The sequence below is a fragment of the Pseudorasbora parva genome, chromosome 21 (assembly GCF_024679245.1).
Source record: "Pseudorasbora parva isolate DD20220531a chromosome 21, ASM2467924v1, whole genome shotgun sequence".
Taxonomy (NCBI): domain Eukaryota; kingdom Metazoa; phylum Chordata; class Actinopteri; order Cypriniformes; family Gobionidae; genus Pseudorasbora; species Pseudorasbora parva.
Window position 1 is genome coordinate 18,197,325 of NC_090192.1, and position 52,771 is coordinate 18,250,095.

Consider the following 52,771-nt stretch of genomic DNA (forward strand, 5'->3'; position numbering starts at 1 on the left):
TAATTAAATATTGGCAAGTTGTTGCACACAAGAACTTCATTTTGCTTAGCATTGCTTCTCTGCCTTTTCTGGCTTGCTAAACACAGACACTTTGGTTATGTGTAAATAATTAAACTTGTGGTTGCATAACATAAAAAAAATCAGATAAACTTACTTAGAATTGTTTTGGTTTTCTTATTGTTCTCTTTTTGTTATTTTTTAATCTTCTATTTTATGGTTCACAACAAAAGGATGGTAAATTGCTGATAATACAAATAGAGAATTAACAATGCACTAATTTGTACACACAATATTTCCGACATTGGTTATTTTGCTGTTTTGGGCAGTTCTTACAGTATTCAGCGTTCATTTCAGAATTACTGTATTTACAGATTCTGACTTGTTAAAAAAAACATTCATGTCCTTGTAGAAGTCATAATTAGTCCTACAACTTGAAAACTTGAATTTTAGTTTTATGAAAACTGAGAATTGTACCATTACTTGTCTTGAGTCTATTGCAGCCCATAGAAAAGCTTGTGGGAAAATTATGAAGTTTGGCACACAGATAGAGGACAGTCTCAACATTAACCACAGCAATTTTGAAATTTTGAAAACCTACTTTTTCGAACACCTCCTAGACCTACTTCAGATAATCTTCAGACTATGTCAGCAAAAAGTTATTAAAAGCTTTTTGATAGAATAAACTGTTTTCCATTAAAGCGTCAACAAAATTAATGGCATGATGCCAAGCTGATTCTGGGGTTGTAACTCTGCAATGTTTTGGCATATTGACACCAAATTTTGTAGACCTGCAATCGGTGTCATTGTCACCTCACAATGATACAGCATCAATTTGGTAATAGCGCCACCAACTGTCAAAAGTGTTAAGCAATTTAAAACCGGAGGCCGTAAGTTTTGCCTCTTTGCATTCTCTGTTTAAAACCTGCAGTTGCAGTTATTTGCAAGATTTTCGTAATGTGGGTTGTGCTTTGGTCACTCTTCAGTGCAAATTAATTTAATGTTTTGAGGAGTTTGTGTGGCTGTCAGTCACCGCACCAGTCTGGATACTGTTCGTAATTTGGAATCACAGATTCTACATCTTACCCACAAAACGTCATCTGAACAAATAAATAGCATGTCTGTCACTTTTGTTCTGAAAATAAATAAATAAAAAATTACAATAAATTGCGCTACCAATGGTGATTAAATCTAACGATCGCTTAGCTCACATAGTTAGTTTTGAACACTAGCTAGTTATGTACTTGCTCAAATATATTTTGGATCATTTTTAACCAAAAAAAGTTATGGACTGCGCTTTAATCATATTACCAGTGATTATGTGATTATTTTTAATTCATTGCTCATCGCATCACTCATTGCTGCAGTTGGTCTGATGCTTCCAGCCATGCTTGCATAACTCAGCATGCCTTTTTTAACCTGAAAATACAGTTTAATGTAGCTTGCACAGTTAAATAACGATCTAATGTCCAGCTAAATAAAATACACTTCCTAATAATGCATTTGTATAATGACTGTTACAGTCTTTGTTTTGTTTAAAAAACTTTGTATTGTGGCTTTGTTATATTGTAGTCAGTTTTGTTTCATTCGCCATAGTGTTACCACAGAAACTCGTAATTTAGAGACCTAGGACATGAATAGCTTTGAGTAGAATGTTCTGGATTGTTTGTAAGGAGCCACAGAGTAGCCTATTTTTGGGAGGGCTTGGTTTGTAGACAGCGCCACCTCAGTGCCTGCGGCATTGGCATGGCCAAAATGTGCTGCTTCATTAAGCACCAGTACATGATTGAGTCTGACTGTAGCACTGAGCTCAAAAGAGGTGATGAATGAGGGATGACAACAGGACCATCAACACAGATTCCTTCTGACAAAAGTATTTGTTTACAAGACTCAGTACATAAGAATTAAAAAAAAAAATGTTTATAGAACTAGATAAATTTAAAATAACCACATGGTGTGGATTATTCGGAAATATTAGATTGTAGCAATATCCATCTCAAAATCATAGTTTACTTGCACTATTGACTTACAACTTATATCAAACCATGAGAAATATTCATGAGCAATTCAATAAGGATGCAGATCGAATGACTCTAGTCCAGAGTTTAAATAAGAGTCTATATGATATTAATTTGACATTAAGTTCTTTACCCTGCACATTTACTATCTGCTGATAGACCGATGGAAATGTTGCAATCACCAACCATTGCTTTTTACAGTCTTGCTATGTTGATTTTTTTTGGGACAAATTTCATATGATTTTACAGGAAATGTGTTCAAAATCCCTATCTTGCCAGAGGCAAATGACAAAGATGTTTTGTAAGGACATTGCTTTGAAGGTATGCAATTCACAATTCAAGCACATTTCTTTTGAAATGCATCTATTATGGTGTGAACCCATGACTGATGCTTTCAAAGCATGTGCTGATTTAACACTACGCTTGTGAAAAAGAAGTGCACTTAATTATTTTGAATGTGCTCTTGTAGTATACTTCTTAAAAGCATATTAGGTATATGTAAAAACTTTACCTATAGATAAAATTAAATAAAAGGCAATTTAAACCTTGCATAGTCTTTGGATCTGTTGGACCAGTTTTACTTTGTTATCAAAAGAAAAATTATAAGATTAATTATTTTTTTTCAAACTGAGACTCATTGGCCTTGGCTCATTTCCTGTGAGGAATATATATCAGAACACATTTTCAATGACCACACACTGTACACAGCGATCATAGATACTGTATATATTATGTGCCTCATGCGGCCGATCCGCGCAGGCACTAATGAGGAATCTATATATATATGACCGCGCCTGTTTGACCTTACCAGACGGAAGTAATAGCGGATGGGAACACTAGATGAGATTCGTCTGATACGAGGTAAAAAAAAAAAAAAAAAAATACTGTTTGATTTCTCACAGAAACCCATCGGTTCGTGTCTAAAGACATCGATGTGTCATAACGAGCAGCAGGGTTTTTGTGCATGTTTTTTTTTTTTTTAAACTCTCAGTTAACAACTCTCTGAGTTGTTTCATTCACATTATGGGTACATGGCAGACTGAAACGGTTGAAGTTAAAAATCTTCATTTGTGTTCTACTGAAGAAACAAAGACACCTACTACATCTTGGGAGCCTGATCTCACGAAAATGTGTATAAATAGTACGAGTTTGCAATCTTGTGGAATGTAGTGCATATGGTATGCGTTTTGTGCATGCATATGATACGCACTTTATGGCGTATTATACATACGAACCCCCCACCCCACCACCCTTAACCTACCCAAGAGCGTGTCATATGCACGCCCTAAAGTGCGTATCATATGCACGCAAAAAACTGCGTAGCATTTGCACGCCAAAACTGATTTTGGCGTATCCGTTCCACGAGATATCACACTCGTTTATACGCATGACAATGAGATCGTGTTGATCTTGGATGCACAGGGATGCAGATAAACATCCCATTTTCATTTTTAGGTGAACTACTAACACTTTAAGTATACTTTTAAAAAGTATACTTTGTAATACTGTCATATTAAATGTTTTACTTTAAAGTACATTATCATGTTTTATAACGTATGTTGTACTTTAAAGAAGTACAATTATTTTGCTGTGTTGAGTAGCAAAATAAAGCACACGTAAAGTAATGTTATTTGCAACCTGGTCTCACAGAATTCCGTGAAATGAACACGGACCCTTAACTCAAAAAAATCAGTGGTAGTTTCACGGAATCGTGCAGGGAATTTCCGGCGATTCCGTGAAACTACATATTTTCGAGTTAAGGGTCCGTGTTCATTTCACGGAAATCTGTGAGATCAGGTTGGTTATTTTATGTTATATTACATTTAAAGTTACAGTATTTTAAATGTTTTACATTACAACATCATTACTGTCACGCCCTCACAATCATCTGTCACTGCCACGCCCACTCCTTTCCCATCACCATCATTCTGAACACCTGGGCACCATCACCAGTCAGCATATCAACCCGGCTCACATTCACTCCCATTGTCTGGTCTCGCACCAATCCCTTCGTTGACCACCTGCCCTGCCAAGAAGCCTTTGCCCGTACCCATCATCATCATCATCATCATCATCATCATCATCATCATCATCATCATCATCATCATCCTCTTCATCTTCACCTACATCGTCTTCACTGTCATCCTCCTTCGTCTGAGTGTCACCATCCCTTTAAGTATCACCTGTCTGTAAAGCTCTGATAATAAACATTGCACTTGCACTAATCCATCTGTGTCTGACAATTACAAATGTGTAATGAATATAAATTTCAATATATGACACACAAGAGTGAATATAAATTATATTTAATTATATTTTAGTTTGCCATAAATACTTGTCCGTACACTTTAACCACAATTAAAAGACTATAGAAATAAACATTAAAACTACACATGAAGGTATACTTTAGTCCTATTTAAAGGGTTAGTTCACCAAAAAAATGAAATTTATGTCATTAATGACTCATCCTAATGTCGTTCCACACCCGTAAGACCTCGGTTCATCTTAGGAACACAGTTTAAGATATTTTATATTTAGTCCGAGAGATTCTGTCTTTCCATTGAAAACATATGCACAGTATACTGTCCCTTTCCAGAAGGACCAGAAAGGTAATAAAAATATAATCAAAGTAGTCCATATTTGATATCTATGGGTTAGTTAGAATCTCCCGAAGCATCGAAAAGACATTTTGGTCCCAAAATAACAAAAACGACGCCTTTATTCAGCATTGTCTTCTCTTCCGGGTTTGTTTTCAATCCTCAAAGATTTGAATGGTTATGAATCAACGTATCGATTCATGATTTGGATCGCCAATGTCACGTGATTTCAGCAGTTTGGCAGTTTGACACGTGATCCAAAAGAACTATTTTTTTAAATTATGCTAAAGTGTACTTTTTCACAAGAATAAGGAATACAGTTTTACTAGACAGAGGTTCTATAATATACAGAAATTATTAAAATCACGAATAAGTATGTTTCAACAGTTGGTATCCACACAATTCATTTATCAATCATATCATATAAGCACATATACTGCATTATATATATAGGGAGGATTGAGGATTGGCCCTATATAGAATGACCACAATGTCAGGTTTCCAACACGAGGCTCTGCACGTGTTGACATATAGCCATCGCACCATTTCAAACAGGAATTCATGGACTCGCATGCTCCAGAGAGAGGGTATATAAGTTCACTCTAAACTTAGAATCGGACAGGGCTGGATGGTCTGCCAAAGAATAACATCTTTGACATAATCTACAGATATAATCATTTAATTATATGTAAAGGGCAATACTTTAAAAATCAATACTTAATATACTTTAGGATCAAGGAAAATAATTCACATGACCTTGTATCCATATTTGTAGGGTGCATTTGTTCCTGACCAAGTAGTTTATTCTCATTGTATAGAGTTTACAAAGCCAACTTAAATTTTTTATACTCTGATAGATTATCTGCATCACAAAATATTTCAAATTTTTCTCTAAAGTATCACTTTCAAATGCACTCAACTGTGGGACACAGGAGTAGCTTCATATGGTTGTACAATCTCCCTGAAGAACCGTGTGATGACTAGAAGCATGTGCTCATTTAGTACAGATTATCATGGCCACTGTAGGTCATGTTTCTGTTATAAAACATTTTGCACTATAAACTGATGAAATTATAATATTATTTAACTCTAATATACTATATACTGACAAAAGTTTTTGGGATGTCTGCCTTTACATGCACATTAACATAAATGACATCCCATTAAACCCAACAGATTAAGATCTGTTGGGTTTAATATGGAGCTATTACAGCTTCAACTCATCTGGGAAGGCTTTCCACAAGGTTTAGGACTGGACATTTTTCACAAATTGGAATTTTGACCATTCTTCTAGAAATGCATTTGTGAAGTCAGGCACTGATGTGGACGAGAAGATCTGGCTCGTAGTCTCCGCTCTAATTCATCCCAAAGGTGTTCTGGTCAGGACTAGGCCAGTCAAGTTCGTTCACACCAAATGTTTGTTTCGTTTTGGAGGGGTATCCCAATACTATTGGCAATATAGTGTATCTTACAATAGTAGACTTTAGGGTCAGAAGTCCAAACCAGATTTAAAGTAGACTATTCTGACTAAGCTAGAATAACTAATATTTCAGAATAACTTTCATATATTCAGGAGAAATTACCTTTAAAGCCACCCTTGAGCAGAGAGCTACACTAAAGCCACAATAAACAGGTGAACCAGGAAAGACTATTCTATGTAAATAAATGATGGCTTTGGTATAAAGCCATGTCAGCTGCCTTTAAAAATGTAATGGCACCCTTTTCACATAATGTGGTGAACATAATCTCTGATCTTAAAGAGATAGTTCAGCATAAAATGAAACTCCTGTCTTTTATCCCCCCTCATGTTGTTCCAAACCTGTAGGACTTTCTTACTATAAAATATAGAGGTCATCTAAATGTCTAAACTGCTCTTTTTGTACTATTAAATGGCAAAGATAATTAGACCCCCATTTAGTCACTGCAAGGAAAAAAGCAGCTTTGACATATTTTATTTTATGTTCCATTGAAGAGCAACGTTATACAGGTTTGGAACAGCATGCACCTGATTAAATGATGACAGAATTTTAATTTTTGGCTTATATCTCTTAGTGCTGCGAATCAAACCAAGTCTGTGCTGAACCGGGCACTCTTTTTCTGTGGAATGCTGGGTGTTAAGGACAGAACCAGTCCACACAGCACTGCATTTTGGTATGTCTAACAAGCCCTCTTGTACTGCAGCCAGAGTTTTTATTACACCACAGCAGAGTTAGATATTTAAAGCAGGGATGTCAGCAATACTTCACAGCATCGAGACGTGAATAAACAACAAGCAGTAGTATTTGGTATAGATTATTAAAATGATAATGGTGATGATAATTCCTTAAAATATGATGGCAATTAAAGGGGGGGTGAAATGCTGTTTCATGCATAATGAGCTTTTTACACTGTTAAAGACTTGGATTCCCATCCTAAACATAGACAAAGTTTCAAAAACTAATGTTGGACGTTTGATGGAGTATTTCTGTGTCAAAAATACTCCTTCCGGTTTCTCACAAGTTTCGGAGAGTTTTTTTTGAGTATGGCTCGGGTTGACGTTAATAGAGCGGAAGGTCCTTGTATGGGCCGTACGGGCTCTTCTCCTGGTAGGGTGCGCGCGCGTGACTAGAGCGAGAAAGGAAATGCACGCCCATAAACACTCTCTCAGGTGCAGATCCAGTCGTCGTCGGGAAGCTTCACAACATCGCTTCAGTCGCATTGCAAAGTGGATCTCCACTGTTCACTGCTGTCAGGACTTTACCAAATCATACCAAAGAAGTGTGTTTTTGACGGAGCGGTCCCAGCGATAAAGGTTCGGTCCTGCTTTGGAAGCAGCCGGTGAGTAAAACTGCTTCAAATGTCTTTGCTGTTGGCTATCGTCGCGTGAGTAAACATCAGTAAACGACACGATCGTGTGCTTCGTCATTTAAATGCGTTAACGGACTCCATTGTTGTTCTATGTATAACGTTACAATAGTCTCACGTGCAAAACCGCTTTGCTTGCTACTGCTAAGGTTTAGTCGCATACAATAGTCCATAAACCGAATCATGTCCTCATAAACTGCGAGTAAACACAAATGTTGACAGGACACTAAATACAGTACATACCACAGAGACGGACGTCCTGCTGTTGCTGTTTCTCCTGTTCAATTTATTTCAGCCTTCCAATGATTCTGGATCATATATCTATTAGCTGAGCTCGATAGCCATGGGTTTCTCCACGCTTGAGGACATCACCGCTTTGCGCGCTCGTCATTATTTAGCTCCGCCCACGCGATACGCCTCAAGGTGCTCGTTTTTTTCCGGAAAGACTCGGTACAGCCCATATTTCTTTTATAAATATAATAAAACTAAAGACTTTTCGGAGATGTGAAGGATGCAATACTACTCTATAGGTACTCAAGATTGACATGAGATTGACTGAAACTGAGTGTTTCACCCCCCCTTTAAGCTTGATGGGAACATTTGATTACATGCACAATATCTCAGAGGAACAGGTTTGATCAATATCCTGCTGTCACGGTAAATCAATCTATGCAAAAAAAAATATAATAATAATAATAATATATATATATATATATATATATATATATATATATTGTTAGTTAGTTTATGCGTTTGAAATATTTTGTATTTAATGCAAATATATTGAATTTTTTAATCATTTAAAAAAATCTTGGTATCTTCTCATACCTCATATATATATATATATATATATATATATATATATATATATATATATATATATATATATATATATACATACATATATATATATATATATATATATATATATATATATATATATATATATATATATACATATATATATATATATATATATATATATATATATATATATATATACATACATATATATATATATATACATATATATATATATACATATTATATATATATATATATATATATATATATATATATATATATATATATATATATATATATATATATATACATATATATATTGTAGATTAAACAACAAAGCACAAACACCTACACAATATGCTTTTCTTTTTTTGCTTTTTTTTAACAATTACAAAAAAATTCTTGTCTACATAAACCGTGCCTACATATAATGACAACCCCATGAGGAAAAATCAGAAACAAAATAAATAATGGCCTATCAGTTCCCACTATATATTAAAAAAATAGTTCACCTAAAAAATGATAATTAAGTCAACATTTATACTTTCCCCCAAGTTGTTCCAAACCTGTATGAATTTCTTCTGCTGAACACATTCTTCATAATATCATTCTGTTTTGTATACAGTAAACCAGACAGGGCAGATTAATTGATTGAACTATTGTGTGCATAGTACCTATGCAGTGATTAGGTAGGTTATCACTGATTAATGCATATCAGTGTACCTTATTAAATAGCAACACACAGCAGGCACAAAGAAAACACCAGTTAACCCAATTTTTCACCTGCTCAACCCTTCTGATTTTCAATGTCACCACTACTATTGGGATCCATTTCCCCCTTGACTGTCAACTCATCCATCCACGCTGAACAGCAGAGATATCTGGCAATCTTTTGTAAATGTCTCGTATGTTGACAAGTTATAATATTACTCACCATGTTTCTTAATATGACAACCTGATACATTTGTGACCTTAGTACAATTGCGATCTGATCTCATGAGTTTTGTTTCAGTGCCAAATAGCCTTGGTTGAACCGTAGCTCACTTTTAGTGGTGGAATTTTATAGCAACGGGTCACTGTTTTGAGCAGCAGTGTGTCCCAAACCATGGGCTGGAGCAGCTGCAGATTAGGCACTGGGGGTAAAAAGATTAGACAATACATGTGTGGAAAAAATAACATTTGTTACATTCTTTTTTTTTTTTTTCTCTCATGATGTAGTATTTATTGATTTTGTATTGTACTGATTGATTTTCTTCTCAAATATTAGTCTGCTTGGTCATGCTTAAACCAATATGTAGACATTCCCTATATCTGTATGTGCACTTCCCTACTGCACAGTATACCAAATTAGTAGGATGATTAAATACTCATAATTTATGATACAGTAGGCAAAAAAACCCAGATGACCTGTCTATATAAAACAGTGGATTTAACATCAAAATCTATGTCTAATATTAAAACCTTTTCCATTTAAATATCAGTTACATAATAAATGTATGCAATCAGGCAAAGCTGAATTGAAAACTAACATATATGAAATATGACAGTTTCTGAAAAGAGTATTGAATCAAAACAAATGCGACGAAGATGCATATACAAGAGATACCACATGCAATGTAAAATAATATCATCATCAACATAAAACAGCATAAACCAAAACTGTCTAATATTGAATGAAATGTCAACACAGGATGAGTACTGTGCAAGCATTAAGGGGCATTGAGGGACTCAATCTGTGTTTTGATCATCAGCTTTTTGCTCAAAATTGCTCTTTTTTTTTTAAATTAAACTTATCCGATCAAGTGTTAATCCATAAAGAATGCATTAATGTTTTTTGTTGTTGTTTAAAAGCAGAGGCTCTGATATTTCTTCTGACATATTGCATGTTTGGATATTCATACAACAATATATTTTGGAGGCCATGAAAATTTTGTGAATATGATCAAAAACGTTGGCAGTGGCTGGTAATTTGCTGGCGGGGAAAGAGTTAAAGAGCCTTAGGTGAAATGTAGGCAGCTTTCACTGTGCTCTGTAGTTCTTTATTTGACCTTCAGATTCTTCTTAAGACTTTTAAGCAATGCTCTAGGCTCACATTCTAGACAGGAGGTGGCAATAACTCCAAGCTAACAAAAATACAAGTTGAGGGATCTTTCTTACATTACAGAACAAAACAAAAACACTGCTGTATAACTTTATTCATTAAAAATGAATGAGCAAAGTTGAAATAAATACATGGTAAATACATTTGTATTCAGTCATTGGAGAACATAAAACCATAGCATGAACACTGGAGTGATTCAGATTGACAGACGTTATAAATACAAACAAAGCCACTGTATGAGTCCAATGATAATCACATGACATGATTAGCCACAAATATGCAAAAATACACCACCTACAATTCCAATTACGCAAGCCAAGCCAGGATAAGTAGGGTGACTGATGTACACCCCACTAGTAAGAGGTCATTTACTAGCATACTGCAGCATCACAAGACCTCGGATTGAGTCCTAAATTAATCATAAAACTGATGGCACAAAGCAGAGAATTAAATAAATTATGCTTTTTGTTGTTGTTACTGTGACATATACTGCTGTTAATTACCATAAAAACAAAAATGCATCCATGTTATGGCTAGTCAACAAAATATTCACTGACACACACACACACACACACACACCCACACAAAAATTACATTACCAATCTTCCTTTCATGCCCAAAAGAGGTTGGAAAGGGTTGTCGACAATTACAAAACTATACTCAACAAAACCATGATGTTTTAGCTCAGACACAAACCTTAATTTAAAAAAGTTTATTAACAGCTACATTTTAAAAGCCCATCAGAACCGGAGGGAATGCTTGAGTAAGGAACGTTTCGTACAGAAGCTTTTATTAACTGTGGGCTTCTGTAACCCAGGAGACAAAGCGCTGTTTCTTTAAGAATGCTGGGCAAGTTCGACAGCCTGTTTGCCAAGCTATTTTAGCTGAGACCAAGCCCCTTACTGACCTACTTTCAACAGGAGCATGGGACGTTAGACCAGGCACATGTTGAATGAAAATACTTAACATTTTAATTTCATATCGCAGCACAATGGAGCTTCTCGAACAAATATAGTCTGTATTATCCACATATTCTAATACCACATAAAATGTTCGATCCTTCACTCAAGCAGTCAGCAATGAGGAGTCCAAATTACATAACAACTAAAGACGAACAGCTTAACTGGGTTCATCATAAAACCCTGGTTCACAGCAAATAATACTACACTGTACATACAACTGCTGAAACTTTACATCTAGAGCTTACATTATCACTGCTGTGCGTTGTCCTCATGTGTACCTGATGTGTTCTGATGTAAACGGAAAGGACCACACTCACAGGTAGCTGATTTGAAATTTGAATTGGCATGACAGGAAGTGGAAAATAACTTATATTTGATGCATGCAATGCATTTTGGGAAATTAAGTGTATAAACCTAAATCTTTTGTCTTTAACATCTTTTGGTCAATTTAATGCATCCTTTCTGAATGAAAGAATTGATTTCTTTACCAAAAATGTATGTTAAAATTATTTAAAACACATTCTTAATTAAATTGATGCACAACCATGTTGGCTGATAAAATAAAATAAATCACTGCCTATTATCTTTCAGTGAATACAGTCATGAGTTGGATTATCAGATCTACAACTATAATCTACTCCAATCCGAAGCCCTCTGCATTTGAAATGGCAATAGTTAACTTTTGCCGTAATTCTTTCTTGCTCTTGTATGGAGGTAGACAGATCTGGTTGAAGCACGTATGCGACACTGGGAGCCTGCAAAGAAGATGAATAAATAAACTGTAGAGAATGAACATGCATGCAGTGGTTTCACTGCAATCAGCTATTGTGATGATTACCAGTCAGTGGAGACATCAATCTTGGAGATCTTGAAGTTGAGGTCGGCCATTCCCCCCACAGGAACGCGGTCACTTCCTGTGGTAAAGTGGAGCAGTTTCTTCTGCAGCTCCGAAGGAAAGGCGAGAACCACGTCCCAGAAGGCCCTGCAACACCAGAGCGAACAGTCACTTTTCCACTGATAAACATGTATGTGAAAGCATTACTATAGCAAATTGTAAACAAGATATGTACCGGATGGTGGGGTCAGTCTTGCTGTAGCCTTCATATTGCACCACTCGCTGCAGAGAGCCCATGTCCAGATTAGGACTTCCACAAACCAGGATCTCAACCTCTTCTGGCCTTAAGAGCTACATAAATGACAGATTTAATTCCTTAAAATCTTTATAGTACTGCCATAGTCCCCTTAAAGTGAAATCGACACTTTGCAAATCCTAATGAACAAACTGCTCTACAACTATCTAATAATAGTATGTATTATGAATAAACACGAGTTTCAATTAGTAATGGACAATAATACATTTATTAATTAATGTCAATCTAAAGTTCCTGCCTACTGACAAATTTATGTTTATCATAATTCTAGCATTTGCATTCTTTATAGTTTTAATTGGACACAACATGTTAAAAACATGTGAAACCAAATTAAATGTTCATCAATCAACAAGAAAAAAATTAAGGCTTTAATGTAAGATTTCAGTTCAAATAAAAACGAGTCAAAACTGCATATTATACGTAATGTTTTTCATTTGTGTTTTGCATCACACATTCCATACACACCACTAAAAAAAAATTGGAAAAGGAAAATTACTCTGTGTTGGTATTACCATGATTCCCCTTCTACTGCCATGCCCTGCATGTACACAGACCATGCTGTGCAGTGTGTTGAGAAACAGACAGACAGTGTGAAAAAGAGACCAAAAGATAAAGATAGGTCTTTAAGCCACAAAATAGGTAGCCATGGTCCAAACCGATCAGCCACGTCCTTCCCCTCCCTTCACCCTTCCTCACACCACACCAGGACCAGCGAGTCAGATATTACTGTTATAGAGCCTCTTACATAAGCAGTCAGGGACACAGTCAACTGTTGCGTAATCACTAAAGACGGGGAGGGTCTAAAGTTGATCATGACTAGTGGAATCAGGCCAGATGAGGTCTGAAATCATGCTTATCTCTTTTTGTTGTTACACTATTTCACCACCATCACACTGTTAACCACACATGTACAGCTAATCCTACAACATGCGGAGAGAAAAAACTGAGCTAAGCAACCGGTGATTGTGCAGTTCAGTGAACCCAGAGAGAAACCAATGACTCACAGGCTAAATATTCCTTAAAATGGTCTGATGAAATAAATAACTCTCCCTCTGCTTTACTTTTTTTTCTGTGTGGATATCTTGATTAAGAGAGCAGTCTGGAGTAGCACCATATTGGGAAGTCTAAATTGAGGCTGAATCATCGCCAAGATAAACATACGTGAAATTTATATTTGCTCTGGTGCATAGAGAAAAAATATGCACATTAATCTGAACACTGAACATATTATCCGTAGTTTTAGGTTCATTGAAAGTCAGTGTTTTTTTTAACAAAAGAAAATGTGCATTGGTAAATGTGGTTTCTTATAGAGGCTATTCCAGGGTGCAGTTTGAAACACACTCCTTTAACATGTATTAAAACACAAGAATTTGAATTAAGAACTATTAACTCAGATAACTGCAGGGAATGTCAACTAGTACCGACACGCATAAGCAACAACAAAACACCTTCAAGTCCTGCTGATACAAAACATTGTTTTCCATAAATCACAATAAAGGCATATTCCCACACTAAAACAGCTTGTCATGAAAAAAGAAAAGTGTTTTGGTTGTTTTAAATTACAATGGATATTTAAAACAAATTAAATGTAACTTAATAATTTGTAAGTAAAAAAAAACTATTATTATTATTATTATTAATGATTATTATACTTTCTATTATACTTTCTTTTCTTACAGAGTAACTTATTAAATAATTTAATTAAATTATTACTTAAACCTGTATAAAAAACAATGTAAAAATATTCTCATAAAGTAGCCAGTTCATTTAGATAGCAGTGAATGTTTTTAACTGTCGTTAGTGTTTAAGGTTGCTGTTTGAGCATAAAAAAGATCTTCAAATTTATTTTAAACACTGTACCTGATTATAGCCCCAATGTTTTTCTGTGTGCTGTACATTTTACTGAGAACAGAACAATGTAGGCTACGCACAAAAGCTAATCCTGAAATGGACCAGTTCCCACTTTGTCAAGACAATCTGTTGTTTATCACAACTTGTAAGTATGTCTTATTATTTGTAGTTGCGTTTTTCTACACTGTAAAAAATGTGTTGGTTTTTGTTGGTTTAACTTAAAAAAGTAAGTAACCTGGTTGCACTAAAATTTTGAGTTGATACAATGAAGGAAATTTGTTTAATAAATAGAAACTCAAAATATTATTGTACCTGAACCACAGAAAAAAATTATAAGTCATGAATTAGCACTATTTGGCATGTTTCACTGTGTCATCAGAAATAACACACACAATTACGCAATATGCTTACAAAATCTTTTAATAAACGTTGTCGAATCTCAAAAAATGTTCATTGTATTAACTGAAAATTTTAATTTCAATGAACTCAAAATTTTAAGGCAACCAGGTAACTTGTTCCAATTATATGTTTTGTGTTGTAACTACGATGTGAACAAAGGGCAACTTTGTTTGCCTCCGCTCGCCTGCTAGCCAACATTAGTGTAGATATAGTGTTTACCACAGATTTTGTAAGCTCTCACTTTTGTAAGACTATTCACCGCCGTTAGGAAAATTAACTATGGCTTTGTGATCGATTACTGTTTGTTTTTGCCATAGTTTTTCATCAAATATCATGATGAAATTGTGTATAACATTGTCTCTAAAATGTATAATAAAATTTGTTGAATACATAAGGTGGTCTGGCATAATTTAGATATTTAACTTTGTAAATTATTCTTACAAAACTCCTTCAATTCGCTTAAGAAGGTCTTTATTAACCCCCTGGAGCAAGTTTATGATGGATGGATGCACTTTTTGAGCTTCAAACTCCATGGACCCCATCTCTGCCATCACAAAGCCTGGAAGCATCAGGATATTTATTAATATAACTTTGATTGTGTTCATCAGAATTAAGAAAGTCATATACACATAGGATGGCATGAGGGTGAGTAAATCATGGAGTAATTTTCAGTTTAAAGTGAACTACTCCTTTAATATTTACACCTGAACAGATGCAACTCACAGGTATGGTAAGGAGCGTGACATTTCTCGAAGTGGTGCAAATCAGAAAACACTGGGCCAGCTAACCTAGGGTGACCATATTTTGATTAACGAAAAACCAAGACACTCGACCGAGCAATGAGATACTCAAATGATACTTGAAGTTTACTCAAAGATTCCTATACATTTAAAAGTATGGATAGAAAATTGTTACTTTAGGGCCAGGACAGGACTTGAAAACAGGACATATCCTGGAAAAACAGGATGTTTGGTAACTTAAAGCTAACCAATCACAGCACATTTCGTATTTTGGAAGGAGGGGCTTCATCGAAACAGAAACTACATGGCATGTTCAAACCAGACTGGGGAGAAAGGGGCTGTAGTAATGTTAAATATGTGAAAAATGTGGGGGGTTTTAACAATTAAGCATGAAAGCATATTCTAGTACACACCCCAAAAAAACTAAATCAAGTCTTCGCAAAAGGGCATAATAGAACCCCTTTAAATGAATGGAGGAGAGCTTATTAAGTGAAATACTCATGAGCTGTGCAAAGTCTGCAAGAAACTGTGCCTTTGTTCAGATTCCAATTGACATGCTAAGCAGGGCAAGAGATTTGCAATTTTCTGGGAGTATCTATGTATTCATTCTATATGACCTTGAAGTCTGAGGTCTCTCCCAGCCAGTAGCAGAAGAGCCTGGATACGGTATGGAGATTGAACAAACAAAGCAGGCCCAGTTACAGGGCACCCTTCCAACAGAGGGGGAAGGGATGGCCCATACACAGATGTAGCCTTCACACAGTCGCACACACAGACACACACAGACACACACAGACACACACAGACACACACACACACATTCAAAACGGCCAACAGATCCTGCCCTCTTTCCTGCCCCTAAAACTCGCTCTGTCTGAAACCCACTAGTAGAATATTCCAGAGCTTTCTGTGTCTCACAACAGTACTAAATGTTAAAAATTATTTAGCTGGAGTGAAATGTCAAGCTGTTTCTTGGCTTCTAAGCACTTGCTTCCAGAGAATTCCTCTCAGAAATCCATTTTAATTTACAACGCAATGAGGTTTCTGACAAAACTAAACAGCAAACTCACCATCAGGGCATTTGAGGCACAAACGCTGTGAAACCCATGATAGAAAGCAGAAAACTGCCTGTAGATGGACTTATTCAGCAGGAAATCAATGTAGAGCTGGACGTATTCTGTGCAGGGACAAACAGATCAATCCTTCAGTAGCGGGAATAAGAGAATTCATTGGCAATTCATGTTGAAAAGGGAAAACCAAGTAATGCACATAACTGGGAAGTGGAAACTTTCTCACCTTTTCTGTTTAGGTTGGTTACAGGGATCTTGTCCCCTCCTGGTTTCAGATTATATGACTTGACCACTCCGAGTTCTTCCTGAAAAACCTAGAGAAAAACATACCGAAACTGAATGTCTACTGAATGTCTTCAACCAGACAAACATGCTTATCTATTACCGTAGATACCCAGGAAGGAAAGAAAAGTCTGAGAGCAAACACCCTGATTGTACAGGTCAAGTTTAGAGGGGACTCACCTGAAACATGGTGTAGAAGTCCTCTTCAACGTTTCCTTCATAGCTGAGGAGTTCCCCAAGCCCATGTGCAAGATCCTGAAATGCACACAGAAGCACTTAAATAAGACATACGTACTGAATTTAAATCTTTTTATGTGTATTTCTACTTTGCATTAGAAGGAACACTTAAAAAAAATGTATTGACAATACAATAAAGTAGAGATGATAACGTCTCAACATAAGCGACATTATGTGAGGTATCTGTGACTGGAAGAGCATTACATTTTATGTTGGCTGCACTTCTTTTTAGTTTGTCTAATAAAATAATAACAAACAGGACAGTTTAGCTGTTTGAGGCAAAAGGCGAAAATCTTGCTTTTAAATATTTAATTTTAAGAAAGTAGTTTTAGAGGTTCCACGTCCACATTACCTTCGGAAAAAGTTTGAAACAAGGAAGCAAACAACGCCCGCAGGCCGTTATGTAAGTTTGGAGGAAGCCAGAGACCGTTAAAACAGAACATCTGGCTCATTTAAATCTGACTTTGCAGTAACGGGAGAGCTAAGGGAAATCAATGTGAAAGTGGAGCTTAGCTAGTTTTTCAAAACATAATCAACCTCTTGTATATTGTATTTCTCCATACATACTAGTGTGTACAATGAGTGTTGCTTCAGAAGAAATAGCTAATATTGGGTGCCCTCTGCTGGACACTGGAGAGGCAATGGCTGAATCTGAACAGGCATATCGTTATGTTGTTAAAGCTTAGTAGTACACTGGAACCATTCAGCCATGATTGCCTGATGTGTTTTTAATTCAATGTATTTAAAATTGGTCTGTTATCTTACTAAGTTTAATAATATACAATTTTAAGAAACAACTGTAATGGTATAGGGGAGACCAGGGCTAGTTGTCAAGCAGTGAAGTTGCTTGCTACAGTGTTTGTATCTCATTAACTAGAAGGTTTTGAGTCAAAAGTACAATTGCACAAATGTGTGTGTTTTTTTTTTCAGTGGTGGCTTTGCATGTTGGTTTCAAATGCCTAGCCCAATTCAGTTGGGTAAAGTTTGGAGTCACTAAGAAAATGTAATGTTTTTTTGGGGAAAGTCTCTTATGCTCACAAAGGCTTTATCTTTGACTAAAAAATACAGTAAAAAGTATCATAGTGAAATAAATAATAATAATAAAAAATAACAATTAGACATTTAATCAGCCATTACCTCAGTGTGGCATGATTCTTAAAAATTAATTTTTAATTTAATTCATTTAACATTTCTTATTAATGTAAATGTTTAAAAAAAAATCAAAAAATTAATTTAATTATTTAGTATTCTTTAAAAGAACATCATTCATTTAAAATGTAATCATTTTCAATATTATAAATGTCACTTTTGATCAAATGTCAATTTTGTTTCACAATTACCAGTGATAAGTAACAGTAATTTTGGACATTTTGTACTTGATATTTTGCTATATTAGAAACAGAACACGAGAAACTGGCATTTGAAGGGTTAAGAAAAAAAAAAAACATACTTCAAAGGCCTTTGTGAGATTCACAAGACAGGCATGACTTTATCAGCAGAGCTGAAAGCCAACAGAGTGCTATTACTGAACAATGCACCATCTGAGGCTTATTAATTGCATCCAAGAGACTAGACAACAAGAGTGTGTGAGCCCGTGATGGCTGGATGACAGTATGGATGTGCAAACGATAACGTGAAAGCTATTTCTGCTTCCAGAGAGTGATATTCTGTCAGCCATTTACACAACAATGCAGTTTATATATGAATGAGTGAGCTCAATGTCACCATACAATGAGAAATGTCCTAAATAGAACATATAAGCTATATGGGCTGCTGGATACCCTTACTTTAAATCACACTAAAAATGTGTTACACTAAACAATGACATTTGGTGGTTCACCCATCAGCGACTGACAAACTCTGTATTCTTCAGGATTTGGCTGGATTGAATATTACACCACAAAGTGTGTCACAGCTTGTGTACATACAGGCATAATCTGCTGAAGGTCCTCCAGGGTGAGCGTCGCCATGCCAACGGGGGTGTCGAGGTCACACGGCACAATGGGCGGGGTCAGCAGCTTCTTGTAGACACAGGGGGGGAAGCGGATGTCCAGTGTGATGCTGTTATACACAGCCAAGCCCATAAGCTGACAGATGGGGTTAAGTGTACACAGCTGGAAAGATTCAGACCTGACATACACCTCCAGCCTTCTGTTACACAATGGCTGCATCTGAAACCAAAGGCAGCTTCCTCACTGCTTTCTATAATTGTCATGTCTAATAATCTAAGGCAAAGTCAAATGAGCTTTAGTCATTTAATGCAACTGCAATGTCCAAGCAAACATTTAATGACTGCAATGCTTTTTTAAGAGTTGAAATTTTATAAAAAAATAAAATAAAAAAAAGGTTTTTGAAAACCATTCAAAAGTTTGGGGTAAGTAAGACTTTTAAAATAAATAAATACTTTTTTGCAAATGGATTCCATGAAATGTATTGAAAGTTACAGTAAATACATTGATAATGTAGGAATATTTATATTTCAAATAAAAGCTGTTCTTTCAAACTTTATATTCGATTTAAAATCATGGTTTCAACAAAATATACTATAATAACAAAAATAATGATGATAATGATAAATGTTTTTCAGCACCAAATCAGCATATTGATTTAATCAATTGTTTCTGTCTCTGAAGACTGAAATAAGGGCTGATGAAAACCCAACAATTACTCACACGAATGAATTACATTTTTATCAAATAAACACAGCATTGCTGAACATAAGAGACTTATGAGACTTATTAAGAGCAAAAGACAACATTTTTACCAATCCCAAACTTTTGAACAGTAGTATAAACATGATTATAGGATAGGGCCACTTGATTAGGTGTGTTTGATTAGGGTTGGAACTAAACTCTGCAGGTAAGTGGACCTTGAAGGCTAGAGCTGCTCTATATGCTAAAGTACTAGTGCTCATTTAAATAAGAATGCCCCTCTCCTAAACACACACACTTTTGACTAATGACTTTCAATATGCCAACACAAGAAAGAAAACTGGATATATCCATTAAATTTGAATATATATATAAAAATATGTTTCATCTTTTGACATCTGTAATTTAAATCAATTTATCATAACTCAATCTCCCATGCCAGACTTCTCTCTGGTGACGTATGCCAGATTTCTCTAATCATTTTGTTGCATTAACCCCACCCCTTTCTTACAATCAGCTTCAGATGTGCCTCTGTCTAACCAACAACTGATGGACAGAACCCTGCCTTACACTTTTTCCTTTTTAGTTTTCAAAAAGTGAAATACAAACACAAAGATAATGCACTTAATTAGCCGGACACTTCATGTACTCAACTGTTGCCGCTTTCCTTATGTAGCTGAGGGTAAGGGACTATCAGACCAACTATCAGATGTTGGATAATATAATAACCTTATAAATCCATACACTAGATGGTTCAGTGCACAGTATACACTGACAGGTGAAGTGAATAACACTGATTATCTCTTCATTACAGCACCTGTTATTGGGTGGGATATATTAGGCAGCAAGCAAACATTTTGTCCTCAAGGTGTTAAAAACAGGACAAATGGGCAAGCATTAGGATTTGAGAGTTTGACAAGAGCCAAATTGGTTCAGAGAATCTCCAAAATGGCAGCTCTTGTGGGGTGTTCCCGGTCTGAGGTAGTCAGTATCAAAAGTGGTCCAAGGAAGGGCGGCCAAGGCTCAGTGATGCACGCTGACCCATGTGGTCCGATCAAAAAGACAAGCTACTCTAGCTCCAATCGCTCAAGAAGTTAATGCTGGTTCTGATAAAAAGGAGTCAGAATACACAGTGCATCACAGTTTGTTGCGTATGGGGCTGCACCAGTCACATGCTGACCCCTGTCCACTGCCGAAAGTGTCAACAGTGGGCACGTGAGCATCACAACTGGACCACAGAGCAATGGAAGGAGGTGGCCTGGTCTGATGAATCACATTTTCATTTACATCACATGGATGGCTGGGTGCATGTGCATCGCTTACCTGGGGAACACATGGCACCATAACGCACTATGGGAAGAAGGCAAGCCAGCGAAGGCTTTGGGCATGTTCTTCTGGGAAACCTTGGGTCCTGCCATCCATGTGGAATTTACTTTGACACGTACCACCTCCCTAAGCATTATTGCCGACCATGTACACCCTTTCATGGAAACGGTTTTCCCATTTCTTTTAGCAGGACAATGCACCCTACCACAAAGCAATAACTGATTCGGGAATAGTTTGAGGAGCACAGTGAGTTTGAGGTGTTGATTTTTAGCCTCCAAATTCACCAGATCTCATTCCAATTAAACATCTGTTGGATGTGCTGAACAAACAAGTCTGATCCATAGAGGCCCCATCTTACAATTTACAGATCTGCTGCTAATATCTTAGTGCCAGATAGCACAGAACACCTTCAGGGGTCTATTGGTGTCCATGCCTTGACAGGTCAGGGCTGTTTTGGCAGCAAAGGGTGACCAACACAATATTAGTCATAATGTTATGTCTGATGGTATAGTGTTTAGTACATAATTTGGGACTCAACTTCTTTCTGTGCGACTAGTAGCAGCAAATGGAATTGTAATCTATTTAAGCAACCCAACTGAATACCAACTGAAGATGAAGGAAGCCGTTGAAATGCCTGTGGTGCACAGGTTCTTTCATATTTTTTTATATCCCAACATCACCTAAAGCATCACAGTAAGATGCATGGAAGAACACCCAACAGGTGTATAATACATTTAGAGGAAAAAGTGAAGAGCCCTACAAGTAAGTGCTTTCAGCTGTGGCTGACAACTCAACCCCATGTGCTCTCCATATGTGTAGTGAGGGCAATGGAAAAAAGTCCTCGGCTCAGGAGAGGGAGAGAGGGAGAGAGGGAGAGAGGGAGAGAGGGAGAGAGGGAGAGAGGGAGAGAGGGAGAGAGGGAGAGAGAGAGCAGACAGACGGGACAGTTTCCATGAGGACTGCAGTAATGAGAAAACACAAACCGAGCCCTGGCTGTTTCTAACAGGACAAAACAAAAGAATCTTTATTTCATAATTTTTCACTGATGTGACACAGCAATTCTGTGCTGCAGGAGAGAGAATTCAAGAGACCAGGCCGTACGCTAGAACGGCAGCCACATGTTTCAAGAAGCCCGAGCCAGGGGGGCAATTAGAGGGGTAACTACAGGACATGGCAAGCTTTGGCTGCCACCGTGTCTCTCCTCACACATTCCCGAGAGCACCATGTGGACCGAATCTCTACACTGACACGTGCCTGCACCATGCACCACATCATTTACAAAGCCATTTAACAACCATAACTATATCTGTCATATTGCATTATAACCCTGTGTAATTGACATTTAGAAATCACATGGCATAAAAATAGCATATGCTCTATTTTCACATCATCATAGCAAAGATTGGTGGCAGAAAATACATTTCCCACCAGAAAACAGAAGGATGAGAATGAATCTCAGAAGTGTGTGCCAAGTGGGAGCAGACTCTATATTTATGCACTATTTTAAGTCTGTCACACCCACACGTCACCACCTATACTGTAAAAACTGCAGGGAAATGAAAGGATACAGCTCCAACCAATCGGAACTCAGAGTAGTTGTCACATTTCCAGCTGCTGAACCAATGACACTGGGACTCCTTCACATACGTGAACATGCCTGTAACATGACACACAGACATCGAATAGAACAATTAACATTAATGAGCAGAATAACCAGAAACCAGCTAAGTATTATTTATGTATACACACTATCAATATAAAATAGGCAAATGAAGTAACGACTGACGACTGGAAGACTGATGCTTGAAGTCTGTCTCAGACACAGACACTTTCTTATTAGAGCACCCTGTTTAACCATATATTTTAATAATTTAGTGTTACAATATTAATAAGTGCCATACCATTAGAAAAGTGCCTGATTGGAGTATTAAATGCTCAACTATTGTGAATTTCATTTTTCATAAACATTATTAAAGTTTGTTAGTGAGATATATTTGTTAAGTAAACATTTAATATTTTTATTCATTTTGCCTCTCACGGAAAATATATGCTTAGATATTTTTACGGGGAAAATATACCAGCTGTATATCATCCAAGACTGGCACTATTTGTCCTGACCATCTTACCATAGTCTGTGTGAAAAATCTGTCGAATCAGGAGAAGAAACCACTCTTTTGTGAGTCCACCCATGTCCAACCCAGCTTCCCCAACAAATGTCACTTTCAGTTTTTTCTTCAGGTCTGCCCGCTTTCTCGAAAGCTATTAAAAAAGGGAACACATTTATGGAGGGGCCATTTTTCCAAATTAAGTCTTAGCCAGACTTAGAACTTTCCAGAACATAATGTAAATGCTTTTGGCTGAAAGTCCTTTCAGCCGAAAATCCTTTCAGCCTAGGAAAACAAAATGTAGATTTGAGCTACTTTATCCAGAGCAATGCAGCCCATACAGAAGTTTTTCCTCCTATGGAGCTAAATAGTTTTCAGTGGTTCAAAGGAACTTATGGTAACATCTCCAGGAATAGACAAAATTCTACATTTACAGAACTGGACTGAGCAGTGTTACCTCATCCAGTGAGTCACTGACCAGCTGCAGACGCCTAACTTTAATGTTGAGAAACAGCAGACTCATATCCACCCTCTGCCTGCGAGCGACCTTGTCCACCAGGGTTTGCTGCATTAGACATAGAGAGGAATGCATTTATCAGTTAACATTCCCTTGAAAGAAACACGTTTGCAGAACATGGCCACAACTGGGTTTTATTCCATGCCTCTTTCTATTTCTACTTAAATGTTAGATTTCTCTTTCTAACATTTCTTAGACAGATGATGTCTGTCTATTTACGTTGTATGATGACATTATTCTCTAGACACACATCTGTTTATCCGACAGTCTTTACACATATGTTTGGGAAGGAGCCATAGGAATGGCGATTATGCTGCCCCACCCATGCTAGGATTGTTATCAGAAAATACTCTCTGACTAGAAGATATTCTCTCAGACAGACAGTACCTTTTTCATCTTAAAGGGATAATTCACCCTGAAATGAAAATAAAGCCACCTTTAACTCACCATGCTGTTGTTCCAATGCCATATGTCCTTCTATAATTTTTGGACCTCAAAAGCAGAAATTTAAAAAACGTCCTGTACGCACTCCTTCATATAACGGCAGTGAATGGCGAATAGGCTAAAACTTAACAACACAAGGACACAAAAGTATCACACAATGACAGAGAGATGGTTCTGCACCATATTTGGAAAGTGATCAGGAGGCATACTATAAGCTTTTTGTGAAAAGGAAACCTTATTATTCAGTCAAAATACTGAGCTCGGCCATGTGTGCATTCCTCTGAGTGTGTGCAAGCAGTCAGCTGCCGCTCAATGTTGTCATAACAACCAGTACACAACATTTTCTTAGTATTATTGTATTATTTCTTATTATTTACATTATAGAAGTTATATTACATTATATTAGAGCCTTACATTATATTATATTAAGCCTGATTTCTCAAAATAGTGCATGCGTGTGCAAATCCTGAGTGCCATGACAACAGTGCGAGTTATAGTAACCGTTCGCACTCACAGGAAGAGAGAGTAATGGCCAAGCTCAGTATTTTGACTGAATAATAAGGTTTCTTTCTCGCAAAACCTTATACTATGCCTACTGAACACTTTCCATGTATGGGGCTCTTTGTGTCATTGCATAATACTTTTGTATCCTTTTTGTAAACTTTAAGCCTGGTTGATATTTACTGCCATTATACAAAGGAGCACGTACAGGATGTTTTTTTTTAAAATTCTGCTTTCGAGGTCAGCAAAAGATAGTAGCAGGGTGACAACAGCAGGGTGAGTAAAAGATGGCTTTATTTCCATTTCAGGGTGAACTATCCTTTTAAGTCAATAGCGAGAGCTCTGAATGCATTGTGAATTCTCACCCTGGCCATGCTGATCATCTGCTGTTCAGAGTCTCTCTGGATAATAGCCTTCTTTACCACTGTGGACAGGATGAAAGGGAACTGACAGAAGGTGAACCTGAGGAAATATAGATCAGAAATGACTGTCTGGGGGGTGAGTTTAAAATTTACACTAGTGATAGACCAGGTTGATGAATCAAGTGATTTTGGTTGACCACTAGTGTAAACTGCAAAACGTATAAAATCTAAATCATTATTTTGATCTTGTTTGTCGGTAAAGGTATCTCAGCATCCTTACAAAAAGGTAAATTTACATATGAGGCAAAAGTGCATGATTTTATTAAAATGAAAACTTTGAATTCACAGAGTAAAATTCAAAGGTTTATTTTTCCAATTCCATTAAAAATAGTGATTTATTTTTTAAGCATTTACTACAATTCAATAATTTGTTATGAAGTTTCTTATGCTCACTAAGGTTGTATTCATTTGCGAAATACACGTGCTGGTCATATAATTAGAATATCATCAAAAATATATTTATTTCACTAATTCCATTCAAAAATTGAAACTTGTATAATATTCATTAATTACACACATACTGATATATTTCAATTGTTTATTTCTTTCAATTTGGATGATTATAACTGACAACTAAGGAAAATCCCAAATTCAGTATCTCAGAAATTTAGAATTGTGAAAAGTTTCAATACTGAAGACACCTGATGCCAAACTCTAATCAGCTAATTAACTCAAAACAGGCCTTTAAATGGTCTCTCAGTCTAGTTCTGTAGGCTACATAATCATGGGGAAGACTACCTACTTGACAGTTGTCCAAAAGACAACCATTGACACCTTGCACAAGGATACAGTAAATATGGACGCAATTTATATTAGGTGGCCTTAACAACTATGTACTAACATTTAAATTAATAATTTGATACAATGCACTTATTGTGTACATACATGTTTTGCATTGTACTTTTAAATTACCTGTATGTAATATAATCTGTAAATAATTTCTGTAGTTACATTTATAATTACACTGTTGACCCATCCTTTACCCTAACCCTACCCTTAAACTTACATGTATCACCCTAACTGGTCCCTAACTTTACCTGTATCACACCTCGATATCAGCAAAAGTGTTTCGCAATACAATGTGAACACAATAAGTAGATTTTTTTGCTGTCACACCTGTTTGAATTTCCATGAGCCTGCCACGTGTGGTAATCCTCCATAAAGTCTATGTGATCGAGGGTTAGGTTGTAGAAATCAGTGAAAGGGATGATAGGGGAACAGGAAATGCTGTTTGCCGCATCTGTTAAAACAAGATCAATGTTAGATTTTTTTTATTGTTCAGAAACAGTTGATAATATGGGAAAGCATCTCGGCTTTCTCCAAGCCCTCCCTAGTGGCTAGTACAATGGTACTCACTAAGCAGGGAGAGGACTTTAGTGGCTGAGGGAATCCACCAAGAGCATTTGACCATGGGCGGCAACTCTTCTGGCTTGGCAGGAAATAGGCGGGTGGTGATGAAGAGCTGCAATCGCTCCACCAGAAGTTTGAAGCGTTTCTGAGGCAGCCTATAGGATGAAACATCGTAAACAGAAAGATACAATCCATACACACTTCTTTTTTTTTTTACAGTCAGTTTGTGTAAACGAACTAATAATGAACTGCACTTTATACAGCATTTATTTTTCTTTATTCATGTTACAGTAGGTATGGAAAGTATTCAGACTCCCTTAAATGGTTCACACTTTGTTATATTGCAGCCATTTGTTAAAATTAAGTTATTTTTTTCTCACACAAAGCACCCGATATTGACAGAAAAACACAGAATTGTTGACATTTTTCCAGATTTATTAAAAAAAGAAAAACTGACATATCACATGGGACCAAGTATTCAGACCCTTTGCTCAGTATTCAATAGAAGCACCATTTTGATCTAAAACTACCATGAGTCTTTTTGGGAAAGATGCAACAAGTTTTTCACACCTGGATTTGGGGATCCGCTTCCTCCTTGCAGCTCCTCTCCAGTTGTGTCAGGTTGGAATGTAAATGTTGGTGGATAGCCATTTTCAGGTCTCTCCAGAGATGCTCAATTGAGTTTAAATCAGGGCTCCAGCTGGGCCATTCAAGAACAGTCACATAGATGTTGTGAAGCCACTCCTTCGTTATTTAAGCTGCGTGCTTAGGGTCATTGTCTTGATGAAAGGTGAACCTTCAGACCAGTCTGAGGCCTTGCGCAATCTGGAGAAGGTTTTCATCTAGGATATCCCTGTACTTGGCCACACTCATCTTTCCCTTGATTGCAACCAGTCATCCTGTCCCTGCAGCTGAAAAACACCCCCACAGAAGGATGCTGCCACCACCACGCTGCACTGTTGGGACTGTATTGGACAGGTGATGAGCAGTGTCTGGTTCTCCACACACACCGCTTAGAATTAAGGCCAAAAAGTTATATCTTGGTCTCATTAGACCAGATAATCTTATTTCTTACTATCTTGGAGTCCTTCAGGTGTTTGTTTTTTAGCAAACTCCATGTGGGCTTTCATGTGTCTTACACTGAGGAGAGGCTTCTGTCGGGCCACTCCGTCTGGTGGAGGGCTGCAGTGATGGTTGACTTTCTACAACTTTCTCCCATCTCCTGGCTGCATCTCTGGAGTTCAGCTACAGTTATCTTTGGGTTCTTTTTTAACCTGTCTCAGCAATGCTCTTCTACCCTGATAGCTTAGTTTGGGCAGACGGCCAGCTCTAGGAAGGGTTCTGGTTGTCCCAAACGTCTTCCATTTAAGGATTCTGGAGGCCACTGTGCTCTTAGGAACCTTAAGTGCAGCAAAAAAATGTTTTTGTAACCATGGCCAGATCTGTGCCTTGCCACAATTCCTTTGACCTCATGATTCTCATTTGCTCTGACATGCACTGTGAGCTGTAAGGTCTTATATAGACAGGTGTGTGGCTTTCCTAATCAAGTTCAATACGTATAATCAAACACACCTGGACACAAATGAAGGTGTAGAACCATCTCAAAGAATGATCAGAAAAAATGGAAAGCACCTGGGTTTAATATACGAGTGTCACGGTAAAGGGTCTGAATACTTAGGACCATGTAACATTTCAGTTTTTTTATATATAAATCTGCAAAAATGTCAACAGTTCTGTTTTCCTGTCAAAATGGGTTGCTGTGCGTACATTGAGAAAGAAAAAAAAAATGTAACCCTTAAAGACAGAGACAGCCGGCCGCGGCTAAAAATAATTATCGTTCTAAAATTTTGATTAACTTTTAAACCGCTAATCCAATCTGCATGCTGTAAACTGCACTGTAAAGAGTAGAATCTCCGCTTTCCATAGGGATTACATTACATAGGCCCAGATTAATTGAAACTGTCATCAACTCAACCAATAAACACAGTGTTTGGTCTTTTGAACCACCAATCACGTTTCTCTGAAAAATTGAATGAATGTAAAATTAACATAAATAACTAAATGTAAACAACAGAAATAAATGAGTGCAGAGCACTCTCTCATATAGCACAGCACACACAGGTTAGTATATTTCTCTATTTGTATATAGTTTGTGTTGTACACAATTTTCACTCAGTATTTTCCTCAATTTCTGTTTGAGAAGATTATTTGCGGAGAGGTTGAAATGTCTGTTTATGAAAATAGCCGCCCGTGTGTAAACAAAGCCTCAGTATATTTTATTGCAGTTTGTTGGTCACAACTTTTTCATGTTCAAATTATAATATATTTCTCTGAAAAAAATGTTTGTTTCAGTGTTGTTATTATATAATAATCTTTCTATTTACTTTACTCTTTAAACTTTTTAGGACACATTGTCAGTAAATAAAATACACCTGTTTTCACTCAAAATCTAGAAACGCCTAGAATAATGTTATAATAAATTGCTGAGGGATTGTTACATGTAGACAAAATTTCATCTGGACGTCTAAAACAACCAAGTCTAACTTTTTTTAAGGAAAAAATCCAAACTTCATGATGTTCTGTTTGAGTTCACAGTAAAAATACCACATTTTCGCAGCCGTTTTTTTCTTGAAATTATATTAATTAAATCCATTCTCAGAATAATTAAATGTAAAACTGGGACATCAAATGAGCTAGATGGAAACTTCAGGTTATCCTGTTTAAAATGATATATAGCACTTGATGCTAACTGGTAAAACAAGGAAAAGTAGAGGCACGTCAGGCACCCCAAAAAAGTTCTAGGTCTTTAAAAGGGTTAAATGATTTTACCAAATGGCTGCAATATAACAGAGTGAAAAATGTGAGGGGGAATGAATTCTTTCCGTACCCACTGTAATTTCAACATTTACTAATGCATTATTAAAACCTTGTTAACATTAGTTAATGCACTGTGAACAAACCATGAACAGCTGTATTTTTATTAACTAATGTTAACAAAAATGAACTAATGCTGAACAGAGGTGTTGTTCATGGTTAGTTCATGATCACTAATGCATTAAATAATGGTAACTAATACAACCTTATTGTAAAGTGCTACCATTTTACAATTAAAATCCCAACTACTTAAAATAAAAAAGCACATTTATTTAAAAGAAATGTGGTCAAGCATCAAATTCTTAAAAAATGGCAGTGTATTTTAATTACATAAATTGTATTAACTGCACATTTTATTTAAAATAAATATATTATTTGAAAACAAAAGAAGCAAGACTTTTTCCATTGTGAATTGCTCTCTTGTACAGACTGGCTGCATAGAACTCACTTTTTAAACCAGTGCATCAGGAAATGGTGGTCCGCTTCAGCCAGGGCTGCTATTTGCCTCAGTAAGTGTGCATAGATGACATATGTGGCTGGGCTGGTGTACTGAGGGTTCTGCGACACAGAGAAGCATTTCAGCAAACTTCAAAAAGGAAATATAACTTTTCGTTTAGGAGCAGAGAAAGAAGTCTGGCTTTTAATAAGAAGTGGCATTGCAGCGGAAACCAGCTCTTTTCCTCTCCAGCATGATCTCATCCCTTCCTTCGGCACAGTGAACGCAAATAATACAGAGGCTGACTGACATTAGTGGCAGACAGATCAGCCCAATAATTGCCTCTGCTTTTCAATTTCACCATGTCCTCCATGAAAATGTAGGTCAGGGAGCCCATCAACAGTCTGGAGATGAATTACGCTATATGCGGAGATGACATCTATACATGCTTCTGTTTATCAAAACGTCTAACTCCCACCACTGAGCCCCAATCAAATGGAGAGAATTTTTTTCTTCATAAAGCTGAAACCCCAGAACAAACTGAATCCTATAGCTAACCAAGCCACCGTCTCTTTCACTGCCCACGGCTTCCCAGGCTTAAATCCAGTTGCTGTGTCCTTATTTGGACAGTTCCAGGCCAGCCTGCACTGGTCATGTGTGAAGTAAACACTTAGCTCACGATCTGTCTGCACTAGAGCAGAGCTATGGCTGGAGTCAATGGGCCATGTGGTGAGAGAGGATATCAAGAGTTTCCTGCAACTCCAGTTCGCCTCTTACTCAGCCTGGGGTGTTTAACATTGCTGCCAACACAAAGGGCAACTCAAAGACAGATTAGAGCAATTTTCTTGTATAAGTGCACATCCATACGATCGTACGCAGATAACTGCTTTGGATTGCAAAGGGAAATTACAGGTATTACAGAAAGTAGCATATGTCTTTGGGTTCTGTGTAATGAAGGCAATTTTGAATTAATGGAATGGGTTTGGTCACTAGGAAGAGGGGTGAAGAGATCAGCAGTGTTGGGTAGATTGGTATCTAAAGGACTTAAAAAGTAACTAAAAGACGCTAACTTTTTTGGTAGTGTGACAGTATCTCAGCTATTCTCAAAAAATGTTTTCCAATGAACATCAAAACTCAACAACACTATTTGTTAATCACATTGTATTGCGCAAGAAGCTTTTTAAGCAAGTTGAGGCTATATTCCTAAACTATCTTCTCTCACTCACATATTTATTAGGTGTTAGGAGAATGATTCATTATGGTGAATCAGTAGATTCATATGGTTTACTTAATTAATCAATGCATACTGTAGATCGACTAAGATTCAGATTAAATATATGAATCTGATCAGTGCTGCTGTCCCACATCTTTTTTTGTTGCGTGAACTATTCTACTTGTTAGAATTTCAAAGGATTGGCATTCTCTCCTAAAAGTGACCGGGCAGACCAAACCGTTAGTCGTAGAGACTTGAAACTTTGAGGGATGGTACCAAGGACTTCCCCAATCTGCCTGATGATGGCGCTACAGCGATCAAAAGTATGCAATGGTTCAATGTCTAAACCGTTCATCACAGGCTCAAGTGCGAAATCCAAGTGGTGTTCACTGCAGAGTCAAATGATGTCCAGCTCAACTTCCCTGGACATCTATTGGTGTGGCGGAATAGAGTAGGGTTAGGGTGTGGTTGGATATCTTGCTTCACCCATTAGACCCAAATTGCATTTGCTCCTCCTCACTGAATGTCTAGAGAGGGGAGGCTACACATAAGCTCCATCCATTTTTTCTGCAGTGAGCAGCCTCTCAAATTTTGGGGTATTTTTCTGTATTTTAAAAACCTACTTTTGTAAACCCAGGTTTTCCTAGTCCTAGATTTGAGTCCTTCCTAGTCCTGCAGAAAGAGTCTCTGGAGTCTGAGTCAATAATTATCAATAAAATTGATAACTCCAAAACGTTCAAATTTGCAGTGGCCACTTTAACTAAAACAGCTATCCCTCTTTATTGGAATAAGATATTTTCCTCAAACTTGGTACGCCTATGTATGGACTCTGTCTGTGGTCGCATGAAAAAGGACATGGCTACTGGGCACTTGGTGGTGCTATAAAGTCAGAAGAAAACTAAAACATCTATAGCTATAAAACCTGGTATTTGACCATATGGTCTTTGTCCAAGGTGCCACAATTGTCTACGAGGACATTGGCATATCTCAACAACAACAAAAATCACGGCTGCTGTCATCCAATAAAAATATCAGACAAGGTTAACGGAGGCTGATCGGAAGAAAACTTGTTGGGCCTGTAAGAAATTTGAAAGAAATAAGCCACAGAGGGGCGCCTTTGTGTTTTTCACATGCATAACGGATTGTATATAACACAGTAGTTTTGCACATGCCCACGACCTTCATTCCAAATGGTAGACCTCCTCATTCTGAGCCACTCCTAGAGCCTCTAGGACCACCAGTTTGTATTTTTAGTTGTATTATGACAATAAAAACTAAACAATAATTAATGCTCTGATTATAACAAGAAACATTATCTTATTATTTTTTATACATTTAGAATACTGTCCTAATAAATAGCATCAATGTAGTAAGCTACTTTTTTGTAAGTAGCTTGTTCTGAAGCTCCTTAAAAAAAAAACTTAAATTCTGATAGCTTTTAAGTAGTTTTAAAGTACCTTCATTAAAACTGAACTCATCAAGCCAGAAATTTATAGAAAAAGAAAACAACATAGTAAAATAATGCTTTCTTAAGAGATAAAAGAATATCAAGCATTTCTTTATGAACAAAAAGAAAACCCAAAGTGTGTAAAAAAAAAAAAATGGCATTACCTGCACAAGAACAAAATACGCTCTAAGGTCATCCTTTGTGCGGGGCCTAAAAATACAGAAACAGAGCTGACAGTGATTCTTTTTAATCGCAATTTTCTGCAAAGACTTTATGTCCTCTTTTAGTGCTTCAGTGAGGGAGCACAACGCGCTACTCACCCTTTCCATTCTCTTAATAAGCTATTAATAATTCCCTTCAGGACTGATTTCTGTGTGTCCGCGGGCTGCAAATTAGTCAGATTAAACCAATTTTGTTAAAAATTCAAAACAACAGACTGAGCACAATGGCTCACTGTGTAATTCAATTATAAGAGAACTTCAGTCAGAATTGACTGGATACGTACCGTGTGGAGCAATGCATCATAAACAATGTTGACAAATTTGATGTTTATTCCTGAGTCTTCAATGGTGTTGAAGGGAGCATTTGCTTCTTTCTAAGGAGCATTACAATATAAAAAATTAGTCACACTTTCTATCTTACATGATGCATTTTATATATACTTCCCCATATAAAATGGATGGTAAAACATTAACCGCATATAAGAATAACATTTTCTGATGAAACCATACGCAGATGTTGTTTTTTACTCCCTGAATGAGCTCATTGACTCATTTGGAGACTAAAATGTTCAAAATGTTTTCTTCCTTTCCTGACTTTCACAGTTACGTTTTTCACCTACTTCCAAGAGCTCTTATTAAAAACATTGGCTATACTTAAAAGTAATAATTTCATTCATAAAATTACCATTATTCAAAAGTCTAAATAAAACACATTTTATGGTATTAGTAATACCATAGTACATCAAGTAAAACTACCATAGTAAAACTACTATGTACTAACATTAAAATTGTATTTGACACAATGCACTTATTGTGCATGTTTTACATTGTATTTGTTTAAAAATAGTGCAGCTTATAGCTGTAATTCATTTCTGTAATTACACTGACCCTTCCCTTACATCTTAACTCAACCTATGACAAGCATAACTATACCATGAAACCTGTCCATAACCTAACCCGTATCCCTCTTCAGCATAGCAGCAAATGTGTTTTTAAAAAACTTTATTTATATAGCTGACTTGACTTGACAAATTTGCAATGCAGCATGATCACAATAATTACATTCTACCTAACAGTTATTTTTTATGTAATGTACATTGTAGTTAAAGACACCTAGTATGTAGTGTGACCAAAAAACTAAAACTTGAAAAATTAACAACACATTCTATTGGGAGCTTCAACACACCTTAAAGGCACCATTAAGTTCCAAAAATGAGTCAAATGTGGTCAAGTAGAAATCATGAACTTGTTTCCAATCCCCTGAGATAGTTGCCCTTTCAACATCATCCCTGCAGCCAGACAAAGACACAGTTAAACATACTGTAACAAATCTGGGAATACTGCAGGTGACTGAGAGAAGGAGAAGTACGTACTGAAACTCTTTGGCGGTTTTGGTTCGAATGGGAATAATGGGTTCTGAGAAAAAACGAGCCTTCACCTCTGGAGGGAGAACATCAATAGAGATACGATGCTTCTGTCTCACATCTGGACATATTGGGGGAAGCTCTCTCACTGAAAACACACATAAAATGAATTAGACAGCAGCTCACAATATGAGCAAGGTGGACCATTTATTATGCTCTCCAAAGGGATTTTTGCAAGCACTCTCCAGATAACAATTACCTTATCAAAATCAACCATCTAAACAATGACTCTCAGCATCTCAACAACTACCTAGTAACATGCAATTACCATCAGCACAAACTGTTATTATATTTAAAGGCACCCCAGTCCTTCATTCTTAATAAATGCACTGAATAAGGCAGATGAGTTAAAATTCACAAAACTACTTGTACTTGTGGACTAGAGTTAGGAACAACTGATGTTTTCACAGGTTCAGCCAGCGAATTTACAGGGTAAAGTGAGATATTTAACAAGCTTTAGCACTACGTCAAGCCCCCGGCCTGTGTAGTGTCTTCATAACAAACCCCCAGCTCATCTGTGCAAAATAAATTTTGGACGTGAACACACTTGTGCCTTGTCAGAGACTTGAAGATGAATGCATCACATAGACATGTTTCAAACATCTTTGATCTCCAAGACAAAGAAAGGAAAACATCTGCTTAAAACAGTGAAGTGGTTATTAATTCAAAGCAGCCGAATCGACAGCTTTGAAATGCAATTAGTTTTTTGCCCTGTGTTGAAAAAGGGAATTACCTTTAAATCACCCATGCATATATTTTTTAAGCCATTGCTTGTGTTACCAGCTTGTAGACCTAAAGCACAGACTGTGGGTGTATTTGATAATCAAATTATCTAACCAGAATTAGCCAGATAAAGAATTAGTGGCTGGAAGAGGTCTGACCTTGTTTAACTGCAGGTAGCAGGAATGGAGAAGAGAAACTTTGGCTTCCTGACTCTCTTTTGTGACTCAGGGTGGAGATAAAGCTTCCATAAGAGGGGAAAGGGAGCTTCGGTCCACGATCCAAGGTCTGCTGATGAAACAATCCACATTATATTCCAATATTTCTAGAAAAAAACCTGTGCTGCAGTATACTGCTGATAAAAAAAAAAGTGCATATAGCACTGAAAACATACTACAATAAACTATGTTCTATACCACACTAAACTGACAGATTAACATCCAACTGAGCAAAATAAGAAACTAAAATACGCCCCTCCCCCTTATTCAAATATCTGAATAAAAAGCAGTATCAGTTAGAGACTAAAAATAAAATTAAAATACATTAAAACCGATTTAAACAATAGTGGAGGAAAACAAGACCTTGTTAATTGAGATTATGTCACTCATTGCGTAACCAGAAGCATCAGTGTTTTGCAGAAACGAAACATTGGCTATTCTGTGTGCTTTCAACATTAAGAAAATACAAACTCGCTAGGAGAAAGTACGCTGCACGTGAATTATGAATTATATTACCATGAATATTTAATTTTACTGACTTCATATACTACATAAAGTGTGTTGTCTCAAATTTCCATTAAGTCAAAAGCAGTGATGCATAAAAAATTAAATAATTATTTACATTAATTGTGTAAAAAAAAAAAAAAACCTTGCATTGATGGTAACGTAATCACCCCCCCCCCCCCCCCCCCCCAATAGTCAGTAATAGCCTATTTGAAAATGCAGAAAAATACTTACATGGTTCAGTATTGGAGGAAGTCTGTCTCTATCTCTTTCTTCAAGTGGACAGTTATTTTCGCTCATGTTTAGATGCATGTCCTCTGAAGAAAAGCCTTTTGAGCAGTTACATGGCTTGTTTTTGTGTAAAAAAGTAATTTTCCCGTCCGCGTAATCTCAGTCCTCACTTTCCTTTCACTTTGAGAAAAACAGCAACAGTGAGTCCAGAACTGTATGTTCTTTTCGCTAGGCAGGTGAGTTTTGGAGACCACGATTACCAAAAAGGTTGATCTTTGGTTGTCAAAGAGAACAAACGAACTGGATAAGAATAAAAGTAAAAAGAAAAGCTACAAAAACCTTCGCGACGCTGCGTTTAGTGAGTGAAGTAACTTGTTGAAGAAGTGCCGTGGCGTCTATGTGCAGTCCAGCTGTACGCTGGCGCCATGTTGTTGAGGATGATGATGATGATGAGGTTTGTAGTTACGGACTTGGATACGGCCTCTGCCTCGACGTAACACTGGGGCCGTGCTGTGCTGAGTCAGATTTATTGCACACCTTTAATTAAGATCTTTCCTAGAACTAAATATACACCCAGCAAAAGTCTACTTCTACATCAAAAATCATATTTTGAAGAACGGATTTTCATAGCTCATAGAAAGATAAATATCTATGTGAAATATAGTGGCTAGGCCTGTTTATATATGTTTTTGTTAATGTCTCTGAGACCATGCAGTGTTACGTGAATGTTTGTCACTTTTTATCTCATACCATATTTTTGGGGGTGTGGCCAAATGTGCAAAATAAAGATGACCTAAAGATGAAACGTCTGATTAATAATATTAACACAAATATTGGGCTAAATTGATATGGCTATATTATATTGTGAGCACATAAAGCATGTATTATTTACCACCAAAAATATATTGAAGAGGTAGCCTACATTTTTTGAGTGAGAATTTAGGTAAAGAGCTTAAAAACTCAAGGGGGTAAACTGAGCATTGTTGAGGTGTTGCATTTAACGAATTTAACAAATCACATATTCTGCATCAATAGCCTATACTGCTTTGTTTTTCAATCTATTATTATTATTATTTTATTTATTTATTAAAATTTATTTTGTATTATTATTTATTAGGCCTACAAGCCTTTAGCTCGGCTTGCTCAGTTGGGGACACTAAAATTATGATCCAAATTATTCAACTAAATATACAAATAAAATTAATTAATTAGGTCTTATTTAATTCTATAAACTATAATACAGATAGGCCAGCATTCGCTCTATGATAAATTAAAATAAGCTAATAACCACTGTTTTCTCCAGAATGACTGTAGCCTACAGCCAAATCAAATTTAGTTGCAATATTGTTCTGTTTAACACTGTGAAGCTGCTTTGAAACAATCGTCATTGTAAAAGCGCTATATAAATAAAGTTGACTGATAGATTTTTTTTTTTTTTTTGACTTACGCAGACCAGTGAATAGGAGTCTTAACATAGATTGAAGTAGCCAAATATATTTACATGCTTTAGGCTAGGCTATAATTTGACAAACTATAAGCCAAACTACTGAATACAACAACAGTTATTAAAGCTAGTCATAGACTATTGACCACCAATAATTAACTCTGCATCTAGGCTCATATTTAAACATGCGCTGCTGAAACCCTCGGCCAGTAGGTGGAGGAAGAGATCTGTCTTTGAAAGCACAATCTGACTGCAGTGGACAGTTTGAGTATTCTTCAAAGAGTTGCATGTTGCAAATATGGATCTTGGTATAATTCTAACTCAGCATTGACAGGTTAAGGAATTACATTTTTATTCAATGAATCTCAGCAGGATATTAAAATAATTCAGTTGAAGACAAAAAAAAAGAAAAAGAAAACCTTGTTGGAGAACACAGTGAACAAATATAACTAAAAAGAACAAAATAAAATATCTTAATGGCCTCCAAACAAGGTCTTTCTTTTATTACTCAAACCAGAAGCAATTTCCTTTCAAAATTATCTCTGGTATTTAACTTACACTAAACCATCACTAGATTTCTAAATTTGATATGTCCACCACTTGTTGTGACCATATCAGGCATCCACCTTTACTGTCTCCCGCCAGTCAGACGAGCGAACATTCCTGTGCAGTAACATGAGTATTTGAGTACACGACTTGGATTCTGCTGTTGGCATTGACTAATATGGCTCAGCTCTTAGAACTGGATACACCCTGTCATACAACTGATCCTGACAGCATGACATTAAGCCATAGACTAACACCATGCTTTACTGTTTGATTTGTTTATGACTTTAGATTACCACATTTGAAAAGGCTCTTCTTTACTGATGGAAGAGACATGGAAACCAAATGATAATGACTCAATTAACAAGACAGTTATACGTTTTTTTTTAAAATTATTATTATTAATACTACAGCCATGTGGACTGAGTAAAGACAAGTTTGGGAGTTTGCCTTTCCTTTAGTGTCCTATTTTATTGAGATTATTCATTTAGGACACAAATGATTTGCAGTATAATTTAAAAGCTATTTTCCTTACACAAGAACAAGGATTTTGGATATTGCCAACATTTTTGTCACCATAATGTGGGTTTATCAGTACACCCATGTTTATGGGGACATTCCATAGACATAATGTTAAACAGTATATCCCCCCAACTAACCCTACCCCTAAACCTACTCATCAGAGAAACCTGCTATTTTAGATTTTAAGATCCTAATTTCATAGCAAAAACGTATTATATATTCCCGCTTAATAAATAGGGCTAGAATACATGTTACCTATTGGAGTAAAACAGCACAAGCCTTAAAATAATTGTTTTAAACTGAGGATGTACTATATGGGATCATTTGCTGCCAGAGTTTATTTCTATGTTCATTTTACATTACCCTAAAATATTTTTTTACTGTATTTATGTCCCTTTTATCTTTTCACTATTTTGCTGCTATTTTAGTTTTGTATTTTGTTGTTATTATTTCAAATAAGCAAATTATAATCACAAAAAAATAAAAATAATATAAATGACTAACATAGTATTCAGTATAAATTTTCCACATTTCTGCCCAAACCATGGGAAATTACAGTTACCGTAGAGTACATTCATGGTAAATGTTTGTAAGAGTGGCGATTTGGGGATTTAAAAGTCTTCCAACTTTGTTTAAGGCACAATGTTTCTCCTGTTTTCTTTATCAGTCTTGTTAGGAATGTTGAGGCTGTTTCATCCGATTTAAAACTTTAATCATCAAGCGATTTGTGGTTTGTAACAGAGAGGTGTGTGTCGAATTGAAACGCTTCTCGCTGGATGCTTACACGCAATTTCTGAAACTATGGCTCCATTTCTCAAAACTCAAAACCACAAAGTAAGCACACACAGTGTAAAATGTCACATATTGCTAAATAAAACACTTAATTCTTAACTTAAAAAATAATAAAAAATTAACTCTTCTAAAAACTTTGTTTTTGTATAGTAACTACAAAAAACAAACCATAAATGATTAGCCATATACATGTCCACATGTCAAACATGGATGTGAAAAATGTAAAACACTACAATATTGTGTCTTTTGCATGTTCAGTGTGCAGTGGTGTGCCCAGGAGTTTGTCACACACATGTATGTGCAGAAATACAAGCATGCACAATTGATGAACTTTACAGTTATTGAACTGAACTAAATTAACGCTGAACTGACTGGAGCTGAATAGTGACACTTTTGGCTTTGAATTTGTTACTATTGTGAAGCTGCTTTGAAACAATGTGTATTGTATAAAGCACTAGAAATAAAGGTGATGACTTACATGTATTCAGTATATTTACAAAAGAAACAGAAGTGATTTTTTTTTTTTTTCAACAAGTGAAAACGTGATCAAATTAGGTAGGCCTACACAAACAGAAATGCAATGGGGGGAAATAATTTCTTTCTTTCTGAATACAATGAGTTTTGATTTCAAAGTGATCAATTTATGTGCATTTTCACACATGATCTTTGGGTAGGCCTGTAGGTAATCAGGAAATTATTCTGGCATTTCAATGGCATTGTTTTCTAAATTAAACACAAGAATTAGTTAGTTTTGTATATCGACATGAAATATCAAGTCAATTAAAACATTTAAAAACGGACATGTTAAAATTACACAGCTTCGTTTTATTGGCAAAACTGACTCTGGAAGCACACTGGAATTTGAACATAAAAAAGGTATTTTTTTAAAAAAAAAATAAGTTTGGTTTAGTTAGTTATTTGATGCTATAAAAATGGAGGTGGGAGGGCATCATCATTGACAGCTGTGATTGACAGCTTCTTAAGGCCCTTTCACACTGCACGTCGGACCTGCAATATTCCCGGAACATTGCCGGGTCACCTTCTGTGTGAAAGCGTGAAAGCAACCACGTCCTGACATTGATTACTGAATTCGACCCGGGTCGGGGACCTAGTAATATTGCGGTATTCGACCCGGCACGAGCGCTGTGTGAACAAAAGCCGAAACTAATGCCGCAACGTGTACATAGTTATCGTGCGACTCCTAGAGCTTGTTTTTTTGATAATACAACCCTGCAGTGCCAGAAGAGCTAGTCGGTGTTTTAAACGGAGAGAGTGTTTGTATACAAAAGAAACTAAAATTAAACAAGCAGAAATGTGTGCAAACTGGACACAAGTCGAGACCACAGAGCTCCTTACTATCCGCGCTGAAGCTGAGATCGCTCGCCATTATACGTCACATCAGGATGTCACGTGTCAACTCGACCCGGGACCGTTAAGCGTTGTGTGTGAAAGTGCACATATTATGGTATTTCGCTGCCAGTGAGAATGGACCAAATCTAGCGTCCCGGGAACAAATGCCGGGTCGCATTATCCGTGTATTTGCCGGAATCGCAGTGTGAAAGGGGCTTTAGAGTGATTTGTTCTGCATGCTCACGTCACATCTACGTCGTCAAGGGGGTAATCTAGCGCTCGGAAAGCGTTCCACCCATAGGGGCTGCCATTGCTAACCAAGCCATCACCTGCTGTTAGCATCCCATTGACTCCCATTCATTTTTGAGTCACTTTGACAGTGAATAACTTTACAACAGAGGTGTTTAAAGACTCCATTTGTCCATTGTTTATTTCTAAAGAAACACGACAATGCATAAAAGGCTCTGTTACCTTGTATCTTACACTATCGCCCCGCAGAATCTGTTTTTGTAAAAATAGGCTTACTTTTGCGTCATAACCAACGCGACTCTGTCGCACAGTTGAGAAATTACCGTATAGACCTGAGGAGACGCTCGCAGGCAATCTTTTACTGTCTATGAGACAGTCGGGGGTACGTGGAGACATAAAGTCTGATAAAGTCAAGGGAGAAGAATGGGGAGAAGCCCATAGTGAGCCAAAAGCAACGGGAGAAAATATTTAAACAACGTGATTCAGCTTTCACTTTCCACAACTACTAGAAGACCTACAGCTGTCAGACAGGAGGCTCACGTCACATCTACGTCGTCAAGCTCAGTCTGAGCCTGCGCAGTTCGCTCAGCCATCAGGAAGTGAGTGCTCCTTTACTGACTTCACTTAATGCCGTAGAAGTCAATGGGATAGCTCTGTCCATTTCTTTTACTGTCTATGTGTGCGAGCTGTGGGCGAGCTTTTGATATCGCGACTCTACTTCCTGCATTCTACTACGCAGACTCCGGTCCTGTACTGCGCAGACTCGGGCCCCAAAGCAGCACCATATTCGGATGTTGGCCACTTTTCTTAAGTTGATGGGAGTAAAAATGTATCGTCCATATTTTTTTACGATCTATGATTAAACTATTCTGAAGCGCTGCGCCTGTAGAATGCTTAACAGCGCTGCATTTTCCCACGGCTAGATCAGCACGTTACAATTCAAATGTGTTCATATTACACAGGTCATCAGTTCTGACTGGATCTCTTCCCTAATTGTTCCTCCGAGACAAAACATGTTTGTCTCGTTTTTATTTGTTGACAAAAATGACAGTAGATTTTTGTCATCCAAAACAATTAGTTATCGTCTTGTTTTCGTCAGTGAAAAAAAGTTGTTGATGAAAATTATTTGTCAAATAAAATTAAAACTAAATGGAAGGCCTGCCAGCAGTGCCATGATATCTGAGAACCACAATCAGGTTGGCTAGTACAGTGCTACTGCAACTTTTTTCAGATACAAAGACAGAGAAACAGTGCTCAATCAATCAACTTTAGCACTTTTACAATGACGACTGTTTCAAAGCAGCTTCACAGTGTTAAACAGGACAATGTTGCAACACAATTTGATTTGGCTGTACCGTCGTTCTGGAGAAAACAGTGATGTTATCAGCTTATATTAATATATTAATTATCATATAATTTATCAATGGTTTAAATAAGGCCTAGTGACAATTTTGGCAGATTAGTATTATAGTTTATAGAATTAAATAAGACCTAATTAATTCATTTTATTTGTATATTTAGTTGAATAACTTAGATCATAACTTTAGTGTCCCCAACTGAGCAAGCCAAGTCAAAGGTGACAGTGGCAAGGAACCAAAACTCCATCTGGGCATGATGGAGAAAAATAAACCAGGATGGAGAAACCAGGTTCAGTCGGGGTGCCAGTTCTCCTCTGGTATATTTACAAACAGTGTATGATTATTATTCTGGCAACCTTGCAGGTTAGAAATCATATTAGATCGGAATATTAAAAATTTCTGGGTATCAAGCAAGAGACAGGTTTATTGAGGATGGCGCGTCGATTAAACAAGTATATGAATATTTGAAAAATGGAAGCACATTCAGAGGAGATTGTGGTATATGAAGCTTCCTGGAGTGTACATATGAGGTAGACTTGCTCCCTCGAGGGAGCAACGGTCTGTCCATATAAACTTCCCTTGTCCACTTTACAAAGTGGAACGCACTTCAAAATGGCAGCGGGGATTCCCCAGAGGGGAAGTGCTTTGGGAAGTGCTTGTCTAATAGTGAAGTGGAACGCAGCACAGGTCATGTCCAGGCACAGGTCCGCCATCCAATCTGGACACGGCCTGGATCCGGCCGACTGCAGTAAACCTCGGGATAAACAGAGAGACTAACATTAGCATAGATGCCACTCTTTTTATGATGTAACAAGTTCATCAGGGGTTATGGGAAGTGTTGCCGGTTCCGGCTGACCTAGTTAATGCTGCCTAACTATTAGTCAATTGATTTGAATAATGTAAGTTAAAAATATTTTATGTGTATGCCATAGTAAAGAGATGCGTTTTTAGATTTAAACTGAGAGAGTGTGTCTGCTTCCCGAACAATGATAGGAAGACTGTTCCAGAGTTTAGGTGCTAAATAGGAAAAGGATCGACCGCCTGCAGTTGATTTAGATATTCTAGGCATTATCAATTGGCCTTTTGGAGTTTTGAGACCGCAATAGACGTGATGGAGTATAATGTGTTAAGAGCTCGCTTAAGTAATGGGGAGCTAAACCATTTAGTGCTTTGAAAGTAATAAGTAAGATTTTAAAATATATGCAATGTTTAATAGGGAGCCAGTGCAGTGTTGACAGAACTGGGCTAATATGATCATAATTCCTGGTTCTAGTAAGAACTCGAGCTGCTGCGTTTTGAACCAGTTGGAGTTTGTTTATTAAGCAAGAAGGGCAACCACCCAGTAGAGCATTACAATAATCTATCCTTGAGCTCATGAGCACATGTACTAACTGTTCTGCATTTTGCATTGAAAGCATGTGCCGTAATTTAGAAATATTTTAAGATGGTAGAATGCAGTTATAAAGATGCTAGAAACGTGGCTTTCAATTGGAAGATTGGCATAAAAGAGCCCACCCAGGTTCCTCACTGATGACGAGGGCTTGACAGAGCAGTCATCAAGTGTTAGACAGTATTATAGGTTACTACTTGTGGAGCTTTTCTGTCCAATAATTACAAATTCTGTTAAATCTGAATTAAGTTGCAAGAAATTACTAATCATCCAATCATTTTTTATATCTGCTATGCATTCCGTTAATCTTGTGAATTAGTAAGTTTCGTCAGGGCATGAAGAAGTATAGAGCTCAGTACCGTTAGCATAACAATGAAAACTAACGCCATGCTTCCTAATGATATCTCCCAATGGTAGCATATACAAGGTGAAAAACAACGGTCCTAACATTGAGCCTTGCAGACTGGCAAAATGTTGCCTGGTCTGATGAGTCTCGATATCTGTTGAGACATTCAGATGGTAGAGTCAGAATTTGGCGTAAACAGAATGAGAACATGGATCCATCATGCCTTGTTACCACTGTGCAGGCTGGTGGTGGTGGTGTAATGGTGTGGGGGATGTTTTCTTGGCACACTTTAGACCCCTTACTGCCAATTGTGCATCGTTTAAATGCCACAGCCTACCTGAGCATTGTTTCTGACCATGTCCATCCCTTTATGACAACCATGTACCCGTCCTCTGATGGCTACTTCCAGCAGGATAATTCACCATGTCACAAAGCTCAAATAATTTTAAATTGGTATCTTGAACATGACAATGAGTTCACTGTACTGAAATGGCCCCCACAGTCACCAGATCTCAACCCAATAGAGCATCTTTGGGGTGTGGTGGAACGGGAGCTTCGTGCCCTGGATGTGCATCCCATAAATCTCCACCACCTGCAAGATGCTATCCTATTAATATGAGCCAACATTTCTGAAAGAATGCTTTCAGCACCTTGTTGAATCAATGCCACATAGAATTAAAGCAGTTCTGAAGGTGAAAGGGGGTCAAACACAGAAGTAGTATATGTTCCTAATAATCTTTTAGGTGAGTGTATAAGACATCACACCCAAGCTAACAGGTGCAAAATACTTCAGTATTTTCCATACTTCCATTTGGCATCATTTCAGCTCAAGATGAATTTCAACAAAAACTCGATGAGACATACGAAGGTCTAAATGGTGTTGTTGCGTAGCGAACTTCACATTTGGTCAGTGACCTTGACGCATAGCTGAGCGGCTTCCCCACAGATGACCCAAAGAAAGAACTCCACCTTCAAGTGGAGGCATTGAAATATGGCCTCAGTGCAGTCCTGCTGCAGGACTGGAAGCCGCTCATCAAGTTCACTGACCAAATGAGAATTTAGCTACGCTCAAATAGAGAAGGAGCTCTACACTGTCTTATTCAGCTGCAAGTGCTTTCATAAGTACGTGTATTGCCAAAAATTCATAGTGGAGTCTCGAGGAAGTGATGAAAAACCACTAGCTGCAGCTCCACTGTGACTTCAAAGAATGACTCTGCATTTCCAGAAATATGTAATATAATAATTCTTGTGGCAGACACCCTCTCTAGAAAGTTCATAGAGATAAAGCATGACAATCTCAACAAAGGAATGGACATGCAAGTAGACATGGTATACAAAAGCTTACAGAGCTGCAACAGATCCGTGCAAAGACTGAGTCAGACAGCCAGCTTACTCAGCTCAGACAAGTGATTCTGGATGGATGGCCTGGAGAGAGGAGAAAATGTCCAGCAGACATCAGCGACTTCTGGAATTTCGGAGACAAACTAAACTCATTAATCAACGGAATCATCCTAAAAAGTGGGAAAACAGTCATATCCAGCTCACTCAGAGAAGATATTCTCACACACATTATGTTGGTCACATGGGCATAGAAAAGTCGAAGAAAAGAGCATGAGATGTGCTTTTCTGGCCAGGAATGTGTAAACGGATAGAACGCATGGTCGAAAGATGTGATACTTGCCTGGAGAGACATTGTTCAAACACCAAGGAGCCCATGATTCCTCACAATTTGACAACATAGCAGTTTGAAGACATAGGAGTTTGAAGACATGGAGTTCCACACACACAACCTATTACCCCCAGAGCAATGGTTTGGCTGAGAAGACTGCAGATCACAAAATCAATCTGGTCAAAAGTCAAGATAGACAGGAAAGATCCTTATCTCAGTTTGTTAGAGTATAGAAATTCACCTGTTGACAACTTCAAGTCACCTGCCCAGCTTATCATGAGTCACAGATTGCGATCCATACTGCCAACCAACAACAAACAGCTCTTACCGGAAATTTTCAGTTTCACAGAGGCACGCTACAAAAGAGTAAAGCAGCAGCATCAGAAAAAGTATTATGATCATCTGACTCGTCCACTGTCACAGCTCCACACTGGACAACGACTGATGAAGTAACAGCGGTACATTCAAAGAAAGAGAGATCCCGCCCATTCAGTACCATACCAGATCGAGTCGAGCAGTACAGCCAAGAGCAATTCTTGATTTGTGATTTGTAATTTGTTTGGGGTGTAGGCGGATCGCTCCCCCTATGAAAGAAATGTAATCTAAGATCTGGTAGCCTATGGGCTGTCTGAGAATAATGGACACGTTTCCAAGTATTTTGCATAAGTGTCCCAGCCAATATGTCCATGTGGGCCCCACATGGGGTTTAGCTGGGCTACATGGGTGTCATGTGGGCATGGGCTCAGGGTGGGCAGTTTGATGGGCTGAATGTGGGCCCCATCTTGGATAAAGTTGTGGGGCCCAGTTAGGTTGCCCATTGTTTATTTGAGGGTCCCATGTGGGCCACATTTGGGCTATATTTAGAATTGTAACATTTTATTGTTTGCAGTTGGTTTTGTTTTTGTACAATTATGGGTAACAGCCTAACCCTAACAACTGATTACATTTATTGCAATTTGTATTTCATAAGTTTATATATAACTTCTTAATTTTTCCATTTTATTTTTAAAAAAAAATTTGTTGATTGTTTTAAGTCTGTATGGGCAACTCAGTGGTCTAATTCATTCGCAGTCAAGACAAGTGCAAACACAGTCAATTCCAAAGGTTGATTGGATAGATAGCACACAAATATCACCCTTGAAATAATTTGTATTGTTATTTTGACACAATGTGACGTCAATCTAATCAAAATCTAAAAAGGCCAGCACAATTCCAATTTGACCAAAGATCAGGCCATTTAGTGGTAACAGGCATCAAGAGCCTGTGGATACAGAGAAAAAAGGCAATAAAAAAGTGTATTGTGATCACAGAAAAGCGCCATACAGGGACCATTTTAGCTTTTATTCAAAAAGTGTGCACATTGAGGGAAATATTTCCATTTTCAAATGTTTCATTTTAAATAGATCTTTAATAAATGTTTATGTTGTCACAGAACAACTAGTTTCCACTGAGCAATGAGATTTGAGGAGCTTTATCCATCTCCTCACTCAGCGGTCCTTTTTCCCTTTTTTATTTAGTGCTAATTTAAATAAAAAAAGTTGTAAATGTAGTAAGTCATTTTCCAATTATTCCAAATAAACCTTGCATAATAAACTAAAGCATGAACTACTGGTTTCTGTTCATTGAATACTTTTAACACTTTAGTGTAGTTAGTGGATTACATGTAATGTTTGTATTTAGGGGTTTACTATAAGATAACCCAAACAGAAAATATGCTAGCCCATCTATATTCCCATTGTGGCCCATAAGAGCCCTACATAACACCCATCTGGATCCCGTCATGAACCCATATGGGCAGACCCATGTAGGCCCCAAATGGGTGCTACCTGGGTTACCCATATGGGCCCAGTATGAGCCCATCAAGAGACCGTCATCAACCCATTTAGGCCCCATAAGGGTTCTGTATGTGGTCCACATTGGCCCTATTTATTAGAACCCATATGGGACCCATGTTGGCCCCTATAACGAACACACAAATGGGCCCCACTTAGAGCCCACTATGGACCCATCATCTGCCCCTGTGGGCTAACACACATGGGGCCCATGTGGAGCCGATGAACAAAATTATACGGGCCCCACTTGGGTTGCCCATGCAGGGCCCAAGTGACAGCCCATCAAAAACCCACATGGGGCCCACATGATGGCTGGGTATATATATATATAATTTATTTATTTTTTCTTCTTTCAAAAGAAGGGATGTAATATTCACGCAAACTGAATATTTGCGACACTACTTTACGGCACAACAGCAGGTTGCTGTGGGTTATTGTCATGGTGCAAGTTGGATGTAACAAGTGAATACAGCTACACTGTCTAGTAAAAAGCTTCAATTTTGTTCGGTACTCATTGCGGTTCTCCTCATTTAAGACTGCACACCCTGTGCAACATATATAACAAACCAAGAACAAGACACTGGCGACATGATGCTCCCAACACCACTATTATGTTGTCATGTTCAGCAGGTCAAAAGGTACTAGATGCAGCTGCCATGAGCCCCAGTAGTCTTTGAAACTGCTTTAATGATGTTGCTGCCTAGCACCATTCTGGAGATCATCGCCCATATTGACTCAACATTGACATTTGTGCCCGTGCACAATGCACTTTGTGAACGTGCGAGGGGAGAAAGCCTGGCTGAATTGTAGAACCTGATATTGGAACGCTTCACCCCCAAAAACGAATCTAAGGAACTTCCTGTGAGAAGGAACGATGGACAAGTGGAAGTATGCGTCCTTTAGATCTATTGTGATGAACCAGTCCTCGCATTTTTAAACGGAAACTTCTAAGACACTGGTTCAAATGCCTTAAATTTAAAATTGGACGCAACCCCCCTTCTTGGGAACTAAAGTACTAGCTGTAGAACCTGGACTCCCTGTCTGTTGGAGGAACACGTTCTATCGCCTCTTATACCAGCAGTGAGCAAACTTTCTTTTCTATTACCTGAGCCTGCTCTGGGACCACTGCAATCCAGACTACCCTGTTGAACTTCAGGGGGCGCTGAACAAACTGCAGACTATACCCAATACTTGGAACAAATCTACTAAGGGAACCAGCCTCTCAAGGCTGGCCTTGGTTGTTTTCCGACCCCCTGAAGCAGCTGCCCGGCACAATTTTCGGTGTTCAAACAGCCTCGATGCCCAGCCACAAGCCCTTGGGGCGTAAAAGGCAGCACGTGTTTGCTGGAAATCAATGTGGTTCGAAGTGCACTGTACGGCAGGATTACCACATTGATTTCCAGCCTTCTTAGCCTGTAGGATTGTCCTCAGATCGACCTTCTGCTCAGCCGGCTTCGAACGATAGCGCTGCCTCTGTTGCCATACTCACTAGAGGTGACCCTCTCCTTTTGTACCTGGCAGTATGAGGAGCTCGCTGAAAGTTGGGGCTGAACACTCTTGGAGGCAGCCCCTTTGGATTTAGAGCAGCAAGGAGTAAATTGCTGGAATGTTGCTGATTGCTTCTTCACTTCCTGGATCCCGTCAACGACCACGCAGTGACGCAGTAACTGACTGCGTCGGCGAAGAGGCCAGAAGGTGAGACTGGGGCATCAAGGAGAAAACTCTTAATCGCCTTCATAATGCCTGACAGATTTAACCACTAATGCCTTTCCATGGCCACCAGAGCTGCCATGAAGTGGCCGATAGCATGGGCAGTCTCCTTGGTCACCCGTAGAAACAAATCTATCGCTCATTGTGGGAAAGAAAGGAAAACCCTGGTGTTGATACTGTGACCTATGTTGCAAGAAGTGTTCACCCAGTTTACTTCTCACTGGCACTTCCTGCCTCTCTGGTGGTCAGTTGCTGTGAAGTCTGGCCAACGCACAAGTCACAACCTCAGTGACCTCCTCATAAGCAGGGACATGAAGTGACAAGTGAGCTTCTACATCCTCTGCCTCGATGCTGAGCACATCCACTTCCTCAGAAGCTGATAGCTCAAGCACTGGACCCTCACCCTGATTAGAAGAAGCCACTGGGCGGGCTTCTGCATTGGGGAGGAAGGGCATTAGAGTTGTCAAATGATGACGGCAAAAAACTGCCTCAGCAGTCCCAATTTCATCCGCCAACTCTCTCTCTTGCTGCCATCCCAAACAGTTCACACACAATTGATGCGTGTCCCCACCTGTGATGTATCTAGGGTAGGGGTACATCTTTTAAACTGTTAACTCATCATTCTTGCTTTTACTTTACTTTGCTAGTAAACACAGTCTTTCAACATACATACAGAGCGCTTGCTGGAGAGCAAAAAGCTAAGTCTGTTGTTGCTGGTGACCCTTTTATACTTAAGGGTATGGGAACACCGGTCACGAATTAGAAGTCTAAAACAAGAATTTTTAAAGAGAAGGAGCTTGAGTTTGTTGCCAGATTTGTTTGAAATGCGAAAGGCACCAAAGCTTGCTGCTCTTTCGTCATACGCCAGGGGTTGCTCTTTTGGTGTAAGTCGACTTGTGTAGGCCGTCTGCCGAAGCTATAGTTATTTTAGTGTATATAGTTTTAAATAGATATTGCTTTAAAAACTGCTTTAAAACCCATCACTTTGCTTCAGAAGGCTTTTATTAAAACCCTGAAGTCATATGGATTAATTTTATGATGGATGATTGCACTTTTTTGGACTTGAATTGGGACCACCATTCACTCCCATTATATAGCTTCGAAGAGCAATGGTATTTTTTTTTATATTAGCCTGATTTTGTCCGTCTGAAATATATACACCTGGATGGCTTGATGTTGAGTAAATCATAATTACGATAATTTTTGGGTGGATAACCCTTTAAGATTAGGTATATGAGTGAATGGTTTCACTGATTGAGACTCAAGTAGGCTACTATTTTTATTGTGTAAGCAATACAAACAAATTGTGTCCAGACCAGGAGTAAACACAACTCCTTGTTTTACATTATCCATTGGGCCATGCTGTTTAGTGAAACAACTGAAAACAGTGCTTCGCTATTTTTTCGCTATTTGTTCTGACTGAGAAACCGCTTCAGAAGTCTCAGTGAGTGGTCTAAACAAATCTGAATCATTCCAGACCATTATGCAAGGTAGCTTGGCCAATTCATGGAAAACAATGTGTCAACCCAAAAGAAGGATTCACAAATTATTGGTATTGCTGGTTTAGCTGACAGAAATAGAGGATACACAGAAAAAAAATGAAATGTTCACACTGAAAACTTTTCACAGGTCAGTCGGAGCTCTCATGGTATTCACAGTATAGACGTACAGCTGCTGCAGGCGCCACTGTGGCCACGTATCTAACCAAATTTAGCAGCACCGCCAGGAAAAGAGGTGTAAGGAGGTTGGGGTGCCCTCGGGCTGCCAAATGAATACCCCTGGTTGAAGACATTTTCAGTTATGATCTGTAAAGCTTATTTGGATTTCATGAAAATATCTGGGGGGATATGAGGGGGATATTCACAATCATTTGAATATACTCCAGGGTTTCTACGGATATGATGCCATATGCTAATCGCTGCAGTAACCCTTAAGTGAACAAATATGAGGTTGGAAACAACAAGAGGACTAAAGCTATGTGTCCTTCACATACTGACACCATGCGTTATGCATCACAGCTGTTTTACCTGGTCCCTTTGAATACATTGGTAATATGACATAATAAGCATGTCATGAGGGTCCTAAGAGTGACCGATGGCCTCGCTCATTGACTGCATCACATGAAGAATCTCACACCGTGGATGAGTGCATTGAACTTTCATCTGTATCCTGCTGGCAGGATGCCATTCCTGAGTCATGCTGGACCCTGCCGAGCCAAACCTAGCAGGAGGCTTCTGTCAAGGACACATCCTGACAGCTATCAGTTGCCTTAAGGTTGTAATGTTATAGCTGAGCTCTCTAGAGTTCTCTAAAGAAAAACAAGAAATCACAATTTTTGACACAATCAAAAATTACATCTTAGATGATTAAGCATGGCAGAATTTTACTGCATTTGATATTTCTGTCATTCACTTATGTAAACTAAGCTATTGGTAAGCCACTAAGCTACTGATTGTGTATGTGTGAGACGTGTTTAGTGTCTTGGCTCATTCTCAGAACCTCAGTGCAAGCAGCTGAAAGTACTGCAGAATGGAGGTCTTTGTCCAAAAAACAGTGCTTTCATTTATGTCCTTCTGTTCCTCTCCATCCATCCTTGTTCAAGTGCAAATACAACATATTAAATCATATTAAATTATATTTTATTACAGTATTTCCTCAGTCTCTTTGGTGGGTTTCTCAGATAGCAACTGAAATGCTCATGATAGTCACTCAATGTCTGTTGTTTCCTACAGTATTAATTGCTTATGTCACATTAATCAGAATGTATTATACTGGTTTTTTGTTGAATAGTCTTACCCCGCAAAACATCTAGGCATTAATTCATTGTAGTCATTAAATTTGGAACGGTTGAATTTGCCATAATGTGTTGTGTAAAACCTAAATTCTGGAAGATGTTAGGACATTTTTTAAATGTAAATAACATGAAAAGTAAAAGACTTTCAAATCACAAGAGGCATTATTTTATTCACAATAGGGCATCAAGGTTATGAGTTTCTGGAGATTTAGTAATTATACCCCCAAAAAGAGCTTGACTAGAGCGAGAGAGAAAATGCACACACATAAACACTGCTCTCAAGGTGGAGATCCACTCGTCCGTGCAACACTTCTGTCGCGCCGCGCTCCACTTTATTCCTATGGGTGACGTCAAGCAACTTCAACGTGTCCGCATAGCATCCAGGGAAGGCAACGCTGCAGTTGAACCAATTCTCCACGCTCACGAAATTTACGAAATCAACAATGTTACCAAAGAAGTGAATTTTTGACGGAGCGGTCCCAGCGATAAAGGTTCACGGTCGTGCTTTGGAAGCAGGTGGTGAGTAAAAATGCTTCAAATGTCTATGTTGTTGGCTATCGTTGCGTAAGTAAACATCAGTAAACAACACGATCGTGTATAACATTAGTTAATTTATCAATGGAGCATGCAATGGTGTGTGTTAAAATACATTTGTTTAGCTAACCAATATAGGTGTCAGTTTGTTTATTGTAAAACCACCCAAACATAAACCTAGGGGACGTTCTCACAAAGCGTGCTTCGTCATTCAAATGCACTAACGGTTACTCCATTGTTGTTCTATGTGTAACGTTGCACTAGTCTGGCCACTAAATACAGTACATACCACAGAGACAGTCCTGCTGTTCTTGCTTCTCCTGTTCAATTTATTTCAGCCTCTGGATCTGATTCTGGATCATATATGCATTAGTTGAATCTGATTGATAGCCATGGTTTATTAGAGTAACATTTTCATCTCCCCGCTTGAGGACGTCACCGTTTTGTGCACGCTCGTCATTCTTTAGCTCCGCCCACACGATACGCCTCCAGCTGCTCGTTTTTTTTTAAAGACTCGGTAGAGCCTATATTTCTTTTATAAGTATAATAAAACTATAGCATTGAAATCTAGACGCACC

The 52,771-nt window shown here is 37.8% G+C and overlaps 1 protein-coding gene across 2 annotated transcripts; it reads right to left on the reverse strand.

The window, feature by feature from the left end:
• Positions 1–10,437: 10,437 nt before the first annotated feature.
• On the reverse strand, positions 10,438–36,104 carry hectd2 (HECT domain containing 2). Of its 2 annotated transcripts, none has more exons than XM_067429794.1 (21): positions 35,661–36,104; positions 34,866–34,992; positions 33,934–34,072; positions 33,747–33,849; positions 32,845–32,934; positions 32,660–32,724; positions 32,504–32,549; positions 29,692–29,801; positions 26,376–26,524; positions 26,136–26,259; positions 24,963–25,059; positions 23,593–23,700; positions 23,157–23,289; positions 22,599–22,687; positions 18,982–19,140; positions 16,997–17,071; positions 16,761–16,848; positions 16,535–16,641; positions 12,394–12,509; positions 12,162–12,305; positions 10,438–12,078 (listed from the first exon to the last, which is right to left on the reverse strand). In XM_067429794.1, exons 1-21 carry the CDS (start codon positions 35,736–35,738, stop codon positions 11,958–11,960), a joined length of 2,268 nt encoding a protein of 755 aa, XP_067285895.1. In that variant the 5' UTR covers positions 35,739–36,104; the 3' UTR covers positions 10,438–11,957. The 2 variants fall into 2 exon arrangements, with proteins under 2 accessions (XP_067285895.1, XP_067285894.1); XM_067429793.1 differs by having other exon boundaries at positions 34,866–34,995.
• Positions 36,105–52,771: the final 16,667 nt, after the last annotated feature.

Coding starts and splice junctions, on each gene's coding strand:
- hectd2 (XM_067429793.1), bottom strand. CDS start 35,738: ATGCATCTAAACATGAGCGAAAATAACTGTCCACTTGAAGAAAGAGAT. Junction 25,060..26,135: donor GCTCATGGAAATTCAAACAG/GTGTGACAGCAA, acceptor ATATTTCCTCAG/GTTCACCTTCTGTCAGTTCC. Junction 23,701..24,962: donor AGATGATCAGCATGGCCAGG/GTGAGAATTCAC, acceptor TGTCTAATGCAG/CAAACCCTGGTGGACAAGGT.